The following is a 72,089-nucleotide window of genomic DNA, read 5'->3' as shown; positions in this document are numbered from 1 at the left end:
AATTAAACCTGGTTTCGATCCACATTTTAGAGGATAAGACGGTTAGATCTGGGTTAGGTCTGGGTTATGCCCGCATCTGGCTCATGATTTTGCCTTTTCCGCATTCTTGTTGGCCAGATCCTGGGTTTTCTCGGGTTTGAGTCACGCAGTAATGTGGCACCACACAGAAACAGTCAATTAAACCTGGTTTCGATCCACATTTTAGAGGATAACACGGTTAGGTCTGGGTTAAGACAGGGTTATGCCCGCATCTGGCTCATGATTTTGCCTTCTTCGGATACTTGTTGGCCAGATCCTGGGTTTTTTCGGTTTTGATTCACGTAGTAATGTGGTACGACACAGTAAGAGTCAATTAAACCTGGTTTCGGTCAGTATTTTAGTCGGTAACACCGGTTAGGTCTGGGTTAGGTCTTGCTTATGCCCGCATCTGGCTCATTATTTTGCCTTCATCAGATACTTGTTGGCCAGATCCCGGGTTTTTTCGGGTTTGAATGACGTAGTAATGTGGTACCACACAGAAGCAATCCATTAAACTTGGTTTCGATCAGTTTTTTAGAGGATAACACCGAATAGGGCTGGGTTAGGTCTGGGTTATGCCCGCATCTGGCTCATGATTTTGCCTTCTTCGGATACTTCTTGGCCAGATCCTGGGTTTTTTCGGGTTTGAATCACGTAGTAATGTGATACCACATGGAAACAGTCCATTAAACCTGGTTTCGATCCACATTTTAGAGGATAACACGGTTAGATCTGGGTTAGGTCTGGGTTATGCCCGCATCTGGCTCATGATTTTGCCTTCTTCGCATACTTGTTGGCCAGATCCTGGGTTTTTTCGGTCTTTATTCACGTAGTAATGTGGTACGACACAGTAACAGCCAATTAATCCTGGATTCGGTCAGTATTTTAGTCGGTAACACCGGTTAGGTCTGGGTTAGGTCTTGGTTATGCCCGCATCTGGCTTATGATTTTGCCTTCACCAGATACTTGTTGGCCAGATCCCGGGTTTTTTCGGGTTTGAATCACGTAGTAGTGTGATACCACATGGAAACTGTCAATTAAACCTGGTTTCGATCCACATTTTAGAGGATAACACGGTTAGATCTGGGTTAGGTCCGGGTTATGCCCGCATCTGGCTCATGATTTCGCCTTTTCCGCATTCTTGTTGGCCAGATCCTGGGTTTTCTCGGGTTTGAGTCACGCAGTAATGTGGCACCACACAGAAACAGTCAATTATACCTGGTTTCGATCCACATTTTAGAGGATAACACGGTTAGGTCTGGGTTAAGACAGGGTTATGCCCGCATCTGGCACATGATTTTGCCTTCTTCGGATACTTCTTGGCCAGATCCTGGGTTTTTTCGGGTTTGAATCACGTAGTAGTGTGATACCACATGGAAACAGTCAATTAAACCTTGTTTCGATCCACATTTTAGAGGATAACACGGTTAGATCTGGGTTAGGTCTGGGTTATGCCCGCATCTGGCTCATGTTTTTGCCTTCTTCGGATACTTGTTGGCCAGATCCTGGGTTTTTTCGGTTTTGATTCACGTAGTAATGTGGTACGACACAGTAAGAGTCAATTAAACCTGGTTTCGATCCACATTTTAGAGGAAAACACCAGTTAGGTCTGGGTTAGGTCTGGGTTATGCCCGCATCTGGCACATGATTTCGCATTTTCCGCATTCTTGTTGGCCAGATCCTGGGTTTTCTCGGGTTTGAGTCACGCAGTAATGTGGCACCACACAGAAGCAGTCCATTAAACCTGGTTTCGATCCACATTTTAGAGGATAACACGGTTAGGTCTGGGTTAAGACAGGGTTATGCCCGCATCTGGCTCATGATTTTGCCTTCTTCCCAAACTTGTTGGCCAGATCCTGTGTTTTTTCGGGTTTGAATGACGTAGTAATGTGGTACCACACAGAAGCAGTCCATTAAACTTGGTTTCGATCAATATTTTAGAGGATGAAACCGGTTGGGTCTGGGTAAGGTCTGGGTTATGCCCGCATCTGGCTCATGGTTTTGCCTTCTTCGGATACTTCTTGGCCAGATCCTGGGTTTGTTCGGGTTTGAATCACGTAATAATGTGATACCACATGGAAACAGTCAATTAAACCTGGTTTCGATCCACATTTTAGAGGATAACACGGTTAGATCTGGGTTAGGTCTGGGTTATGCCCGCATCTGGCTCATGATTTTGCATTTCCGCATTCTTGTTGGCCAGATCCTGGGTTTTTTCGGTTTTGAGTCACGTAGTAATGTGGTACCACACTGAAACAGACAATTAAACCTGGTTTCGATCCACATTTTAGGGGATAAATCCGGTTAGGTCTGGGTTACGTCTGGGTTATGCCCGCATCTGGCTCATGATTTTGCCTTCTTCGCATACTTGTTGGCCAGATCCTGGTTTTTTTCGGGTTTGAATCACGTACTAATGTGGTACAACACAGTAACAGTCAATTAAACCTGGATTCGATCCACATTTTAGAGGATAACACGGTTAGATCTGGGTTAGGTCTGGGTTATGACCGCATCTGGCTCATGATTTTGCCTTTTCCGCATACTTGTTGGCCAGATCCTGGGTTTTCTCGGGTTTGAATCACGCAGTAATGTGGTACCACACAGAAACAGTCAATTAATCCTGGATTCGGTCAGTATTTTAGTCGGTACCACCGGTTAGGTCTGGGTTAAGTCTGGGTTATGCTCGCATCTGGCTCACGATAATGCCTTCTTCCCAAACTTGTTGGCCAGATCCTGGGTTTTTTCGGTTTTGAGTCACGTAGTAATGTGGTACCACACAGAAGCAGTCCATTAAACTTGGTTTCGATCAATATTTTAGAGGATAACACCGAATAGGTCTGGGTTAGGTCTGGGTTATGCCCGCATCTGGCTCATGATTTTGCCTTCTTCGGATACTTCTTGGCCAGATCCTGGGTTTTTTCGGGTTTGAATCACGTAGTAGTGTGATACCACATGGAAGCAGTCAATTAAACCTGGTTTCGATCCACATTTTAGAGGATAACACGGTTAGATCTGGGTTAGGTCTGGGTTATGCCCGCATCTGGCTCATGATTTTGCCTTTTCCGCATTCTTGTTGGCCAGATCCTGGGTTTTCTCGGGTTTGAATCACGCAGTAATGTGGTACCACTCAGAAACAGTCAATTAAACCTGGTATCGATCCACATTTTAGAGGATAACACGGTTAGATCTGGGTTAGGTCTGGGTTATGCCCGCATCTGGCTCATGATTTTGCCTTTTCCGCATTCTTGTTGGCCAGATCCTGGGTTTTTTCGGGTTTGAATCACGTAGTAATGTGGTACGACACAGTAACAGCCAATTAATCCTGGATTCGGTCAGTATTTTAGTCGGTACCACCGGTTAGGTCTGGGTTAAGTCTGGGTTATGCCCGCATCTGGCTCACGATAATGCCTTCTTCCCAAACTTGTTGGCCAGATCCTGGGTTTTTTCGGTTTTGAGTCACGTAGTAATGTGGTACCACACAGAAGCAGTCCATTTAACTTGGTTTCGATCAATATTTTAGAGGATAACACCGAATAGGTCTGGGTTAGGTCTGGGTTATGCCCGCATCTGGCTCATGATTTTGCCTTTTCCGCATTCTTGTTGGCCAGATCCTGGGTTTTCTCGGGTTTGAATCACGCAGTAATGTGGTACCACTCAGAAACAGTCAATTAAACCTGGTATCGATCCACATTTTAGAGGATAACACGGTTAGATCTGGGTTAGGTCTGGGTTATGCCCGCATCTGGCTCATGATTATGCCTTTTCCGCATTCTTGTTGGCCAGATCCTGGGTTTTTTCGGGTTTGAATCACGTAGTAATGTGGTACGACACAGTAACAGCCAATTAATCCTGGATTCGGTCAGTATTTTGGTCGGTACCACCGGTTAGGTCTGGGTTAAGTCTGGGTTATGCCCGCATCTGGCTCACGATAATGCCTTCTTCCCAAACTTGTTGGCCAGATCCTGGGTTTTTTCGGTTTTGAGTCACGTAGCAATGTGGTACCACACAGAAGCAGTCCATTAAACTTGGTTTCGATCAATATTTTAGAGGATAACACCGAATAGGTCTGGGTTAGGTCTGGGTTATGCCCGCATCTGGCTCATGATTTTGGCTTCTTCGGATACTTCTTGGCCAGATCCTGGGTTTTTTCGGGTTTGAATCACGTAGTAGTGTGATACCACATGGAAACAGTCAATTAAACCTGGTTTCGATCCACATTTTAGAGGATAACACGGTTAGATCTGGGTTAGGTCTGGGTTATGCCCGCATCTGGCTCATGATTTTGCCTTTTCCGCATTCTTGTCGGCCAGATCCTGAGATTTTTCGGGTTTGAATCACGTAGTAATGTGGTACCACACAGTAACAGTCAATTAATCCTGGATTCGGTCAGTATTTTAGTCGGTACCACCGGTTAGGTCTGGGTTAAGTCTGGGTTATGCCCGCATCTGGCTCACGATAATGCCTTCTTCCCAAACTTGTTGGCCAGATCCTGGGTTTTTTCGGGTTTGAATAACGTAGTAATGTGGTACCTCACAGAAGCAGTCCATTAAACTTGGTTTCGATCAATATTTTAGAGGATGAAACCGGTTGGGTCTGGGTAAGGTCTGGGTTATGCCCGCATCTGGCTCATGGTTTTGCCTTCTTCGGATAGTTCTTGGCCAGATCCTGGGTTTGTTCGGGTTTGAATCACGTAGTAATGTGATACCACATGGAAACAGTCAATTAAACCTGGTTTCGATCCACATTTTAGAGGATAACACGGTTAGATCTGGGTTAGGTCTGGGTTATGCCCGCATCTGGCTCATGATTTTGCCTTTTCCGCATTCTTGTTGGCCAGATCCTGGGATTTTTCGGGTATGAATCACGTAGTAATGTGGTACCACAGAGTAACAGTCAATTAAACCTGGATTCGGTCAGTATTTTAGTCGGAAACACCGGTTAGGTCTGGGTTAAGTCTGGGTTATGCCCGCATCTGGCTCATGATAATGCCTTCTTCCAAACTTGTTGGCCAGATCCTGGGTTTTTTCGGGTTTGAATGACGTAGTAATGTGGTACCACACAGAAGCAGTCCATTAAACTTGGTTTCGATCAATATTTTAGAGGATGAAACCGGTTGGGTCTGGGTAAGGTCTGGGTTATGCCCGCATCTGGCTCATGGTTTTGCCTTCTTCGGATACTTCTTGGCCAGATCCTGGGTTTGTTCGGGATTGAATCACGTAGTAATGTGATACCACATGGAAACAGTCAATTAAACCTGGTTACGATCCACATTTTAGAGGATAACACGGTTAGATCTGGGTTAGGTCTGGGTTATGCCTGCATCTGGCTCATGATTTTGCCTTTTCCGCATTCTTGTTGGCCAGATCTTGGGATTTTTCAGGTTTGAATCACATAGTAATGTGGTACCACACAGTAACAGTCAATTAAACCTGGATTCGGTCAGTATTTTAGTCGGTAACACCGGTTAGGTCTGGGTTAAGTCTGGGTTATGCCCGCATCTGGCTCATGATAATGCCTTCTTCCCAAACTTGTTGGCCAGATCCTGGGTTTTTTCGGTTTTGAGTCACGTAGTAATGTGGAACCACACTGAAACAGACAATTAAACCTGGTTTAGATCCACATTTTAGGGGATAACACCGAATAGGTCTGGGTTAGGTCTGGGTTATGCCCGCATCTGGCTCATGATTTTGCCTTCTTCGGATACTTCTTGGCCAGATCCTGGGTTTTTTCGGGTTTGAATCGCGTAGTAGTGTGATACCACATGGAAACAGTCAATTAAACCTGGTTTCGATCCACATTTTAGAGGATAACACGGTTAGATCTGGGTTAGGTCTGGGTTATGCCCGCATCTGGCTCATGATAATGCCTTCTTCCCAAACTTGTTGGCCAGATCCTGGGTTTTTTCGGTTTTGAGTCACGTAGTAATGTGGTACCACACAGAAGCAGTCCATTAACCTTGGTTTCGATCAATATTTTAGAGGATAACACGGTTAGATCTGGGTTAGGTCTGGTTTATGCCCGCATCTGGCTCATGATTTGGCCTTCTCCGCATTCTTGTTGGCCAGATCCTGGGTTTTTTCGGGTTTGAATCACGTAGTAATGTGGTACGACACAGTAACAGCCAATTAATCCTGGATTCGGTCAGTATTTTAGTCGGTACCACCGGTTAGGTCTGGGTTAAGTCTGGGTTATGCCCGCATCTGGCACACGATAATGCCTTCTTCCCAAACTTGTTGGCCAGATCCTGGGTTTTTTCGGTCTTTATTCACGTAGTAATGTGGTACGACACAGTAACAGCCAACTAATCCTGGATTCGGTCAGTATTTTAGTCGGTAACACCGGTTAGGTCTGGGTTAGGTCTGGGTTATGCCCGCATCTGGCTCATGATTTTGCCTTCTTCGGATACTTCTTGGCCAGATCCTGGGTTTTTTCGGGTTTGAATCACGTAGTAGTGTGATACCACATGGAAACAGTCAATTAAACCTGGTTTCGATCCACAATTTAGAGGATAACGCGGTTAGATCTGGGTTAGGTCTGGGTTATGCCCGCATCTGGCTCATGATAATGCCTTCTTCCCAAACTTGTTGGCCAGATCCTGGGTTTTTTCGGTTTTGAGTCACGTAGTAATGTGGTACCACACAGAAGCAGTCCATTAATCTTGGTTTCGATCAATATTTTGGAGGATAACACCGAATAGGTCTGGGTTAGGTCTGGGTTATGCCCGCATCTGGCTCATGATTTTGCCTTCTTCGGATACTTCTTGGCCAGATCCTGGGTTTTTTCGGGTTTGAATCACGTAGTAGTGTGATACCACATGGAAACAGTCAATTAAACCTGGTTTCGATCCACATTTTAGAGGATAACGCGGTTAGATCTGGGTTAGGTCTGGGTTATGCCCGCATCTGGCTCATGATTTAGCCTTTTCCGCATTCTTGTTGGCCAGATCCTGGGGTTTTTCGGGTTTGAATCACGTCGTAATGTGATACCACATGGAAACAGTCAATTAAACCTGGTTTCGATCCACATTTTAGAGGATAACACGGCTAGATCTGGGTTAGGTCTGGGTTATGCCCGCATCTGGCTCATGATTTTGCCTTTTCCGCATTCTTGTTGGCCAGATCCTGGGTTTTCTCGGGTTTGAATCACGCAGTAATGTGGTACGACAGAGTAACAGCCAATTAATCCTGGATTCGGTCAGTATTTTAGTCGGTACCACCGGTTAGGTCTGGGTTAAGTCTGGGTTATGCCCGCATCTGGCTCACGATAATGCCTTCTTCCCAAACTTGTTGGCCAGATCCTGGGTTTTTTCGGTTTTGAGTCACGTAGTAATGTGGTACCACACAGAAGCTGTCCATTAAACTTGGTTTCGATCAATATTTTAGAGGATAACACCGAATAGGTCTGGGTTAGGTCTGGGTTATGCCCGCATCTGGCTCATGATTTTGCCTTTTCCGCATTCTTGTTGGCCAGATCCTGGGTTTTCTCGGGTTTGAATCACGCAGTAATGTGGTACCACTCAGAAACAGTCAATTAAACCTGGTATCGATCCACATTTTTGAGGATAACACGGTTAGATCTGGGTTAGGTCTGGGTTATGCCCGCATCTGGCTCATGATTTTGCCTTTTCCGCATTCTTGTTGGCCAGATCCTGGGTTTTTTCGGGTTTGAATCACGTAGTCATGTGGTTCGACAGAGTAACAGCCAATTAATCCTGGATTCGGTCAGTATTTTAGTCGCTACCACCGGTTAGGTCTGGGTTAAGTCTGGGTTATGCCCGCATCAGGCTCACGATAATGCCTTCTTCCCAAACTTGTTGGCCAGATCCTGGGTTTTTTCGGTTTTGAGTCACGTAGTAATGTGGTACCACACAGAAGCAGTCCATTAAACTTGGTTTCGATCAATATTTTAGAGGATAACACCGAATAGGTCTGGGTTAGGTCTGGGTTATGCCCGCATCTGGCTCATGATTTTGCCTTCTTCGGATACTTCTTGGCCAGATCCTGGGTTTTTTCGGGTTTGAATCACGTAGTAGTGTGATACCACATGGAAACAGTCAATTAAACCTGGTATCGATCCACATTTTAGAGGATAACACGGTTAGATCTGGGTTAGGTCTGGTTTATGCCCGCATCTGGCTCATGATTTTGCCTTCTCCGCATTCTTGTTGGCCAGATCCTGGGTTTTTTCGGGTTTGAATCACGTAGTCATGTGGTTCGACAGAGTAACAGCCAATTAATCCTGGATTCGGTCAGTATTTTAGTCGCTACCACCGGTTAGGTCTGGGTTAAGTCTGGGTTATGCCCGCATCAGGCTCACGATAATGCCTTCTTCCCAAACTTGTTGGCCAGATCCTGGGTTTTTTCGGTTTTGAGTCACGTAGTAATGTGGTACCACACAGAAGCAGTCCATTAAACTTGGTTTCGATCAATATTTTAGAGGATAACACCGAATAGGTCTGGGTTAGGTCTGGGTTATGCCCGCATCTGGCTCATGATTTTGCCTTCTTCGGATACTTCTTGGCCAGATCCTGGGTTTTTTCGGGTTTGAATCACGTAGTAGTGTGATACCACATGGAAACAGTCAATTAAACCTGGTATCGATCCACATTTTAGAGGATAACACGGTTAGATCTGGGTTAGGTCTGGTTTATGCCCGCATCTGGCTCATGATTTTGCCTTCTCCGCATTCTTGTTGGCCAGATCCTGGGTTTTTTCGGGTTTGAATCACGTAGTAATGTGGTACGACACAGTAACAGCCAATTAATCCTGGATTCGGTCAGTATTTTAGTCGGTACCACCGGTTAGGTCTGGGTTAAGTCTGGGTTATGCCCGCATCTGGCACACGATAATGCCTTCTTCCCAAACTTGTTGGCCAGATCCTGGGTTTTTTCGGTCTTTATTCACGTAATAATGTGGTACGACACAGTAACAGCCAACTAATCCTGGATTCGGTCAGTATTTTAGTCGGTAACACCGGTTAGGTCTGGGTTAGGTCTGGGTTATGCCCGCATCTGGCTCATGATTTTGCCTTCTTCGGATACTTCTTGGCCAGATCCTGGGTTTTTTCGGGTTTGAATCACGTAGTAGTGTGATACCACATGGAAACTGTCAATTAAACCTGGTTTCGATCCACATTTTAGAGGATAACACGGTTAGATCTGGGTTAGGTCTGGGTTATGCCCGCATCTGGCTCATGATAATGCCTTCTTCCCAAACTTGTTGGCCAGATCCTGGGTTTTTTCGGTTTTGAGTCACGTAGTAATGTGGTACGACACAGTAACAGCCAATTAATCCTGGATTCGGTCAGTATTTTAGTCGGTACCACCGGTTAGGTCTGGGTTAAGTCTGGGTTATGCCCGCATCTGGCACACGATAATGCCTTCTTCCCAAACTTGTTGGCCAGATCCTGGGTTTTTTCGGTCTTTATTCACGTAGTAATGTGGTACGACACAGTAACAGCCAACTAATCCTGGATTCGGTCAGTATTTTAGTCGGTAACACCGGTTAGGTCTGGGTTAGGTCTGGGTTATGCCCGCATCTGGCTCATGATTTTGCCTTCTTCGGATACTTCTTGGCCAGATCCTGGGTTTTTTCGGGTTTGAATCACGTAGTAGTGTGATACCACATGGAAACTGTCAATTAAACCTGGTATCGATCCACATTTTCGAGGATAACACGGTTAGATCTGGGTTAGGTCTGGGTTATGCCCGCATCTGGCTCATGATTTTGCCTTTTCCGCATTCTTGTTGGCCAGATCCTGGGTTTTTTCGGGTTTGAATCACGTAGTAATGTGGTACGACACAGTAACAGCCAATTAATCCTGGATTCGGTCAGTATTTTAGTCGGTACCACCGGTTAGGTCTGGGTTAAGTCTGGGTTATGCTCGCATCTGGCTCACGATAATGCCTTCTTCCCAAACTTGTTGGCCAGATCCTGGGTTTTTTCGGTTTTGAGTCACGTAGTAATGTGGTACCACACAGAAGCAGTCCATTAAACTTGGTTTCGATCAATATTTTAGAGGATAACAACGAATAGGTCTGGGTTAGGTCTGGGTTATGCCCGCATCTGGCTCATGATTTTGCCTTTTCCGCATTCTTGTTGGCCAGATCCTGGGTTTTCTCGGGTTTGAATCACGCAGTAATGTGATACCACTCAGAAACAGTCAATTAAACCTGGTATCGATCCACATTTTAGAGGATAACACGGTTAGATCTGGGTTAGGTCTGGGTTATGCCCGCATCTGGCTCATGATTTTGCCTTTTCCGCATTCTTGTTGGCCAGATCCTGGGTTTTCTCGGGTTTGAATCACGCAGTAATGTGGTACCACTCAGAAACAGTCAATTAAACCTGGTATCGATCCACATTTTAGAGGATAACACGGTTAGATCTGGGTTAGGTCTGGGTTATGCCCGCATCTGGCTCATGATTTTGCCTTTTCCGCATTCTTGTTGGCCAGATACTGGGTTTTTTCGGGTTTGAATCACGTAGTAATGTGGTACGACACAGTAACAGCCAATTAATCCTGGATTCGGTCAGTATTTTAGTCGGTACCACCGAATAGGTCTGGGTTAGGTCTGGGTTATGCCCGCATCTGGCTCATGATTTTGCCTTCTTCGGATACTTCTTGGCCAGATCCTGGGTTTTTTCGGGTTTGAATCACGTAGTAGTGTGATACCACATGGAAACAGTCAATTAAACCTGGTTTCGATCCACATTTTAGAGGATAACACAGTTAGATCTGGGTTAGGTCTGGGTTATGCCCGCATCTGGCTCATGATTTTGCCTTTTCCGCATTCTTGTTGGCCAGATCCTGGGTTTTTTCGGGTTTGAATCACGTAGTAATGTGATACCACATGGAAACAGTCAATTAAACCTGGTTTCGATCCACATTTTAGAGGATAACACGGTTAGATCTGGGTTAGGTTTGGGTTATGCCCGCATCTGGCTCATGATTTTGCCTTTTCCGCATTCTTGTTGGCCAGATCCTGGGTTTTTTCGGGTTTGAATCACGCAGTAATGTGGTACCACTCAGAAACAGTCAATTAAACCTGGTATCGATCAACATTTTAGAGGATAACACGGTTAGATCTGGGTTAGGTCTGGGTTATGCCCGCATCTGGCTCATGATTTTGCCTTTTCCGCATTCTTGTTGGCCAGATCCTGGGTTTTTTCGGGTTTGAATCACGTAGTAATGTGGTACGACACAGTAACAGCCAATTAATCCTGGATTCGGTCAGTATTTTAGTCGGTACCACCGGTTAGGTCTGGGTTAAGTCTGGGTTATGCTCGCATCTGGCTCACGATAATGCCTTCTTCCCAAACTTGTTGGCCAGATCCTGGGTTTTTTCGGTTTTGAGTCACGTAGTAATGTGGTACCACACAGAAGCAGTCCATTAAACTTGGTTTCGATCAATATTTTAGAGGATAACACGGTTAGATCTGGGTTAGGTCTGGGTTATGCCCGCATCTGGCTCATGATTTCGCCTTTCCGCATTCTTGTTGGCCAGATCCTGGGTTTTCTCGGGTTTGAATCACGCAGTAATGTGGTACCACTCAGAAACAGTCAATTAAACCTGGTATCGATCCACATTTTAGAGGATAACACGGTTAGATCTGGGTTAGGTCTGGGTTATGCCCGCATCTGGCTCATGATTTTGCCTTTTCCGCATTCTTGTTGGCCTGATCCTGGGTTTTTTCGGGTTTGAATCACGTAGTAATGTGGTACGACACAGTAACAGCCAATTAATCCTGGATTCGATCAGTATTTTAGTCGGTAACACCGGTTAGGTCTGGGTTAGGTCTTGCTTATGCCCGCATCTGGCTCATGATTTGGTCTTCATCAGATACTTGTTGGCCAGATCCTGGGTTTTTTTCGGGTTTGAATCACGTAGTAATGTGGTACGACACAGTGACAGCCAATTAATCCTGGATTCGGTCAGTATTTTAGTCGGTACCACCGGTTAGGTCTGGGTTAAGTCTGGGTTATGCCCGCATCTGGCTCACGATAATGCCTTCTTCCCAAACTTGTTGGCCAGATCCTGGGTTTTTTCGGTTTTGAGTCACGAAGTAATGTGGTACCACACAGAAGCAGTCCATTAAACTTGGTTTCGATCAATATTTTAGAGGATAACACCGAATAGGTCTGGGTTAGGTCTGGGTTATGCCCGCATCTGGCTCATGATTTTGCCTTTTCCGCATTCTTGTTGGCCAGATCCTGGGTTTTCTCGGGTTTGAATCACGCAGTAATGTGATACCACTCAGAAACAGTCAATTAAACCTGGTTTCGATCCACATTTTAGAGGATAACACGGTTAGATCTGGGTTAGGTCTGGGTTATGCCCGCATCTGGCTCATGATTTTGCCTTTTCCGCATTCTTGTTGGCCAGATCCTGGGTTTTTTCGGGTTTGAATCACGCAGTAATGTGGTACCACTCAGAAACAGTCAATTAAACCTGGTATCGATCCACATTTTAGAGGATAACACGGTTAGATCTGGGTTAGGTCTGGGTTATGCCCGCATCTGGCTCATGATTTTGCCTTTTCCGCATTCTTGTTGGCCAGATCCTGGGTTTTTTCGGGTTTGAATCACGTAGTAATGTGGTACGACACAGTAACAGCCAATTAATCCTGGATTCGGTCAGTATTTTAGTCGGTACCACCGGTTAGGTCTGGGTTAAGTCTGGGTTATGCTCGCATCTGGCTCACGATAATGCCTTCTTCCCAAACTTGTTGGCCAGATCCTGGGTTTTTTCGGGTTTGAATCACGTAGTAGTGTGATACCACATGGAAGCAGTCAATTAAACCTGGTTTCGATCCACATTTTAGAGGATAACACGGTTAGATCTGGGTTAGGTCTGGGTTATGCCCGCATCTGGCTCATGATTTTGCCTTTTCCGCATTCTTGTTGGCCAGATCCTGGGTTTTCTCGGGTTTGAATCACGCAGTAATGTGGTACCACTCAGAAACAGTCAATTAAACCTGGTATCGATCCACATTTTAGAGGATAACACGGTTAGATCTGGGTTAGGTCTGGGTTATGCCCGCATCTGGCTCATGATTTTGCCTTTTCCGCATTCTTGTTGGCCAGATCCTGGGTTTTTTCGGGTTTGAATCACGTAGTAATGTGGTACGACACAGTAACAGCCAATTAATCCTGGATTCGGTCAGTATTTTAGTCGGTACCACCGGTTAGGTCTGGGTTAAGTCTGGGTTATGCTCGCATCTGGCTCACGATAATGCCTTCTTCCCAAACTTGTTGGCCAGATCCTGGGTTTTTTCGGTTTTGAGTCACGTAGTAATGTGGTACCACACAGAAGCAGTCCATTAAACTTGGTTTCGATCAATATTTTAGAGGATAACACCGAATAGGTCTGGGTTAGGTCTGGGTTATGCCCGCATCTGGCTCATGATTTTGCCTTCTTCGGATACTTCTTGGCCAGATCCTGGGTTTTTTCGGGTTTGAATCACGTAGTAGTGTGATACCACATGGAAGCAGTCAATTAAACCTGGTTTCGATCCACATTTTAGAGGATAACACGGTTAGATCTGGGTTAGGTCTGGGTTATGCCCGCATCTGGCTCATGATTTTGCCTTTTCCGCAATCTTGTTGGCCAGATCCTGGGTTTTTTCGGGTTTGAATCACGTAGTAATGTGGTACGACACAGTAACAGCCAATTAATCCTGGATTCGGTCAGTATTTTAGTCGGTACCACCGGTTAGGTCTGGGTTAAGTCTGGGTTATGCTCGCATCTGGCTCACGATAATGCCTTCTTCCCAAACTTGTTGGCCAGATCCTGGGTTTTTTCGGTTTTGAGTCACGTAGTAATGTGGTACCACACAGAAGCAGTCCATTAAACTTGGTTTCGATCAATATTTTAGACGATAACACCGAATAGGTCTGGGTTAGGTCTGGGTTATGCCCGCATCTGGCTCATGATTTTGCCTTCTTCGGATACTTCTTGGCCAGATCCCGGGTTTTTTCGGGTTTGAATCACGTAGTAGTGTGATACCACATGGAAGCAGTCAATTAAACCTGGTTTCGATCCACATTTTAGAGGATAACACGGTTAGATCTGGGTTAGGTCTGGGTTATGCCCGCATCTGGCTCATGATTTTGCCTTTTCCGCATTCTTGTTGGCCAGATCCTGGGTTTTCTCGGGTTTGAATCACGCAGTAATGTGGTACCACTCAGAAACAGTCAATTAAACCTGGTATCGATCCACATTTTAGAGGATAACACGGTTAGATCTGGGTTAGGTCTGGGTTATGCCCGCATCTGGCTCATGATTTTGCCTTTTCCGCATTCTTGTTGGCCAGATCCTGGGTTTTTTCGGGTTTGAATCACGTAGTAATGTGGTACGACACAGTAACAGCCAATTAATCCTGGATTCGGTCAGTATTTTAGTCGGTACCACCGGTTAGGTCTGGGTTAAGTCTGGGTTATGCCCGCATCTGGCTCACGATAATGCCTTCTTCCCAAACTTGTTGGCCAGATCCTGGGTTTTTTCGGTTTTGAGTCACGTAGTAATGTGGTACCACACAGAAGCAGTCCATTTAACTTGGTTTCGATCAATATTTTAGAGGATAACACCGAATAGGTCTGGGTTAGGTCTGGGTTATGCCCGCATCTGGCTCATGATTTTGCCTTTTCCGCATTCTTGTTGGCCAGATCCTGGGTTTTCTCGGGTTTGAATCACGCAGTAATGTGGTACCACTCAGAAACAGTCAATTAAACCTGGTATCGATCCACATTTTAGAGGATAACACGGTTAGATCTGGGTTAGGTCTGGGTTATGCCCGCATCTGGCTCATGATTTTGCCTTTTCCGCATTCTTGTTGGCCAGATCCTGGGTTTTTTCGGGTTTGAATCACGTAGTAATGTGGTACGACACAGTAACAGCCAATTAATCCTGGATTCGGTCAGTATTTTGGTCGGTACCACCGGTTAGGTCTGGGTTAAGTCTGGGTTATGCCCGCATCTGGCTCACGATAATGCCTTCTTCCCAAACTTGTTGGCCAGATCCTGGGTTTTTTCGGTTTTGAGTCACGTAGCAATGTGGTACCACACAGAAGCAGTCCATTAAACTTGGTTTCGATCAATATTTTAGAGGATAACACCGAATAGGTCTGGGTTAGGTCTGGGTTATGCCCGCATCTGGCTCATGATTTTGGCTTCTTCGGATACTTCTTGGCCAGATCCTGGGTTTTTTCGGGTTTGAATCACGTAGTAGTGTGATACCACATGGAAACAGTCAATTAAACCTGGTTTCGATCCACATTTTAGAGGATAACACGGTTAGATCTGGGTTAGGTCTGGGTTATGCCCGCATCTGGCTCATGATTTTGCCTTTTCCGCATTCTTGTCGGCCAGATCCTGGGATTTTTCGGGTTTGAATCACGTAGTAATGTGGTACCACACAGTAACAGTCAATTAATCCTGGATTCGGTCAGTATTTTAGTCGGTACCACCGGTTAGGTCTGGGTTAAGTCTGGGTTATGCCCGCATCTGGCTCACGATAATGCCTTCTTCCCAAACTTGTTGGCCAGATCCTGGGTTTTTTCGGGTTTGAATGACGTAGTAATGTGGTACCTCACAGAAGCAGTCCATTAAACTTGGTTTCGATCAATATTTTAGAGGATGAAACCGGCTGGGTCTGGGTAAGGTCTGGGTTATGCCCGCATCTGGCTCATGGTTTTGCCTTCTTCGGATACTTCTTGGCCAGATCCTGGGTTTGTTCGGGATTGAATCACGTAGTAATGTGATACCACATGGAAACAGTCAATTAAACCTGGTTACGATCCACATTTTAGAGGATAACACGGTTAGATCTGGGTTAGGTCTGGGTTATGCCTGCATCTGGCTCATGATTTTGCCTTTTCCGCATTCTTGTTGGCCAGATCTTGGGATTTTTCAGGTTTGAATCACATAGTAATGTGGTACCACACAGTAACAGTCAATTAAACCTGGATTCGGTCAGTATTTTAGTCGGTAACACCGGTTAGGTCTGGGTTAAGTCTGGGTTATGCCCGCATCTGGCTCATGATAATGCCTTCTTCCCAAACTTGTTTGCCAGATCCTGGGTTTTTTCGGTTTTGAGTCACGTAGTAATGTGGAACCACACTGAAACAGACAATTAAACCTGGTTTAGATCCACATTTTAGGGGATAACACCGAATAGGTCTGGGTTAGGTCTGGGTTATGCCCGCATCTGGCTCATGATTTTGCCTTCTTCGGATACTTCTTGGCCAGATCCTGGGTTTTTTCGGGTTTGAATCGCGTAGTAGTGTGATACCACATGGAAACAGTCAATTAAACCTGGTTTCGATCCACATTTTAGAGGATAACACGGTTAGATCTGGGTTAGGTCTGGGTTATGCCCGCATCTGGCTCATGATAATGCCTTCTTCCCAAACTTGTTGGCCAGATCCTGGGTTTTTTCGGTTTTGAGTCACGTAGTAATGTGGTACCACAGAGAAGCAGTCCATTAATCTTGGTTTCGATCAATATTTTAGAGGATAACACGGTTAGATCTGGGTTAGGTCTGGTTTATGCCCGCATCTGGCTCATGATTTGGCCTTCTCCGCATTCTTGTTGGCCAGATCCTGGGTTTTTTCGGGTTTGAATCACGTAGTAATGTGGTACGACACAGTAACAGCCAATTAATCCTGGATTCGGTCAGTATTTTAGTCGGTACCACCGGTTAGGTCTGGGTTAAGTCTGGGTTAAAGCCCGCATCTGGCACACGATAATGCCTTCTTCCCAAACTTGTTGGCCAGATCCTGGGTTTTTTCGGTCTTTATTCACGTAGTAATGTGGTACGACACAGTAACAGCCAACTAATCCTGGATTCGGTCAGTATTTTAGTCGGTAACACCGGTTAGGTCTGGGTTAGGTCTGGGTTATGCCCGCATCTGGCTCATGATTTTGCCTTCTTCGGATACTTCTTGGCCAGATCCTGGGTTTTTTCGGGTTTGAATCACGTAGTAGTGTGATACCACATGGAAACAGTCAATTAAACCTGGTTTCGATCCACAATTTATAGGATAACACGGTTAGATCTGGGTTAGGTCTGGGTTATGCCCGCATCTGGCTCATGATAATGCCTTCTTCCCAAACTTGTTGGCCAGATCCTGGGTTTTTTCGGTTTTGAGTCACGTAGTAATGTGGTACCACACAGAAGCAGTCCATTAATCTTGGTTTCGATCAATATTTTGGAGGATAACACCGAATAGGTCTGGGTTAGGTCTGGGTTATGCCCGCATCTGGCTCATGATTTTGCCTTCTTCGGATACTTCTTGGCCAGATCCTGGGTTTTTTCGGGTTTGAATCACGTAGTAGTGTGATACCACATGGAAACAGTCAATTAAACCTGGTTTCGATCCACATTTTAGAGGATAACGCGGTTAGATCTGGGTTAGGTCTGGGTTATGCCCGCATCTGGCTCATGATTTAGCCTTTTCCGCATTCTTGTTGGCCAGATCCTGGGGTTTTTCGGGTTTGAATCACGTCGTAATGTGATACCACATGGAAACAGTCAATTAAACCTGGTTTCGATCCACATTTTAGAGGATAACACGGTTAGATCTGGGTTAGGTCTGGGTTATGCCCGCATCTGGCTCATGATTTTGCCTTTTCCGCATTCTTGTTGGCCAGATCCTGGGTTTTCTCGGGTTTGAATCACGCAGTAATGTGGTACGACACAGTAACAGCCAATTAATCCTGGATTCGGTCAGTATTTTAGTCGGTACCACCGGTTAGGTCTGGGTTAAGTCTGGGTTATGCCCGCATCTGGCTCACGATAATGCCTTCTTCCCAAACTTGTTGGCCAGATCCTGGGTTTTTTCGGTTTTGAGTCACGTAGTAATGTGGTACCACACAGAAGCTGTCCATTAAACTTGGTTTCGATCAATATTTTAGAGGATAACACCGAATAGGTCTGGGTTAGGTCTGGGTTATGCCCGCATCTGGCTCATGATTTTGCCTTTTCCGCATTCTTGTTGGCCAGATCCTGGGTTTTCTCGGGTTTGAATCACGCAGTAATGTGGTACCACTCAGAAACAGTCAATTAAACCTGGTATCGATCCACATTTTTGAGGATAACACGGTTAGATCTGGGTTAGGTCTGGGTTATGCCCGCATCTGGCTCATGATTTTGCCTTTTCCGCATTCTTGTTGGCCAGATCCTGGGTTTTTTCGGGTTTGAATCACGTAGTCATGTGGTACGACACAGTAACAGCCAATTAATCCTGGATTCGGTCAGTATTTTAGTCGGTACCACCGGTTAGGTCTGGGTTAAGTCTGGGTTATGCCCGCATCTGGCTCACGATAATGCCTTCTTCCCAAACTTGTTGGCCAGATCCTGGGTTTTTTCGGGTTTGAATGACGTAGTAATGTGGTACCTCACAGAAGCAGTCCATTAAACTTGGTTTCGATCAATATTTTAGAGGATGAAACCGGTTGGGTCTGGGTAAGGTCTGGGTTATGCCCGCATCTGGCTCATGGTTTTGCCTTCTTCGGATACTTCTTGGCCAGATCCTGGGTTTGTTCGGGATTGAATCACGTAGTAATGTGATACCACATGGAAACAGTCAATTAAACCTGGTTACGATCCACATTTTAGAGGATAACACGGTTAGATCTGGGTTAGGTCTGGGTTATGCCTGCATCTGGCTCATGATTTTGCCTTTTCCGCATTCTTGTTGGCCAGATCTTGGGATTTTTCAGGTTTGAATCACATAGTAATGTGGTACCACACAGTAACAGTCAATTAAACCTGGATTCGGTCAGTATTTTAGTCGGTAACACCGGTTAGGTCTGGGTTAAGTCTGGGTTATGCCCGCATCTGGCTCATGATAATGCCTTCTTCCCAAACTTGTTTGCCAGATCCTGGGTTTTTTCGGTTTTGTGTCACGTAGTAATGTGGAACCACACTGAAACAGACAATTAAACCTGGTTTAGATCCACATTTTAGTCGCTACCACCGGTTAGGTCTGGGTTAAGTCTGGGTTATGCCCGCATCAGGCTCACGATAATGCCTTCTTCCCAAACTTGTTGGCCAGATCCTGGGTTTTTTCGGTTTTGAGTCACGTAGTAATGTGGTACCACACAGAAGCAGTCCATTAAACTTGGTTTCGATCAATATTTTAGAGGATAACACCGAATAGGTCTGGGTTAGGTCTGGGTTATGCCCGCATCTGGCTCATGATTTTGCCTTCTTCGGATACTTCTTGGCCAGATCCTGGGTTTTTTCGGGTTTGAATCACGTAGTAGTGTGATACCACATGGAAACAGTCAATTAAACCTGGTATCGATCCACATTTTAGAGGATAACACGGTTAGATCTGGGTTAGGTCTGGTTTATGCCCGCATCTGGCTCATGATTTTGCCTTCTCCGCATTCTTGTTGGCCAGATCCTGGGTTTTTTCGGGTTTGAATCACGTAGTAATGTGGTACGACACAGTAACAGCCAATTAATCCTGGATTCGGTCAGTATTTTAGTCGGTACCACCGGTTAGGTCTGGGTTAAGTCTGGGTTATGCCCGCATCTGGCACACGATAATGCCTTCTTCCCAAACTTGTTGGCCAGATCCTGGGTTTTTTCGGTCTTTATTCACGTAGTAATGTGGTACGACACAGTAACAGCCAACTAATCCTGGATTCGGTCAGTATTTTAGTCGGTAACACCGGTTAGGTCTGGGTTAGGTCTGGGTTATGCCCGCATCTGGCTCATGATTTTGCCTTCTTCGGATACTTCTTGGCCAGATCCTGGGTTTTTTCGGGTTTGAATCACGTAGTAGTGTGATACCACATGGAAACTGTCAATTAAACCTGGTTTCGATCCACATTTTAGAGGATAACACGGTTAGATCTGGGTTAGGTCTGGGTTATGCCCGCATCTGGCTCATGATAATGCCTTCTTCCCAAACTTGTTGGCCAGATCCTGGGTTTTTTCGGTTTTGAGTCACGTAGTAATGTGGTACCACACAGAAGCAGTCCATTAATCTTGGTTTCGATCAATATTTTAGAGGATAACACCGAATAGGTCTGGGTCGGGTCTGGGTTATGCCCGCATCTGGCTCATGATTTTGCCTTTTCCGCATTCTTGTTGGCCAGATCCTGGGTTTTCTGGGGTTTGAATCACGCAGTAATGTGGTACGACACAGTAACAGCCAATTAATCCTGGATTCGGTCAGTATTTTAGTCGGTACCACCGGTTAGGTCTGGGTTAAGTCTGGGTTATGCCCGCATCTGGCTCACGATAATGCCTCCTTCCCAAACTTGTTGGCCAGATCCTGGGTTTTTTCGGTTTTGAGTCACGTAGTAATGTGGTACCACACAGAAGCAGTCCATTAAACTTGGTTTCGATCAATATTTTAGGGGATAACACCGAATAGGTCTGGGTTAGGTCTGGGTTATGCCCGCATCTGGCTCATGATTTTGCCTTTTCCGCATTCTTGTTGGCCAGATCCTGGGTTTTCTCGGGTTTGAATCACGCAGTGATCTGGTACCACATGGAAACAGTCAATTAAACCTGGTTTCGATCCACATTTTAGAGGATAACACGGTTAGATCTGGGTTAGGTCTGGGTTATGCCCGCATCTGGCTCATGATTTTGCCTTTTCCGCATTCTTGTTGGCCAGATCCTGGGATTTTTCGGGTTTGAATCACGTAGTAATGTGGTACCACACAGTAACAGTCAATTAAACCTGGATTCGGTCAGTATTTTAGTCGGTAACACCGGTTAGGTGTGGGTTAAGTCTGGGTTATGCCCGCATCTGGCTCATGATAATGCCTTCTTCCCAAACTTGTTGGCCAGATCCTGGGTTTTTACGGTTTTGAGTCACGTAGTAATGTGGTACCACACTGAAACAGACAATTAAACCTGGTTTCGATCCACATTTTAGGGGATAAAACCGAATAGGTCTGGGTTAGGTCTGGGTTATGCCCGCATCTGGCTCATGATTTTGCCTTCTTCGGATACTTCTTGGCCAGATCCTGGGTTTTTTCGGGTTTGAATCACGTAGTAGTGTGATACCACATGGAAACAGTCAATTAAACCTGGTTTCGATCAATATTTTAGAGGATAACACCGAATAGGTCTGGGTTAGGTCTGGGTTATGCCCGCATCTGGCTCATGATTTTGCCTTCTCCGCATTCTTGTTGGCCAGATCCTGGGTTTTCTCGGGTTTGAAACACGCAGTAATGTGGTACCACTCAGAAACAGTCAATTAAACCTGGTATCGATCCACATTTTAGAGGATAACACGGTTAGATCTGGGTTAGGTCTGGGTTATGCCCGCATCTGGCTCATGATTTTGCCTTTTCCGCATTCTTGTTGGCCAGATCCTGGGTTTTTTCGGGTTTGAATCACGTAGTAATGTGGTACGACACAGTAACAGCCAATTAATCCTGGATTCGGTCAGTATTTTAGTCGGTACCACCGGTTAGGTCTGGGGTTAAGTCTGGGTTATGCCCGCATCTGGCTCACAATAATGCCTTCTTCCCAAACTTGTTGGCCAGATCCTGGGTTTCTTCGGTTTTGAGTCACGTAGTAATGTGGTACCACTCAGAAGCAGTCCATTAAACTTGGTTTCGATCAATATTTTAGAGGATAACACCGAATAGGTCTGGGTTAGGCCTGGGTTATGCCCGCATCTGGCTCATGATTTTGCCTTCTTCGGATACTTCTTGGCTAGATCCTGGGTTTTTTCGGGTTTGAATCACGTAGTAGTGTGATACCACATGGAAACAGTCAATTAAACCTGGTTTCGATCCACATTTTAAAGGATAACACGGTTAGATCTGGGTTAGGTCTGGGTTATGCCCGCATCTGGCTCATGATTTTGCCTTTTCCGCATTCTTGTTGGCCAGATCCTGGGTTTTTTCGGTTTTGAGTCACGTAGTAATGTGGTACCACACAGAAGCAGTCCATTAAACTTGGTTTCGATCAATATTTTAGAGGATAACACCGAATAGGTCTGGGTTAGGTCTGGGTTATGCCCGCATCTGGCTCATGATTTTGCCTTCTTCGGATACTTCTTGGCCAGATCCTGGGTTTTTTCGGGTTTGAATCACGTAGTAGTGTGATACCACATGGAAACAGTCAATTAAACCTGGTTTCGATTCCTTTTTTGAGGATAACACGGTTAGATCTGGGTTAGGTCTGGGTTATGCCCGCATCTGGCTCATGATTTTGCCTTTTCCGCATTCTTGTTGGCCAGATCCTGGGTGTTTTCGGGTTTGAATCACGTAGTAATGTGATACCACATGGAAACAGTCAATTAAACCTGGTTTCGATCCACATTTTAGAGGATAACACGGTTAGATCTGGGTTAGGTCTGGGTTATGCCCGCATCTGGCTCATGATTTCGCCTTGTCCGCATTCTTGTTGGCCAGATCCTGGGTTTTCTCGGGTTTGAATCACGCAGTAATGTGGTACCACTCAGAAACAGTCAATTAAACCTGGTATCGATCCACATTTTAGAGGATAACACGGTTAGATCTGGGTTAGGTCTGGGTTATGCCCGCATCTGGCTCATGATTTTGCCTTTTCCGCATTCTTGTTGGCCAGATGCTGGGTTTTTTCGGGTTTGAATCACGTAGTAATGTGGTACGACACAGTAACAGCCAATTAATCCTGGATTCGGTCAGTATTTTAGTCGGTAACACCGGTTAGGTCTGGGGTAGGTCTTGCTTATGCCCGCATCTGGCTCATGATTTTGCCTTCATCAGATACTTGTTGGCCAGATCCCGGGTTTTTCGGGTTTGAATGACGTAGTAATGTGGTACCACACAGAAGCAGTCCATTAAACTTGGTTTCGATCAATATTTTAGAGGATAACACCGAATAGGTCTGGGTTAGGTCTGGGTTATGCCCGCATCTGGCTCATGATTTTGCCTTCTTCGGATACTTCTTGGCCAGATCCTGGGTTTTTTCGGGTTTCAATCACGTAGTAGTGTGATACCACATGGAAACAGTCAATTAAACCTGGTTTCGATCCACATTTTAGAGGATAACACGGTTAGATCTGGGTTAGGTCTGGTTTATGCCCGCATCTGGCTCATGATTTTGCCTTTTCCGCTTTCTTGTTGGCCAGATCCTGGGTTTTTTCGGGTTTGAATCATGTAGTAATGTGGTACCACACAGAAACAGTCAATTAAACCTGGTTTCGATCCACATTTTACAGGATAACACGGTTAGATCTGGGTTAGGTCTGGGTTATGCCCGCATCTGGCTCATGATTTTGCCAGTTCCGCATTCTTGTTGGCCAGATCCTGGGTTATCTCGGGTTTGAATCACGCAGTAATGTGGTACCACACTGAAACAGACAATTAAACCTGGTTTCGATCCACATTTTAGGGGATAAATCCGGTTACGTCTGGGTTAAGTCTTGGTTATGCCCGCATCTGGCTCATGATAATGCCTTCTTCCCAAGCTTGTTGGCCAGATCCTGGGTTTTTTCGGTTTTGAGTCACGTAGTAATGTGGTACCACACTGAAACAGACAATTAAACCTGGTTTCGATCCACATTTTAGGGGATAAATCCGGTTAGATCTGGGTTAGGTCTGGGTTATGCCCGCATCTGGCTCATGATTTTGCCTTTTCCGCATTCTTGTTGGCCAGATCCTGGGTTTTTGCGGGTTTGAATCACGTAGTAATGTGGTACCACACAGAAACAGTCAATTAAACCTGGTTTCGATCCACATTTTAGAGGATAACACGGTTCGATCTGGGTTAGGTCTGGGTTATGCCCGCATCTGGCTCATGATTTTGCCTTTTCCGCATTCTTGTTGGCCAGATCCTGGGTTTTCTCGGGTTTGAATCACGCAGTAACGTGGTACCACTCAGAAACAGTCAATTAAACCTGGTATCGATCCACATTTTAGAGGATAACACGGTTAGATCTGGGTTAGGTCTGGGTTATGCCCGCATCTGGCTCATGATTTTGCCTTTTCCGCATTCTTGTTGGCCAGATCCTGGGTTTTTTCGGGTTTGAATCACGTAGTAATGTGGTACGGCACAGTAACAGCCAATTAATCCTGGATTCGGTCAGTATTTTAGTCGGTACCACCGGTTAGGTCTGGGTTAAGTCTGGGTTATGCCCGCATCTGGCTCATGATAATGCCTTCTTCCCAAACTTGTTGGCCAGATCCCGGGTTTTTCGGGTTTGAATGACGTAGTAATGTGGTACCACACAGAAGCAGTCCATTAAACTTGGTTTCGATCAATATTTTAGAGGATAACACCGAATAGGTCTGGGTTAGGTCTGGGTTATGCCCGCATCTGGCTCATGATTTTGCCTTCTTCGGATACTTCTTGGCCAGATCCTGGGTTTTTTCGGGTTTGAATCACGTAGTAGTGTGATACCACATGGAAACAGCCAATTAAACCTGGTTTCGATCCACATTTTAGAGGATAACACGGTTAGATCTGGGTTAGGTCTGGTTTATGCCCGCATCTGGCTCATGATTTTGCCTTTTCCGCATTCTTGTTGGCCAGATCCTGGGTTTTTTCGGGTTTGAATCATGTAGTAATGTGGTACCACACAGAAACAGTCAATTAAACCTGGTTTCGATCCACATTTTAGGGGATAACACGGTTAGATCTGGGTTAGGTCTGGGTTATGCCCGCATCTGGCTCATGATTTTGCCAGTTCCGCATTCTTGTTGGCCAGATCCTGGGTTATCTCGGGTTTGAATCACGCAGTAATGTGGTACCACACTGAAACAGACAATTAAACCTGGATTCGATCCACATTTTAGGGGATAAATCCGGTTACGTCTGGGTTAAGTCTGGGTTATGCGCGCATCTGGCTCATGATAATGCCTTCTTCCCAAGCTTGTTGGCCAGATCCTGGGTTTTTTCGGTTTTGAGTCACGTAGTAATGTGGCACCACACTGAAACAGACAATTAAACCTGGTTTCGATCCACATTTTAGAGGATAACACGGTTAGATCTGGGTTAGGTCTGGGTTATGCCCGCATCTGGCTCATGATTTTGCCAGTTCCGCATTCTTGTTGGCCAGATCCTGGGTTATCTCGGGTTTGAATCACGCAGTAATGTGGTACCACTCAGAAACAGTCAATTAAACCTGGTATCGATCCACATTTTAGAGGATATCACGTTTAGATCTGGGTTAGGTCTGGGTTATGCCCGCATCTGGCTCACGATTTTGCCTTTTCCGCATTCTTGTTGGCCAGATCCTGGGTTTTTTCGGGTTTGAATCACGTAGTAATGTGGTACCACACAGAAACAGTCAATTAAACCTGGTTTCGATCCACATTTTAGAGGATAACACGGTTAGATCTGGGTTAGGTCTGGGTTATGCCCGCATCTGGCTCATGATTTTGCCAGTTCCGCATTCTTGTTGGCCAGATCCTGGGTTATCTCGGGTTTGAATCACGTAGTAATGTGGTACCACACTGAAACAGACAATTAAACCTGGTTTCGATCCACATTTTAGAGGATAACACGGTTAGATCTGGGTTAGGTCTGGGTTATGCCCGCATCTGGCTCATGATTTTGCCAGTTCCGCATTCTTGTTGGCCAGATCCTGGGTTATCTCGGGTTTGAATCACGCAGTAATGTGGTACCACACTGAAACAGACAATTAAACCTGGTTTCGATTCCCTTTTTTGGGGATAAATCCGGTTAGGTCAGGGTTTGGTCTGGGTTATGCCCGCATCTGGCTCATGATAATGCCTTCTTCCCAAGCTTGTTGGCCAGATCCTGGGTTTTTTCGGTTTTGAGTCACGTATTAATGTGGTACCACACTGAAACAGACAATTAAACCTGGTTTCGATCCACATTTTAGGGGATAAATCCGGTTAGGTCTGGGTTACGTCTGGGTTACGCCCGCTTTTGGCTTATGATTTTGCCTTCTTCGCATACTTGTTGGCCAGATCCTGGGATTTTTCGGGTTTGAATCACGTAGTAATGTGGTACCACACAGTAACGGTCAATTAAACGTGGATTCGGTCAGTATTTTAGTCGGTAACACCAGTTAGGTCTGGGTTAAGTCTGGGTTATGCCCGCATCTGGCTCATGATAATGCCTTCTTCCCAAACTTGTTGGCCAGATCCTGGGTTTTTTCGGTTTTGAGTCACGTAGTAATGTGGTACAACACAGTAACAGTCAATTAAACCTGGATTCGGTCAGTATTTTAGTCGGTAACACTGGTTAGGTCTGGGTTAAGACAGGGTTATGCCCGCATCTGGCACATGATTTTGCCTTCTTCGGATACTTCTTGGCCAGATCCTGGGTTTCTTCGGGTTTGAATCACGTAGTAATGTGGTACGACACAGTAACAGCCAATTAATCCTGGATTCGGTCAGTATTTTAGTCGGCAACACCGGTTAGGTCTGGGTTAGGTCTTGGTTATGTTCGCATCTGGCTCATGATTTTGCCTTTACGCATTCTTGTTGGCCAGATCCTGGGTTTTTTCGGGTTTGAATCACGTAGTAATGTGGTACAACACAGTAACAGTCAATTAAAACTGGATTCGGTCAGTATTTTAGTCGGTAACACCGGTTAGGTCTGGGTTAAGACAGGGTTATGCCCGCATCTGGCACATGATTTTGCCTTCTTCGGATACTTCTTGGCCAGATCCTGGGTTTTTTCGGTTTTGATTCACGTAGTAATGTGGTACGACACAGTAACAGCCAATTAATCCTGGATTCGGTCAGTATTTTAGTCGGCAACACCGGTTAGGTCTGGGTTAGGTCTTGGTTATGCCCTCATCTGGCTCATGATTTTGCCTTCTTCGCATACCTGTTGGACAGAACCTGGGTTTTTTCTGGTTTGGATCACGTAGTAATGTGGTACCACACAGAAATAGTACATTAAACTTGGTTTCGATCAATATTTTAGAGGATGAAACCGGTTGGGTCTGGGTAAGGTCTGGGTTATGCCCGCATCTGGCTCATGGTTTTGCATTCTTCGGATACTTCTTGACCAGATCCTGGGTTTCTTCGGGTTTGAATCACGTAGTAATGTGATACCACATGGAAACAGTCAATTAAACCTGGTTTCGATCAACATTTTAGAGGATAACACGGTCTGATCTTGGTTAGGTCTGGGTTATGCCCGCATCTGGCTCATGATTTTACCTTTACGCATTCTTGTTGGCCAGATCCTGGGTTTTTTCGGGTTTGAATCACGTAGTAATGTGGTACCACACAGAAACAGTCAATTAAACCTGGTTTCGATCCACATTTTAGAGGATAACACGGTTAGATCTGGGTTAGGTCTGGGTTACGTGGTACCACACAGTAACGGTCAATTAAACGTGGATTCGGTCAGTATTTTAGTCGGTAACACCAGTTAGGTCTGGGTTAAGTCTGGGTTATGCCCGCATCTGGCTCATGATAATGCCTTCTTCCCAAACTTGTTGGCCAGATCCTGGGTTTTTTCGGTTTGAGGTCACGTAGTAATGTGGTACAACACAGTAACAGTCAATTAAACCTGGATTCGGTCAGTATTTTAGTCGGTAACACCGGTTAGGTCTGGGTTAAGACAGGGTTATGCCCGCATCTGGCACATGATTTTGCCTTCTTCGGAGACTTGTTGGCAAGATCCTGGGTTTTTTCGGGATTGAATCACGTACTAATGTGGTACAACACAGTAACAGTCAATTAAACCTGGTTTCGGTCAGTATTTTAGTCGGTAACACCGGTTTGGTCTGGGTTAAGACAGGGTTATGCCCGCATCTGGCTCATGATTTTGCCTTCTTCGCATACTTGTTGGCCAGGTCCTGGGTTTTTTCGGTTATGAGTCACGTAGTAATGTGGTACCACACTGACACAGACAATTAAACTTGGTTTCGAACCACATTTTAGAGGATAACACGGTTAGGTCTGGGTTAGGTCTGGGTTATGTTCGCATCTGGCTCATGATTTTGCCTTTACGCATTCTTGTTGGCCAGATCCTGGGTTTTTTCGGGTTTGAATCACGTAGTAACGTGGTACAACACAGTAACAGTCAATTAAAACTGGATTCGGTCAGTATTTTAGTCGGTAACACCGGTTAGGTCTGGGTTAAGACAGGGTTATGCCCGCCTCTGGCACATGATTTTGCCCTCTTCGGATACTTCTTGGCCAGATCCTGGGTTTTTTCGGTTTTGATTCACGTAGTAATGTGGTACGACACAGTAACAGCCAATTAATCCTGGATTCGGTCAGTATTTTAGTCGGCAACACCGGTTAGGTCTGGGTTAGGTCTTGGTTATGCCCTCATCTGGCTCATGATTTTGCCTTCTTCGCATACCTGTTGGACAGAACCTGGGTTTTTTCTGGTTTGAATCACGTAGTAATGTGGTACCACACAGAAATAGTACATTAAACTTGGTTTCGATCAATATTTTAGAGGATGAAACCGGTTGGGTCTGGGTAAGGTCTGGGTTATGACCGCATCTGGCTCATGGTTTTGCATTCTTCGGATACTTCTTGGCCAGATCCTGGGTTTCTTCGGGTTTGAATCACGTAGTAATGTGATACCACATGGAAACAGTCAATTAAACCTGGTTTCGATCAACATTTTAGAGGATAACACGGTCTGATCTTGGTTAGGTCTGGGTTATGCCCGCATCTGGCTCATGATTTTGCCTTTACGCATTCTTGTTGGCCAGATCCTGGGTTTCTTCGGGTTTGAATCACGCAGTAATGTGGTACCACTCAGAAACAGTCAATTAAACCTGGTATCGATCCACATTTTAGAGGATAACACGTTTAGATCTGGGTTAGGTCTGGGTTATACCCGCATCTGGCTCATGATTTTGCCTTTTCCGCATTCTTGTTGGCCAGATCCTGGGTTTTTCGGGTTTGAATCACGTAGTAATGTGGTACCACACAGAAACAGTCAATTAAACCTGGTTTCGATCCACATTTTAGAGGATAACACGGTTAGATCTGGGTTAGGTGTGGGTTATGCCCGCATCTGGCTCATGATTTTGCCAGTTCCGCATTCTTGTTGGCCAGATCCTGGGTTATCTCGGGTTTGAATCACGCAGTAATGTGGTACCACACTGAAACAGACAATTAAACCTGGTTTCGATCCACATTTTAGGGGATAAATCCGGTTAGGTCAGGGTTTGGTCTGGGTTATGCCCGCATCTGGCTCATGATAATGCCTTCTTCCCAAGCTTGTTGGCCAGATCCTGGGTTTTTTCGGTTTTGAGTCACGTAGTAATGTGGTACCACACTGAAACAGACAATTAAACCTGGTTTCGATCCACATTTTAGGGGATAAATCCGGTTAGGTCTGGGTTACGTCTGGGTTATGCCCGCATTTGGCTTATGATTTTGCCTTCTTCGCATACTTGTTGGCCAGATCCTGGGATTTTTCGGGTTTGAATCACGTAGTAATGTGGTACCACACAGTAACGGTCAATTAAACGTGGATTCGGTCAGTATTTTAGTCGGTAACACCAGTTAGGTCTGGGTTAGGTCTGGGTTATGCCCGCATCTGGCTCATGATAATGCCTTCTTCCCAAACTTGTTGGCCAGATCCTGGGTTTTTTCGGGTTTGAATCACGTAGTAATGTGATACCACACAGAAACAGTCCATTAAACTGGGTTTCGATGAATATTTTAGATGATAAAACCGGTTAGCTCTGGGTTAGGTATGGGTTATGCCCGCATCTGGCTCATGATTTTGCCTTCTTCGGATACTTGTGGCCAGATCCTGGGTTCTTTTTGGTTTTGAGTCACGTAGTAATGTGGTACCACACAGTAACAGTCAATTAAACCTGGATTCGGTCAGTATTTTAGTCGGTAACACCGGTTAGGTCTGGGTTAGGTCTTGGTTATGCCCGCATCTGGCTCATGATTTTGCCTTCATCAGATACTCGTTGCCCAGATCCTGAGTTTTTTCGGGTTTGAATCACGTAGTAATGTGGTACCACACAGAAACAGTCCATTAAACTGGGTTTCGATGAATATTTTAGAGGATAAAACCGGTTAGGTTTGGGTAAGGTCTGGGTTATGCCCGCATCTGGCTCATGATTTTGCCTTCTTCGCATACTTGTTGGCCAGATCCTGGGTTTTTTCGGGTTTGAATCACGTAGTAATGTGGTACCACACAGAAACAGTCCATTAAACTGGGTTTCGATGAATATTTTAGAGGATAAAACCGGTTAGGTCTGGGTAAGGTCTGGGTTATGCCCGCATCTGGCTCATGATTTTGCCTTCTTCGCATACTTGTTGGCCAGATCCTGGGTTTTTTCGGTTTTGAATCACGTAGTAATGTGGTACCACACTGAAACAGACAATTAAACCTGGTTTCGATCCACATTTTAGAGGATAAATCCGGTTAGGTCTGGATAACGTCTGGGTTATGCCAGGAACTGGCTCATGATTTTGCCTTCTTCGCATACTTCTTGGCCAGATCCTGTGTTTTTTCGGGTTTGAATCACGTAGTAATGTGGTACCACACAGAAACAGTCCATTAAACTCGGTTTCGATCAATATTTTAGAGGATAACACCGGTTAGGTCTGGGTAAGGTCTGGGTTATGCCCGCATCTGGCTCAAGATTTTGCCTTCTTCGCATACTTGTTGGCCAGATCCTGGGTTTTTTCGGGTTTGAATCACGTAGTAATGTGGTACAACACAGTAACAGTCAATTAAACCTGGTTTCGATCCACATTTTAGAGGAAAACACCGGTTAGGTCTGGGTTAGGTCTGGGTTATGCCCACATCTGGCTCATGATTTCGCCTTCATCAGATACTTGTTGGCCAGATCCTGGGTTTTTTCGGGTTTGAGTCACGTAGTAATGTGGTACACACAGAAACAGTCCATTAAACTGGGTTTCGATGACTATTTTAGAGGATAAAACCGGTTAGGTCTGGGTAAGGTCTGGGTTATGCCCGCATCTGGCTCATGATTTTGCCTTCTTCGCAAACTTGTTGGCCAGATCCTGGGTTTTTTCGGTTTTGAGTCACGTAGTAATGTGGTACCACACTGAAACAGACAATTAAACCTGGTTTCGATCCACATTTTAGAGGATAAATCCGGTTAGGTCTGGATAACGTCTGGGTTATGCCCGCATCTGGCTCATGATTTTGCCTTCTTCGCATACTTGTTGGCCAGATCCTGGGTTTTTTCGGGTTTGAATCACGTTCTAATGACGTACCACACAGAAACAGTCCATTAAACTTGGTATCGATCAATATTTTAGAGGATAACACCGGTTAGCTCTGGGTTAGGTATGGGTTATGCCCGCATCTGGCTCATGATTTTGCCTTCTTCGCATACTTGTTGGCCAGATCCTGGGTTTTTTCAGTTTTTAGTCACGCAGTAATGTGGTACCACACTGAAACAGATAATTAAACCTGGTTTCGATCCACATTTTAGAGGATAAATCCGGTTAGGTCTGGTTCACGTCTAGGTTATGCCCGCATCTGGCTCATGATTTTGCCTTCTTCGCATACTTGTTGGCCAGATCCTGGGTTTGTTCGGGTTTGAATCACGTACTAATGACTTACCACACAGAAACAGTCCATTAAACTTGGTATCGATCAATATTTTAGAGGATAACACCGGTTAGCTCTGGGTTAGGTATGGGTTATGCCACCATCTGGCTCATGATTTTGCCTTCTTCGCATACTTGTTGGCCAGATCCTGGGTTTTTTTTGGTTTTGAGTCACGTAGTAATGTGGTACCACACAGTAACAGTCAATTAAACCTGGATTCGGTCAGTATTTTAGTCGGTAACACCGGTTAGGTCAGGGTTAGGTCTTGGTTATGCCCGCATCTGGCTCATGATTTTGCCTACTTCGCATACTTGTTGCCCAGATCCTGGGTTTTTTCGGGTTTGAATCACGTACTAATGACGTAGCACAGTGAAACAGTCAATTAAACCAGGTTTCGATCAATATTTTAGAGGATAAAACCGGTTAGGTCTGGGTAAGGTCTGGGTTATGCCACCATCTGGCTCATGATTTTGCCTTCTTCGCATACTTGTTGGCCTGATCCTGGGTTTTTTTTGGTTTTGAGTCACGTAGTAATGTGGTACCACACAGTAACAGTCAATTAAACCTGGATTCGGTCAGTATTTTAGTCGGTAACACCGGTTAGGTCAGGGTTAGGTCTTGGTTATGCCCGCATCTGGCTCATGATTTTGCCTTCATCAGATACTTGTTGCCCAGATCCTGGGTTTTTTCGGGTTTGAATCACGTAGTAATGTGGTACCACACAGAAACAGTCCATTGAACTGCGTTTCGATGAATATTTTAGAGGATAAAACCGGTTAGGTTTGGGTAAGGTCTGGGTTATGCCCGCATCTGGCTCATGATTTTGCCTTCTTCGCATACTTGTTGGCCAGATCCTGGGTTTTTTCGGGTTTGAATCTCGTAGTAATGTGGTACCACACAGAAACAGTCCATTAAACTGGGTTTCGATGAATATTTTAGAGGATAAAACCGGTTAGGTCTGGGTAAGGTCTGGGTTATGCCCGCATCTGGCTCATGATTTTGCCTTCTTCGCATACTTGTTGGCCAGATCCTGGGTTTTTTCAGTTTTTAGTCACGCAGTAATGTGGTACCACACTGAAACAGATAATTAAACCTGGTTTCGATCCACATTTTAGAGGATAAATCCGGTTAGGTCTGGTTCACGTCTAGGTTATGCCCGCATCTGGCTCATGATTTTGCCTTCTTCGCATACTTGTTGGCCAGATCCTGGGTTTGTTCGGGTTTGAATCACGTACTAATGACTTACCACACAGAAACAGTCCATTAAACTTGGTATCGATCAATATTTTAGAGGATAACACCGGTTAGCTCTGGGTTAGGTATGGGTTATGCCACCATCTGGCTCATGATTTTGCCTTCTTCGCATACTTGTTGGCCAGATCCTGGGTTTTTTTTGGTTTTGAGTCACGTAGCAATGTGGTACCACACAGTAACAGTCAATTAAACCTGGATTCGGTCAGTATTTTAGTCGGTAACACCGGTTAGGTCAGGGTTAGGTCTTGGTTATGCCCGCATCTGGCTCATGATTTTGCCTACTTCGCATACTTGTTGCCCAGATCCTGGGTTTTTTCGGGTTTGAATCACCTAGTAATGTGGTACGACACAGTAACAGTCAATTAAACCTGGTTTCGATCCACATTTTAGAGGAAAACACCGGTTAGGTCTGGGTTAGGTCTGGGTTATGCCCGCATCTGGCTCATGATTTTGCCTACTTCGCATACTTGTTGCCCAGATCCTGGGTTTTTTCGGGTTTGAATCACGTACTAATGACGTAGCACAGTGAAACAGTCAATTAAACCAGGTTTCGATCAATATTTTAGAGGATAAAACCGGTTAGGTCTGGGTTAGGTCTGGGTTATGCCACCATCTGGCTCATGATTTTGCCTTCTTCGCATACTTGTTGGCCAGATCCTGGGTTTTTTTTGGTTTTGAGTCACGTAGTAATGTGGTACCACACAGTAACAGTCAATTAAACCTGGATTCGGTCAGTATTTTAGTCGGTAACACCGGTTAGGTCAGGGTTAGGTCTTGGTTATGCCCGCATCTGGCTCATGATTTTGCCTTCATCAGATACTTGTTGCCCAGATCCTGGGTTTTTTCGGGTTTGAATCACGTAGTAATGTGGTACCACACAGAAACAGTCCATTAAACTGGGTTTCGATGAATATTTTAGAGGATAAAACCGGTTAGGTTTGGGTAAGGTCTGGGTTATGCCCGCATCTGGCTCATGATTTTGCCTTCTTCGCATACTTGTTGGCCAGATCCTGGGTTTTTTCGGGTTTGAATCACGTAGTAATGTGGTACCACACAGAAACAGTCCATTAAACTGGGTTTCGATGAATATTTTAGAGGATAAAACCGGTTAGGTCTGGGTAAGGTCTGGGTTATGCCCGCATCTGGCTCATGATTTTGCCTTCTTCGCATACTTGTTGGCCAGATCCTGGGTTTTTTCGGTTTTGAGTCACGTAGTAATGTGGTACCACACTGAAACAGACAATTAAACCTGGTTTCGATCCACATTTTAGAGGATAAATCCGGTTAGGTCTGGATAACGTCTGGGTTATGCCCGCATCTGGCTCATGATTTTGCCTTCTTCGCATACTTGTTGGCCAGATCCTGGGTTTTTTCGGGTTTGAATCACGTACTAATGACGTACCACACAGAAACAATACATTAAACTTGGTATCGATCAATATTTTAGAGGATAAGACCGGTTAGCTCTGGGTTAGGTATGGGTTATGCCAGCATCTGGCTCATGATTTTGCCTTCTTTGGATACTTGTTGGCCAGATCCAGGGTTTTTTTCGGTTTTGAGTCACGTAGTAATGTGGTACCACACAGTAACAGTCAATTAAACCTGGATTCGGTCAGTATTTTAGTCGATAACACCGGTTATGTCTGGGTTAGGTCTTGGTTATTCCCGCATCAGGCTCATGATTTTGCCTTCATCAGATACTTGTTGGCCAGATCCTGGGTTTTTTCGGGTCTGAATCACGTAGTAATGTGGTACCACACAGAAACAGTCCATTAAACTGGGTTTCGATGAATATTTTAGAGGATAAAACCGGTTAGGTCTGGGTAAGGTCTGGGTTATGCCCGCATCTGGCTCATGATTTTGCCTTCTTCGCATACTTGTTGGCCAGATCATGAGTTTTTTTCGGTTTTGAGTCACGTAGTAATGCGGTACCACACAGTAACAGTCAATTAAACCTGGATCCGGTCAGTATTTTAGTCGGTAACACCGGTTAGGTCTTGCTTAGGTCTTGGTTATGCCCGCATCTGGCTGATGATCTTGCCTTCTTCGCATATTTGTTGGCCAGATCCTGGGTTTGTTCGGGTTTGAATCACGTACTAATGACGTACCACACAGAAACAGTCCATTAAACTTGGTATCGATCAATATTTTAGAGGATAACACCGGTTAGCTCTGGGTTAGGTATGGGTTATGCCCGCATCTGGCTCATGATTTTGCCTTTTCCGCATTCTTGTTGGCCAGAACCTGGGTTTTTTCGGGTCTGAATCACGTAGTAATGTGGTACCACACAGAAACAGTCCATTAAACTGGGTTTCGATGAATATTTTAGAGGATAAAACCGGTTAGGTCTGGGTAAGGTCTGGGTTATGCCCGCATCTGGCTCATGATTTTGCCTTCTTCGCATACTTGTTGGCCAGATCATGAGTTTTTTTCGGTTTTGAGTCACGTGGTAATGCGGTACCACACAGTAACAGTCAATTAAACCTGGATCCGGTCAGTATTTTAGTCGGTAACACCGGTTAGGTCTTGCTTAGGTCTTGGTTATGCCCGCATCTGGCTGATGATCTTGCCTTCTTCGCATATTTGTTGGCCAGATCCTGGGTTTGTTCGGGTTTGAATCACGTACTAATGACGTACCACACAGAAACAGTCCATTAAACTTGGTATCGATCAATATTTTAGAGGATAACACCGGTTAGCTCTGGGTTAGGTATGGGTTATGCCCGCATCTGGCTCATGATTTTGCCTTTTCCGCATTCTTGTTGGCCAGAACCTGGGTTTTTTCGGGTTTGAATCACGTACTAATGACGTACCACACAGAAACATTCCACTAAACCTGGTTTCGATCCACATTTTAGAGGAAAACACCGGTTAGGTCTGGGTTAGGTCTGGGTTATGCCCGCATCTGGCTCATGATTTTGCCTTTTCCGCATTCTTGCTGGCCATAACCTGGGTTTTTTCGGGTTTGAATCACGTAGTAATGTGGTACCACACAGAAACAGTCCATTAAACTTGGTTTCGATCAATATTTTAGAGGATAACACCGGTTAGGTCTGGGTTAGGTCTGGGTTATGCCCGCATCTGGCTCATGATATTGCCTTCTTCGGATACTTCTTGGCCAGATCCTGGGTTTTTTCGGGTTTGAATCACGTAGTAATGTGATACCACATGGAAACAGTCAATTAAACCTGGTTTCGATCCACATTTTAGAGGATAACATGGTTAGATCTGGCTTAGGTCTGGGTTATGCCCGCATCTGGCTCATGATTTTGCCTTTACGCATTCTTGTTGGCCAGATCCTGGGTTTTTTCGGGTTTGAATCACGTAGTAATGTGGTACAACACAGTAACAGTCAATTAAACCTGGATTCGGTCAGAATTTCAGACGGTAACTCCGGTTAGGTCACGGGTTAGGTCTTGGATATGCCCGCATCTGGCTCATGATTTTGCCTTCATCAGATACTTGTTGGCCAGATCTTGGGTTTTTTTCGGGTTTTGAGTCACGTAGTAATGTGGTACCACACAGTAACAGTCAATTAAACCTGGGTTCGGTCAGTATTTTAGTCGGTAACACAGGTTAGGTCTTGGGTAGGTCTTGGTTATGCCCGTATCTGGCTCATTATTTTGCCTTCATCAGATACTTATTGGCCAGATCCTGGGTTTTTTCGGGCTTGAATCACGTAGTAATGTGATACCACACAGAAACAGTCCATTAAACTGGGTTTCGATGAATATTTTAGATGATAAAACCGGTTAGCTCTGGGTTAGGTATGGGTTATGCCCGCATCTGGCTCATGATTTTGCCTTCTTCGGATACTTGTGGCCAGATCCTGGGTTTTTTTTGGTTTTGAGTCACGTAGTAATGTGGTACAACACTGTAACAGTCAATTAAACCTGGATTCGGTCAGTATTTTAGTCGGTAACACCGGTTAGGTCAGGGTTAGGTCTTGGTTATGCCCGCATCTGGCTCATGATTTTGCCTACTTCGCATACTTGTTGCCCAGATCCTGGGTTTTTTCGGGTTTGAATCACCTAGTAATGTGGTACGACACAGTAACAGTCAATTAAACCTGGTTTCGATCCACATTTTAGAGGAAAACACCGGTTAGGTCTGGGTTAGGTCTGGGTTATGCCCGCATCTGGCTCATGATTTTGCCTACTTCGCATACTTGTTGCCCAGATCCTGGGTTTTTTCGGGTTTGAATCACGTACTAATGACGTAGCACAGTGAAACAGTCAATTAAACCAGGTTTCGATCAATATTTTAGAGGATAAAACCGGTTAGGTCTGGGTTAGGTCTGGGTTATGCCACCATCTGGCTCATGATTTTGCCTTCTTCGCATACTTGTTGGCCAGATCCTGGGTTTTTTTTGGTTTTGAGTCACGTAGTAATGTGGTACCACACAGTAACAGTCAATTAAACCTGGATTCGGTCAGTATTTTAGTCGGTAACACCGGTTAGGTCAGGGTTAGGTCTTGGTTATGCCCGCATCTGGCTCATGATTTTGCCTTCATCAGATACTTGTTGCCCAGATCCTGGGTTTTTTCGGGTTTGAATCACGTAGTAATGTGGTACCACACAGAAACAGTCCATTAAACTGGGTTTCGATGAATATTTTAGAGGATAAAACCGGTTAGGTTTGGGTAAGGTCTGGGTTATGCCCGCATCTGGCTCATGATTTTGCCTTCTTCGCATACTTGTTGGCCAGATCCTGGGTTTTTTCGGGTTTGAATCACGTAGTAATGTGGTACCACACAGAAACAGTCCATTAAACTGGGTTTCGATGAATATTTTAGAGGATAAAACCGGTTAGGTCTGGGTAAGGTCTGGGTTATGCCCGCATCTGGCTCATGATTTTGCCTTCTTCGCATACTTGTTGGCCAGATCCTGGGTTTTTTCGGTTTTGAGTCACGTAGTAATGTGGTACCACACTGAAACAGACAATTAAACCTGGTTTCGATCCACATTTTAGAGGATAAATCCGGTTAGGTCTGGATAACGTCTGGGTTATGCCCGCATCTGGCTCATGATTTTGCCTTCTTCGCATACTTGTTGGCCAGATCCTGGGTTTTTTCGGGTTTGAATCACGTACTAATGACGTACCACACAGAAACAATACATTAAACTTGGTATCGATCAATATTTTAGAGGATAAGACCGGTTAGCTCTGGGTTAGGTATGGGTTATGCCAGCATCTGGCTCATGATTTTGCCTTCTTTGGATACTTGTTGGCCAGATCCAGGGTTTTTTTCGGTTTTGAGTCACGTAGTAATGTGGTACCACACAGTAACAGTCAATTAAACCTGGATTCGGTCAGTATTTTAGTCGATAACACCGGTTATGTCTGGGTTAGGTCTTGGTTATTCCCGCATCAGGCTCATGATTTTGCCTTCATCAGATACTTGTTGGCCAGATCCTGGGTTTTTTCGGGTCTGAATCACGTAGTAATGTGGTACCACACAGAAACAGTCCATTAAACTGGGTTTCGATGAATATTTTAGAGGATAAAACCGGTTAGGTCTGGGTAAGGTCTGGGTTATGCCCGCATCTGGCTCATGATTTTGCCTTCTTCGCATACTTGTTGGCCAGATCATGAGTTTTTTTCGGTTTTGAGTCACGTAGTAATGCGGTACCACACAGTAACAGTCAATTAAACCTGGATCCGGTCAGTATTTTAGTCGGTAACACCGGTTAGGTCTTGCTTAGGTCTTGGTTATGCCCGCATCTGGCTGATGATCTTGCCTTCTTCGCATATTTGTTGGCCAGATCCTGGGTTTGTTCGGGTTTGAATCACGTACTAATGACGTACCACACAGAAACAGTCCATTAAACTTGGTATCGATCAATATTTTAGAGGATAACACCGGTTAGCTCTGGGTTAGGTATGGGTTATGCCCGCATCTGGCTCATGATTTTGCCTTTTCCGCATTCTTGTTGGCCAGAACCTGGGTTTTTTCGGGTCTGAATCACGTAGTAATGTGGTACCACACAGAAACAGTCCATTAAACTGGGTTTCGATGAATATTTTAGAGGATAAAACCGGTTAGGTCTGGGTAAGGTCTGGGTTATGCCCGCATCTGGCTCATGATTTTGCCTTCTTCGCATACTTGTTGGCCAGATCATGAGTTTTTTTCGGTTTTGAGTCACGTGGTAATGCGGTACCACACAGTAACAGTCAATTAAACCTGGATCCGGTCAGTATTTTAGTCGGTAACACCGGTTAGGTCTTGCTTAGGTCTTGGTTATGCCCGCATCTGGCTGATGATCTTGCCTTCTTCGCATATTTGTTGGCCAGATCCTGGGTTTGTTCGGGTTTGAATCACGTACTAATGACGTACCACACAGAAACAGTCCATTAAACTTGGTATCGATCAATATTTTAGAGGATAACACCGGTTAGCTCTGGGTTAGGTATGGGTTATGCCCGCATCTGGCTCATGATTTTGCCTTTTCCGCATTCTCGTTGGCCAGAACCTGGGTTTTTTCGGGTTTGAATCACGTACTAATGACGTACCACACAGAAACATTCCACTAAACCTGGTTTCGATCCACATTTTAGAGGAAAACACCGGTTAGGTCTGGGTTAGGTCTGGGTTATGCCCGCATCTGGCTCATGATTTTGCCTTTTCCGCATTCTTGCTGGCCATAACCTGGGTTTTTTCGGGTTTGAATCACGTAGTAATGTGGTACCACACAGAAACAGTCCATTAAACTTGGTTTCGATCAATATTTTAGAGGATAACACCGGTTAGGTCTGGGTTAGGTCTGGGTTATGCCCGCATCTGGCTCATGATATTGCCTTCTTCGGATACTTCTTGGCCAGATCCTGGGTTTTTTCGGGTTTGAATCACGTAGTAATGTGATACCACATGGAAACAGTCAATTAAACCTGGTTTCGATCCACATTTTAGAGGATAACATGGTTAGATCTGGCTTAGGTCTGGGTTATGCCCGCATCTGGCTCATGATTTTGCCTTTACGCATTCTTGTTGGCCAGATCCTGGGTTTTTTCGGGTTTGAATCACGTAGTAATGTGGTACAACACAGTAACAGTCAATTAAACCTGGATTCGGTCAGAATTTCAGACGGTAACTCCGGTTAGGTCACGGGTTAGGTCTTGGATATGCCCGCATCTGGCTCATGATTTTGCCTTCATCAGATACTTGTTGGCCAGATCTTGGGTTTTTTTCGGGTTTTGAGTCACGTAGTAATGTGGTACCACACAGTAACAGTCAATTAAACCTGGGTTCGGTCAGTATTTTAGTCGGTAACACAGGTTAGGTCTTGGGTAGGTCTTGGTTATGCCCGTATCTGGCTCATTATTTTGCCTTCATCAGATACTTATTGGCCAGATCCTGGGTTTTTTCGGGCTTGAATCACGTAGTAATGTGATACCACACAGAAACAGTCCATTAAACTGGGTTTCGATGAATATTTTAGATGATAAAACCGGTTAGCTCTGGGTTAGGTATGGGTTATGCCCGCATCTGGCTCATGATTTTGCCTTCTTCGGATACTTGTGGCCAGATCCTGGGTTTTTTTTGGTTTTGAGTCACGTAGTAATGTGGTACAACACTGTAACAGTCAATTAAACCTGGATTCGGTCAGTATTTTAGTCGGTAACACCGGTTAGGTCAGGGTTAGGTCTTGGTTATGCCCGCATCTGGCTCATGATTTTGCCTACTTCGCATACTTGTTGCCCAGATCCTGGGTTTTTTCGGGTTTGAATCACCTAGTAATGTGGTACGACACAGTAACAGTCAATTAAACCTGGTTTCGATCCACATTTTAGAGGAAAACACCGGTTAGGTCTGGGTTAGGTCTGGGTTATGCCCGCATCTGGCTCATGATTTTGCCTACTTCGCATACTTGTTGCCCAGATCCTGGGTTTTTTCGGGTTTGAATCACGTACTAATGACGTAGCACAGTGAAACAGTCAATTAAACCAGGTTTCGATCAATATTTTAGAGGATAAAACCGGTTAGGTCTGGGTAAGGTCTGGGTTATGCCACCATCTGGCTCATGATTTTGCCTTCTTCGCATACTTGTTGGCCAGATCCTGGGTTTTTTTTGGTTTTGAGTCACGTAGTAATGTGGTACCACACAGTAACAGTCAATTAAACCTGGATTCGGTCAGTATTTTAGTCGGTAACACCGCTTAGGTCAGGGTTAGGTCTTGGTTATGCCCGCATCTGGCTCATGATTTTGCCTTCATCAGATACTTGTTGCCCAGATCCTGGGTTTTTTCGGGTTTGAATCACGTAGTAATGTGGTACCACACAGAAACAGTCCATTAAACTGGGTTTCGATGAATATTTTAGAGGATAAAACCGGTTAGGTTTGGGTAAGGTCTGGGTTATGCCCGCATCTGGCTCATGATTTTGCCTTCTTCGCATACTTGTTGGCCAGATCCTGGGTTTTTTCGGGTTTGAATCACGTAGTAATGTGGTACCACACAGAAACAGTCCATTAAACTGGGTTTCGATGAATATTTTAGAGGATAAAACCGGTTAGGTCTGGGTAAGGTCTGGGTTATGCCCGCATCTGGCTCATGATTTTGCCTTCTTCGCATACTTGTTGGCCAGATCCTGGGTTTTTTCGGTTTTGAGTCACGTAGTAATGTGGTACCACACTGAAACAGACAATTAAACCTGGTTTCGATCCACATTTTAGAGGATAAATCCGGTTAGGTCTGGATAACTTCTGGGTTATGCCCGCATCTGGCTCATGATTTTGCCTTCTTCGCATACTTGTTGGCCAGATCCTGGGTTTTTTCGGGTTTGAATCACGTACTAATGACGTACCACACAGAAACAATACATTAAACTTGGTATCGATCAATATTTTAGAGGATAAGACCGGTTAGCTCTGGGTTAGGTATGGGTTATGCCAGCATCTGGCTCATGATTTTGCCTTCTTTGGATACTTGTTGGCCAGATCCAGGGTTTTTTTCGGTTTTGAGTCACGTAGTAATGTGGTACCACACAGTAACAGTCAATTAAACCTGGATTCGGTCAGTATTTTAGTCGGTAACACCGGTTATGTCTGGGTTAGGTCTTGGTTATTCCCGCATCTGGCTCATGATTTTGCCTTCATCAGATACTTGTTGGCCAGATCCTGGGTTTTTTCGGGTCTGAATCACGCAGTAATGTGGTACCACACAGAAACAGTCCATTAAACTGGGTTTCGATGAATATTTTAGAGGATAAAACCGGTTAGGTCTGGGTAAGGTCTGGGTTATGCCCGCATCTGGCTCATGATTTTGCCTTCTTCGCATACTTGTTGGCCAGATCATGAGTTTTTTTCGGTTTTGAGTCACGTGGTAATGCGGTACCACACAGTAACAGTCAATTAAACCTGGATCCGGTCAGTATTTTAGTCGGTAACACCGGTTAGGTCTTGCTTAGGTCTTGGTTATGCCCGCATCTGGCTGATGATCTTGCCTTCTTCGCATATTTGTTGGCCAGATCCTGGGTTTGTTCGGGTTTGAATCACGTACTAATGACGTACCACACAGAAACAGTCCATTAAACTTGGTATCGATCAATATTTTAGAGGATAACACCGGTTAGCTCTGGGTTAGGTATGGGTTATGCCCGCATCTGGCTCATGATTTTGCCTTTTCCGCATTCTTGTTGGCCAGAACCTGGGTTTTTTCGGGTTTGAATCACGTACTAATGACGTACCACACAGAAACATTCCACTAAACCTGGTTTCGATCCACATTTTAGAGGAAAACACCGGTTAGGTCTGGGTTAGGTCTGGGTTATGCCCGCATCTGGCTCATGATTTTGCCTTTTCCGCATTCTTGCTGGCCATAACCTGGGTTTTTTCGGGTTTGAATCACGTAGTAATGTGGTACCACACAGAAACAGTCCATTAAACTTGGTTTCGATCAATATTTTAGAGGATAACACCGGTTAGGTCTGGGTTAGGTCTGGGTTATGCCCGCATCTGGCTCATGATATTGCCTTCTTCGGATACTTCTTGGCCAGATCCTGGGTTTTTTCGGGTTTGAATTACGTAGTAATGTGATACCACATGGAAACAGTCAATTAAACCTGGTTTCGATCCACATTTTAGAGGATAACATGGTTAGATCTGGCTTAGGTCTGGGTTATGCCCGCATCTGGCTCATGATTTTGCCTTTACGCATTCTTGTTGGCCAGATCCTGGGTTTTTTCGGGTTTGAATCACGTAGTAATGTGGTACAACACAGTAACAGTCAATTAAACCTGGATTCGGTCAGAATTTCAGACGGTAACTCCGGTTAGGTCACGGGTTAGGTCTTGGATATGCCCGCATCTGGCTCATGATTTTGCCTTCATCAGATACTTGTTGGCCAGATCTTGGGTTTTTTTCGGGTTTTGAGTCACGTAGTAATGTGGTACCACACAGTAACAGTCAATTAAACCTGGGTTCGGTCAGTATTTTAGTCGGTAACACAGGTTAGGTCTTGGGTAGGTCTTGGTTATGCCCGCATCTGGCTCATTATTTTGCCTTCATCAGATACTTATTGGCCAGATCCTGGGTTTTTTCGGGATTGAATCACGTAGTAATGTGATACCACACAGAAACAGTCCATTAAACTGGGTTTCGATGAATATTTTAGATGATAAAACCGGTTAGCTCTGGGTTAGGTATGGGTTATGCCCGCATCTGGCTCATGATTTTGCCTTCTTCGGATACTTGTGGCCAGATCCTGGGTTTTTTTTGGTTTTGAGTCACGTAGTAATGTGGTACCACACAGTAACAGTCAATTAAACCTGGATTCGGTCAGTATTTTAGTCGGTAACACCGGTTAGGTCAGGGTTAGGTTTTGGTTATGCCCGCATCTGGCTCATGATTTTGCCTTCATCAGATACTTGTTGCCCAGATCCTGGGTTTTTTCGGGTTTGAATCACGTAGTAATGTGGTACCACACAGAAACAGTCCATTAAACTGGGTTTCGATGAATATTTTAGAGGATAAAACCGGTTAGGTTTGGGTAAGGTCTGGGTTATGCCCGCATCTGGCTCATGATTTTGCCTTCTTCGCATACTTGTTGGCCAGATCCTGGGTTTTTTCGGGTTTGAATCACGTAGTAATGTGGTACCACACAGAAACAGTCCATTAAACTGGGTTTCGATGAATATTTTAGAGGATAAAACCGGTTAGGTCTGGGTAAGGTCTGGGTTATGCCCGCATCTGGCTCATGATTTTGCCTTCTTCGCATACTTGTTGGCCAGATCCTGGGTTTTTTCGGTTTTGAGTCACGTAGTAATGTGGTACCACACTGAAACAGACAATTAAACCTGGTTTCGATCCACATTTTAGAGGATAAATCCGGTTAGGTCTGGATAACGTCTGGGTTATGCCCGCATCTGGCTCATGATTTTGCCTTCTTCGCATACTTGTTGGCCATATCCTGGGTTTTTTCGGGTTTGAATCACGTACTAATGACGTACCACACAGAAACAATCCATTAAACTTGGTATCGATCAATATTTTAGAGGATAACAGACCGGTTAGCTCTGGGTTAGGTATGGGTTATGCCAGCATCTGGCTCATGATTTTGCCTTCTTTGGATACTTGTTGGCCAGATCCAGGGTTTTTTTCGGTTTTGAGTCACGTAGTAATGTGGTACCACACAGTAACAGTCAATTAAACCTGGATTCGGTCAGTATTTTAGTCGGTAACACCGGTTAGGTCTGGGTTAGGTCTTGGTTATTCCCGCATCTGGCTCATGATTTTGCCTTCATCAGATACTTGTTGGCCAGATCCTGGGTTTTTTCGGGTCTGAATCACGTAGTAATGTGGTACCACACAGAAACAGTCCATTAAACTGGGATTCGATGAATATTTTAGAGGATAAAACCGGTTAGGTCTGGGTAAGGTCTGGGTTATGCCCGCATCTGGCTCATGATTTTGCCTTCTTCTCATACTTGTTGGCCAGATCATGAGTTTTTTTCGGTTTTGAGTCACGTAGTAATGCGGTACCACACAGTAACAGTCAATTAAACCTGGATCCGGTCAGTATTTTAGTCGGTAACACCGGTTAGGTCTTGGTTAGGTCTTGGTTATGCCCGCATCTGGCTGATAATCTTGCCTTCTTCGCATATTTGTTGGCCAGATCCTGGGTTTGTTCGGGTTTGAATCACGTACTAATGACGTACCACAGAGAAACAGTCCATTAAACTTGGTATCGATCAATATTTTAGAGGATAACAGACCGGTTAGCTCTGGGTTAGGTATGGGTTATGCCAGCATCTGGCTCATGATTTTGCCTTCTTTGGATACTTGTTGGCCAGATCCAGGGTTTTTTTCGGTTTTGAGTCACGTAGTAATGTGGTACCACACAGTAACAGTCAATTAAACCTGGATTCGGTCAGTATTTTAGTCGGTAACACCGGTTAGGTCTGGGTTAGGTCTTGGTTATTCCCGCATCTGGCTCATGATTTTGCCTTCATCAGATACTTGTTGGCCAGATCCTGGGTTTTTTCGGGTCTGAATCACGTAGTAATGTGGTACCACACAGAAACAGTCCATTAAACTGGGATTCGATGAATATTTTAGAGGATAAAACCGGTTAGGTCTGGGTAAGGTCTGGGTTATGCCCGCATCTGGCTCATGTTTTTGCCTTCTTCGCATACTTGTTGGCCAGATCATGAGTTTTTTTCGGTTTTGAGTCACGTAGTAATGCGGTACCACACAGTAACAGTCAATTAAACCTGGATCCGGTCAGTATTTTAGTCGGTAACACCGGTTAGGTCTTGGTTAGGTCTTGGTTATGCCCGCATCTGGCTGATAATCTTGCCTTCTTCGCATATTTGTTGGCCAGATCCTGGGTTTGTTCGGGTTTGAATCACGTACTAATGACGTACCACAGAGAAACAGTCCATTAAACTTGGTATCGATCAATATTTTAGAGGATAACACCGGTTAGCTCTGGGTTAGGTATGGGTTATGCCCGCATCTGGCTCATGATTTTGCCTTTTCCGCATTCTTGTTGGCCAGAACCTGGGTTTTTTCGGGTTTGAATCACGTAGTAATGTGGTACCACACAGAAACAGTCCATTAAACTGGGTTTCGATGAATATTTTAGAGGATAAAACCGGTTAGGTCTGGGTAAGGTCTGGGTTATGCCCGCATCTGACTCATAATTTTGCCTTCTTCGCATACTTCTTGGCCAGATCCGGGGTTTTTTCGGGTTTGAATCACGTAGTAATGTGATACCACATGGAAACAGTCAATTAAACCTGGTTTCGACCAATATTTTAGAGGATAACACCGGTTAAGTGTGGGTTAAGTCTCGGTTATACCCGCATCTGGCTCATGATTTTGCCTTCTTCGGATACTTGTTGGCCAGATCTTGGGTTTTTTCGGGTTTGAATCACGTAGTAATGTGGTACCACACTGATACACTCAATTAAACCTGGTTTCGATCCACATTTTAGAGGATAAATCCGGTTAGGTCTGGGTTAGGTCTGGGTTATGCCCGGATCTGGCTCATGATTTTGCCTTCTTCGCATACTTGTTGGCCAGATCCTGTGTTTTTTCGGGTTTGAATCACGTAGTAATGTGGTACCACACAGAAACATTCCATTAAACCTGGTTTCGATCCACATTTTAGAGGAAAACACCGGTTAGGTCTGGGTTAGGTCTGGGTTATGCCCGCATCTGGCTCATGATTTTGCCTGCTTCGCATACTTGTTGCCCAGATCCCGGGTTTTTTCGGGTTTGAATCACGTACTAATGACGTACCACACAGAAACATTCCACTAAACCTGGTTTCGATCCACATTTTAGAGCAAAACACCGGTTAGGTCTGGGTTAGGTCTGGGTTATGCCCGCATCTGGCTCATGATTTTGCCTTTTCCGCATTCTTGCTGGCCATAACCTGGGTTTTTCGGGTTTGAATCACGTAGTAATGTGGTACAACACAGTAACAGTCAATTAAACCTGGATTCGGTCAGAATTTTAGTCGGTAACACCGGTTAAGTCTGGGTTAGGTCTTGGATATGCCCGCATCTGGCTCATGATTTTGCCTTCATCTCATACTTGTTTGCCAGATCCTGGGTTTTTTCGGTTTTGAGTCACGTAGTAATGTGGTACCACACTGAAACAGGCAATTAAACCCGGTTTCGATCCACATTTTAGAGGATAAATCTGGTTAGGTCTGGTTTACGTCTGGGTAATGCCCGCATCTGGCTCATGATTTTGCCTTCTTCGCATACTTGTTGGCCAGATCCTGGGTTTTTTCGGGTTTGAATCACGTACTAATGACGTACCACACAGAAACAGTCCATTAAACTTGGTATCGATCAATATTTTAGAGGATAACACCGGCTAGCTCTGGGTTAGGTATGGGTTATGCCCGCATCTGGCTCATGATTTAGCCTTCTTTGGACACTTGTTGGCCAGATCCTGGGTTTTTTCGGATTTTAATCACCTAGTAATGTGGTACGACACAGTAACAGTCAACTAAACCTGGTTTCGATCCACATTTTAGAGGAAAACACCTGTTAGGTCTGGGTTAGGTCTGGGTTATACCCGCATCTGGCTCATGATTTTGCCTTTTCCGCATTCTTGTTGGCCAGAACCTGGCTTTTTTCGGGTTTGAGTCACGTAGTAATGTGGTACCACACTGAAACAGATAATTAAACCTGGTTTCGATCCACATTTTAGAGGATAAATCCGGTTAGGTCAGCTTTGCGTCTGGGTTATGCCCGCATCTGCCTCATGATTTTGCCTTCTTCGCATACTTGTTGGCCATATCCTGGGTTTGTTCGGGTTTGAATCACGTACTAATGACGTACCACACAGAAACAGTCCATTAAACTTGGTATCGATCAATATTTTAGAGGATAACACCGGTTAGCTCTGGGTTTGGTATGGGTTATGCCCGCATCTGGCTCATGACTTTGCCTTTTCCGCGTTCTAGTTGGCCAGAACCTGGGGTTTTTCGGGTTTGAACCACGTAGTAATGTGGTACCACACAGAAACAGTCCATTAAACTTGGTTTCGATCAATATTTTAGAAGACAACACCGGTTAGGTCTGGGTTAGGTCTGGGTTATGCCCGCATCTGGCTCATGATTTTGCCTTCTTCGCATACTTGTTGGCCAGATCCTGAGTTTTTACGGGTTTGAATCACGTAGTAATGTGGTACCACACAGAAACAGGCCATTAAACTGGGTTTCAATGAATATTTTAGAGGATATAACCGGTTAGGTCTGGGTAAGGTCTGGGTTATACCCGCATCTGGCTCATGTTTTTGCCTTTTCCGCATTCTTGTTGACCGTATCCTGGGTTTTTTTCGGTTTTGAATCACGTAGTAATATGGTACCACACAGAAACAGTCCATTAAACTTGGTTTCGATCAATATTTTAGAGGATAACACCGGTTAGGTCTGGGTTAGGTCTGGGTTATGCCCGCATCTGGCTCATGATATTGCTTTCTTCGGATACTTCTTGGCCAGATCCTGGGTTTTTTCGGGTTTGAATCACGTAGTAGTGTGGTACCACACAGAAACAGTCCATTAAACTTGGTTTCGATCAATATTTTAGAGGATAACACCGGCTAGGTCTGGGTTAGGTCTGGGTTATGCCCGCATCTGGCTCATGATATTGCGTTCTTCGGATACTTCTTGGCCAGATCCTGGGTTTTTTCGGGTTTGAATCACGTAATAATGTGATACCACATGGAAACAGTCAATTAAGCCTGGTGTCGAACCACATTTTAGAGGATAACACGGTTAGATCTGGGTTAGGTCTGGGTTATACCCGCATCTGGCTTATGATTTTGCCTTTTCCGCATTCTTGTTGGCCGTATCCTGGTTTTTTTGGGTCTGAATCACGTAGTAATGTGGTACGACACAGTAACAGTCAATTAAACCTGGTTTCGATCCACATTTTAGAGGAAAACACCGGTTAGGTCTGGGTTAGGTCTGGGTTATACCCGCATCTGGCTCATGATTTTGTCTTTTCCGCATTCTTGTTGGCCGTATCCTGGGTTTTTTCGGTTTTGAATCACGTAGTAATATGGTACCACACAGAAACAGTCCATTAAACTGGGTCTCGATGAATATTTTAGAGGATTAAACCAGTTAGGTCTGGGTTATGCCCGCATCTGGCTCATGATTTTGCCTTCTTCGCATACTTGTTGGCCAGATCCTGGGTTTTTTCGGGTTTGAATCACGTAGTAATGTGGTACCACACAGAAACAGTCCATTAAACTGGGTATCGATGAATATTTTAGAGGATAAAAGCGGTTAGGTCTGGGTAAGGTCTGGGTTATGCCCGCATCTGGCTCATGATTTTGCCTTCTTCGCGTACTTGTTGGCCAGATCCTGGGTTTTTTCGGTTTTGAGTCACGCAGTAATGTGCTACCACAATGAAACAGACAATTAAACCTGGTTTCGATCCACATTTTAGAGGATAAATCCGGTTAGGTCTGGATTACGTCTGGGTTATGCCCGCATCTGGCTCATGATTTTGCCTTTACGCATTCTTGTTGGCCCGATCCTGGGTTTTTTCGGTTTTGAATCACGTAGTAATATGGTACCACACAGAAACAGTCCATTAAACTGGGTATCGATGAATATTTTAGAGGATAAAAGCGGTTAGCTCTGGGTTAGGTATGGGTTATGCCCGCATCTGGCTCATGATTTTGCCTTCTTCGGATACTTGTTGGCCAGATCCTGGGGTTTTTCGGGTTTCAATCACGTAGTAATGTGATACCACAGTGAAACAGTCAATTAAACAAGGTTTCGATCAATATTTTAGAGGATAACACGGTTAGATCTGGGTTAGGTCTGGGTTATGCCCGCATCTGGCTCATGATTTTGCCTTTACGCATTCTTGTTGGCCCGATCCTGGGTTTTTTCGAGTTTGAATCACGTAGTAATGTGATACCACAGTGAAACAGTCAATTAAACCAGGTTTCGATCAATATTTTAGAGGATAAAACCGGTTAGGTCTGGGTAAGGTCTGGGTTATGCCCGCATCTGGCTCATGATTTTACCTTCTTCGCATACTTGTTGGCCAGATCCTGGGTTTTTTTCGGTTTTGAGTCACGTAGTAATGTGGTACGACACAGTAACAGTCAATTAAACCCGGATTCGGTCAGTATTTTAGTCGGTAACTCCAGTTAGATCTGGGTTAGGTCTTGGTTATGCCCGCATCTGGCTCATGATTTTGCCTTCATCAGATACTTGTTGGCCAGATCCTGGGTTTTTTCGGGTTTGAATCACGTAGTAATGTGGTACCACACAGAAACAGTCCATTAAACTGGGTTTCGATCAATATTTTAGAGGATAACACGGTTAGATCTGGGTTAGGTCTGGGTTATGCCCGCATCTGGCTCATGATTTTGCCTTCATCAGATACTTGTTGGCCAGATCCTGGGTTTTTTCGGGTTTGAATCACGTAGTAATGTGGTACCACACAGAAACAGTCCATTAAACTTGGTTACGATGAATATTTTAGAGGATAAAACCGTTTAGATCTGGGTAAGGTCTGGGTTATGCCCGCATCTGGCTCATGATTTTGCCTTCTTCGCATACTTGTTTGTCAGATCCTGGGTTTTTTCGGTTTTGAGTCACGTAGTAATGTGGTACCACACTGAAACTGGCAATTAAACCTGGTTTGGATTCACATTTTAGAGGATAAATCCGGTTAGGTCTGGTTAACGTCTGGGTTATGTCCGCATATGGCTCATGATTTTGCCTTCTTCGCATACTTGTTGGCCAGATCCTGAGTTCTTACGGGTTTGAATCACGTAGTAATGTGGTACCACACAGAAACAGGCCATTAAACTGGGTTTCAATGAATATTTTAGAGGATATAACCGGTTAGGTCTGGGTAAGGTCTGGGTTATGCCTTCATCTGGCTCATGATTTTACCTTCTTCGCATACTTGTTGGCCAGATCCTGGGTTTTTTTCGGTTTTGAGTCACGTAGTAATGTGGTACCACACAGTAACAGTCAATTAAACCTGGATTCGGTCAGTATTTTAGTCGGTAACTCCGGTTAGGTCTGGGTTAGGTCTTGGTTATGCCCGCATCTGGCTCATGATTTTGCCTTCATCAGATACTTGTTGGCCAGATCCTGGGTTTTTTCGGGTTTGAATCACGTAGTAATGTGGCACCACACAGAAACAGTCCATTAAACTGGGTTTCGATGAATATTTTAGAGGAAAACACCGGTTAGGTCTGGGTTAGGTCCGCGTTATGCCCGCATCTGGCACATGATTTTGCCTTCATCAGATACTTGTTGGCCAGATCCTGAGTTTTTACGGGTTTGAATCACGTAGTAATGTGGTACCACACAGAAACAGGCCATTAAACTGGGTTTCAATGAATATTTTAGAGGATAAAACCGGTTAGGTCTGGGTAAGGTCTGGGTTATGCCCTCATCTGGCTCATGATTTTGCCTTCTTCGCATACTTGTTGGCCAGATCCTGGGTTTTTTCGGGTTTGAATCACGCAGTAATGTGGCACCACACAGAAACAGTCCATTAAACTGGGTTTCGATGAATATTTTAGAGGAAAACATCGGTTAGGTCTGGGTAAGGTCTGGGTTATGCCCGCATCTGGCTCATGATTTTGCCTTCTTCGCATACTTGTTGGCCAGATCCTGGGTTTTTTCGGTTTTGAGTCACGCAGTAATGTGGTACCACAATAAAACAGACAATTAAACCTGGTCTCGATCAATATTTTAGAGGATAAAACCGGTTAGGTCTGGGTAAGGTCAGGGTAATGCCCGCATCCGGCACATGATTTTGCCTTTACGCATTCTTGTTGGCCAGATCCTGGGTTTTTCCGGGTTTGAATCACGTAGTAATGTGGTACCACACAGAAACAGTCCATCAAACTTGGTTTCGATCCACATTATAGAGGATAAATCCGGTTAGGTCTGGATTACGTCTGGGTTATGCCCGCATCTGGCTCATGATTTTGCCTTGTTCGCATACTTGTTGGCCAGATCCTGGGTTTTTCGGGTTGGAATCACGTACTAATGTGGTACCACACAGAAACAGTCCATTAAACTGGGTTTCGATCCACATTTTAGAGGATAAATCCGGTTAGGTCTGGATTACGTCTGGGTTATGCCCGCATCTGGCTCATGATTTTGCCTTGTTCGAAACTTGTTGGCCAGATCCTGGGTTTTTTCGGGTTTGAATCACGTAGTAATGTGGTACCACACAGAAACAGTCCACTAAACTGGGTTTCGAGGAATATTTTAGAGGATAACACCGGTTAGCTCTGGGTTAGGTATGGGTTATGCCCGCATCTGGCTCATGATTTTGCCTTCTTCGCATACTTGTTGGCCAGATCCTGGGTTTTTTTCGGTTTTGAGTCACGTAGTAATGTGGTACCACACAGTAACAGTCAATTAAACCTGGATTCGGTCAGTATTTTAGTCGGTAACTCCGGTTAGGTCTGGGTAAGGTCAGGGTTATGCCCGCATCTTGCTCATGATTTTGCCTTTACGCATTCTTGTTGGCCAGATCCTGGGTTTTTTCGGGTTTGAATCACGTAGTAATGCGGTACAACACAGTAACAGTCAATTAAACCTGGATTCGGTCAGAATTTTAGTCGGTAACACCGGTTAGGTCTGGGTTAGGTCTTGGATATGCCCGCATCTGGCTCATGATTTTGCCTTTTCCGCATTCTTGTTGGCCGTATCCAGGGTTTTTTCGGGTCTGAATCACGTAGTAATGTGGTACCACACGGAAACAGTCCATTAAACTTGGTTTCGATCAACATTTTAGAGGATAACACCGGTTAGGTCTGGGTTAGGTCTGGGTTATGCCCGCATCTGGCTCATGATTTTGCCTTCATCGCATACTTGTTGGCTAGATCCTGGGTATTTTCGGGTTTGAACCACGTAGTAATGTGATACCACAGTGAAACAGTCAATTAAACCAGGTTTCGATCAATATTTTAGAGGATAAAACCGGTTAGGTCTGGGTAAGGTCTGGGTTATGCCCGCATCTGGCTCATGATTTTGCCTTCTTCACATACTTGTTGGCCAGATCCTGGGTTTTTTTCGGTTTTGAGTCACGTAGTAATGTGGTACCACACAGTAACAGTCAATTAAACCAGGATTCGGTCAGTATTTTAGTCGGTAACTCCGGTTAGGTCTGGGTTAGGTCTTGGTTATGCCCGCATCTGGCTCATGATTTTGCCTTCATCAGATACTTGTTGGCAAGATCCTGGGTTTTTTCGGGTTTGAATCACGTAGTAATGTGGTACCACACAGAAACAGTCCATTAAACTGGGTTTCGATGAATATTTTAGAGGATAAAACCGGTTAGGTCTGAGTAAGGTCTGGGTTATGCCCGCATCTGGCTCATGATTTTGCCTTCTTCGCATACTTGTTGGCCAGATCCTGGGTTTTTTCGGTTTTGAGTCACGCAGTAATGTGGTACCACAATGAAACAGACAATTAAACCTGGTTTCGATCAATATTTTAGAGGATAAAAGCGGTGAGGTCTGGGTAAGGTCAGGGTTATGCCCGCATCTGGCTCATGATTTTGTTTTTACGCAATCTTGTTGGCCAGATCCTGGGTTTTTCCGGGTTTGAATCACGTAGTAATGTGGTACCACACAGAAACAGTCCATCAAACTCGGTTTCGATCCACATTTTAGAGGATAAATCCGGTTAGGTCTGGATTACGTCTGGGTTATGCCCGCATCTGGCTCATGATTTTGCCTTGTTCGCATACTTGTTGGCCAGATCCTGGGTTTTTTCGGGTTTGAATCACGTAGTAATGCGGTACAACACAGTAACAGTCAATTAAACCTGGATTCGGTCAGAATTTTAGTCGGTAACACCGGTTAGGTCTGGGTTAGGTCTTGGATATGCCCGCATCTGGCTCATGATTTTGCCTTTTCCGCATTCTTGTTGGCCGTATCCTGGTTTTTTTGGGTCTGAATCACGTAGTAATGTGGTACGACACAGTAACAGTCAATTAAACCTGGTTTCGATCCACATTTTAGAGGAAAACACCGGTTAGGTCTGGGTTAGGTCTGGGTTATACCCGCATCTGGCTCATGATTTTGTCTTTTCCGCATTCTTGTTGGCCGTATCCTGGGTTTTTTCGGTTTTGAATCACGTAGTAATATGGTACCACACAGAAACAGTCCATTAAACTGGGTCTCGATGAATATTTTAGAGGATTAAACCAGTTAGGTCTGGGTAAGGTCTGGGTTATGCCCGCATCTGGCTCATGATTTTGCCTTCTTCGCATACTTGTTGGCCAGATCCTGGGTTTTTTCGGGTTTGAATCACGTAGTAATGTGGTACCACACAGAAACAGTCCATTAAACTGGGTATCGATGAATATTTTAGAGGATAAAAGCGGTTAGGTCTGGGTAAGGTCTGGGTTATGCCCGCATCTGGCTCATGATTTTGCCTTCTTCGCGTACTTGTTGGCCAGATCCTGGGTTTTTTCGGTTTTGAGTCGCGCAGTAATGTGCTACCACAATGAAACAGACAATTAAACCTGGTTTCGATCCACATTTTAGAGGATAAATCCGGTTAGGTCTGGATTACGTCTGGGTTATGCCCGCATCTGGCTCATGATTTTGCCTTTACGCATTCTTGTTGGCCCGATCCTGGGTTTTTTCGGTTTTGAATCACGTAGTAATATGGTACCACACAGAAACAGTCCATTAAACTGGGTATCGATGAATATTTTAGAGGATAAAAGCGGTTAGCTCTGGGTTAGGTATGGGTTATGCCCGCATCTGGCTCATGATTTTGCCTTCTTCGGATACTTGTTGGCCAGATCCTGGGGTTTTTCGGGTTTCAATCACGTAGTAATGTGATACCACAGTGAAACAGTCAATTAAACAAGGTTTCGATCAATATTTTAGAGGATAACACGGTTAGATCTGGGTTAGGTCTGGGTTATGCCCGCATCTGGCTCATGATTTTGCCTTTACGCATTCTTGTTGGCCCGATCCTGGGTTTTTTCGAGTTTGAATCACGTAGTAATGTGATACCACAGTGAAACAGTCAATTAAACCAGGTTTCGATCAATATTTTAGAGGATAAAACCGGTTAGGTCTGGGTAAGGTCTGGGTTATGCCCGCATCTGGCTCATGATTTTACCTTCTTCGCATACTTGTTGGCCAGATCCTGGGTTTTTTTCGGTTTTGAGTCACGTAGTAATGTGGTACGACACAGTAACAGTCAATTAAACCAGGATTCGGTCAGTATTTTAGTCGGTAACTCCAGTTAGATCTGGGTTAGGTCTTGGTTATGCCCGCATCTGGCTCATGATTTTGCCTTCATCAGATACTTGTTGGCCAGATCCTGGGTTTTTTCGGGTTTGAATCACGTAGTAATGTGGTACCACACAGAAACAGTCCATTAAACTGGGTTTCGATCAATATTTTAGAGGATAACACGGTTAGATCTGGGTTTGGTCTGGGTTATGCCCGCATCTGGCTCATGATTTTGCCTTCATCAGATACTTGTTGGCCAGATCCTGGGTTTTTTCGGGTTTGAATCACGTAGTAATGTGGCACCACACAGAAACAGTCCATTAAACTGGGTTTCGATGAATATTTTAGAGGAAAACACCGGTTAGGTCTGGGTTAGGTCCGCGTTATGCCCGCATCTGGCACATGATTTTGCCTTCATCAGATACTTGTTGGCCAGATCCTGAGTTTTTACGGGTTTGAATCACGTAGTAATGTGGTACCACACAGAAACAGGCCATTAAACTGGGTTTCGATGAATATTTTAGAGGAAAACATCGGTTAGGTCTGGGTAAGGTCTGGGTTATGCCCGCATCTGGCTCATGATTTTGCCTTCTTCGCATACTTGTTTGTCAGATCCTGGGTTTTTTCGGTTTTGAGTCACGTAGTAATGTGGTACCACACTGAAACTGGCAATTAAACCTGGTTTGGATTCACATTTTAGAGGATAAATCCGGTTAGGTCTGGTTAACGTCTGGGTTATGTCCGCATATGGCTCATGATTTTGCCTTCTTCGCATACTTGTTGGCCAGATCCTGGGTTTTTTCGGGTTTGAATCACGCAGTAATGTGGCACCACACAGAAACAGTCCATTAAACTGGGTTTCGATGAATATTTTAGAGGAAAACATCGGTTAGGTCTGGGTAAGGTCTGGGTTATGCCCGCATCTGGCTCATGATTTTGCCTTCTTCGCATACTTGTTGGCCAGATCCTGGGTTTTTTCGGTTTTGAGTCACGCAGTAATGTGGTACCACAATAAAACAGACAATTAAACCTGGTCTCGATCAATATTTTAGAGGATAAAACCGGTTAGGTCTGGGTAAGGTCAGGGTAATGCCCGCATCCGGCACATGATTTTGCCTTTACGCATTCTTGTTGGCCAGATCCTGGGTTTTTCCGGGTTTGAATCACGTAGTAATGTGGTACCACACAGAAACAGTCCATCAAACTTGGTTTCGATCCACATTATAGAGGATAAATCCGGTTAGGTCTGGATTACGTCTGGGTTATGCCCGCATCTGGCTCATGATTTTGCCTTGTTCGCATACTTGTTGGCCAGATCCTGTGTTTTTCGGGTTGGAATCCCGTACTAATGTGGTACCACACAGAAACAGTCCATTAAACTGGGTTTCGATCCACATTTTAGAGGATAAATCCGGTTAGGTCTGGATTACGTCTGGGTTATGCCCGCATCTGGCTCATGATTTTGCCTTGTTCGAAACTTGTTGGCCAGATCCTGGGTTTTTTCGGGTTTGAATCACGTAGTAATGTGGTACCACACAGAAACAGTCCACTAAACTGGGTTTCGAGGAATATTTTAGAGGATAACACCGGTTAGCTCTGTGTTAGGTATGGGTTATGCCCGCATCTGGCTCATGATTTTGCCTTCTTCGCATACTTGTTGGCCAGATCCTGGGTTTTTTTCGGTTTTGAGTCACGTAGTAATGTGGTACCACACAGTAACAGTCAATTAAACCTGGATTCGGTCAGTATTTTAGTCGGTAACTCCGGTTAGGTCTGGGTAAGGTCAGGGTTATGCCCGCATCTTGCTCATGATTTTGCCTTTACGCATTCTTGTTGGCCAGATCCTGGGTTTTTTCGGGTTTGAATCACGTAGTAATGCGGTACAACACAGTAACAGTCAATTAAACCTGGATTCGGTCAGAATTTTAGTCGGTAACACCGGTTAGGTCTGGGTTAGGTCTTGGATATGCCCGCATCTGGCTCATGATTTTGCCTTTTCCGCATTCTTGTTGGCCGTATCCTGGGTTTTTTCGGGTCTGAATCACGTAGTAATGTGGTACCACACGGAAACAGTCCATTAAACTTGGTTTCGATCAACATTTTAGAGGATAACACCGGTTAGGTCTGGGTTAGGTCTGGGTTATGCCCGCATCTGGCTCATGATTTTGCCTTCATCGCATACTTGTTGGCTAGATCCTGGGTATTTTCGGGTTTGAACCACGTAGTAATGTGATACCACAGTGAAACAGTCAATTAAACCAGGTTTCGATCAATATTTTAGAGGATAAAACCGGTTAGGTCTGGGTAAGGTCTGGGTTATGCCCGCATCTGGCTCATGATTTTGCCTTCTTCACATACTTGTTGGCCAGATCCTGGGTTTTTTTCGGTTTTGAGTCACGTAGTAATGTGGTACCACACAGTAACAGTCAATTAAACCAGGATTCGGTCAGTATTTTAGTCGGTAACTCCGGTTAGGTCTGGGTTAGGTCTTGGTTATGCCCGCATCTGGCTCATGATTTTGCCTTCATCAGATACTTGTTGGCAAGATCCTGGGTTTTTTCGGGTTTGAATCACGTAGTAATGTGGTACCACACAGAAACAGTCCATTAAACTGGGTTTCGATGAATATTTTAGAGGATAAAACCGGTTAGGTCTGAGTAAGGTCTGGGTTATGCCCGCATCTGGCTCATGATTTTGCCTTCTTCGCATACTTGTTGGCCAGATCCTGGGTTTTTTCGGTTTTGAGTCACGCAGTAATGTGGTACCACAATGAAACAGACAATTAAACCTGGTTTCGATCAATATTTTAGAGGATAAAAGCGGTGAGGTCTGGGTAAGGTCAGGGTTATGCCCGCATCTGGCTCATGATTTTGTTTTTACGCAATCTTGTTGGCCAGATCCTGGGTTTTTCCGGGTTTGAATCACGTAGTAATGTGGTACCACACAGAAACAGTCCATCAAACTCGGTTTCGATCCACATTTTAGAGGATAAATCCGGTTAGGTCTGGATTACGTCTGGGTTATGCCCGCATCTGGCTCATGATTTTGCCTTGTTCGCATACTTGTTGGCCAGATCCTGGGTTTTTTCGGGTTTGAATCAGGTAGTAATGCGGTAGAACACAGTAACAGTCAATTAAACCTGGATTCGGTCAGAATTTTAGTCGGTAACACCGGTTAGGTCTGGGTTAGGTCTTGGATATGCCCGCATCTGGCTCATGATTTTGCCTTTTCCGCATTCTTGTTGGCCGTATCCTGGGTTTTTTCGGGTCTGAATCACGTAGTAAAGTGGTACCACACGGAAACAGTCCATTCAACTTGGTTTCCATCAACATTTTAGAGGATAACACCGGTTAGGTCTGGGATAGGTCTGGGTTATGCCCGCATCTGGCTCATGATTTTGCCTTCATCGCAAACTTGTTGGCCAGATCCTGGGTATTTTCGGGTTTGAATCACGTAGTAATGTGATACCACAGTGAAACAGTCCATTAAACTGGGTTTCGATGAATATTTTAGAGGATAAATCCGGATAGGTATGGGTTAGGTCTGGGTTATGCCCGGATCTGGCTCATGATTTTGCCTTCTTCGCATACTTGTTGGCCAGATCCTGTGTTTTTTCGGGTTTGAATCACGTAGTAATGTGGTACCACACAGAAACATTCCATTAAACCTGGTTCCGATCCACATTTTAGAGGAAAACACCGGTTAGGTCTGGGTTAGGTCTGGATTATGCCCGCATCTGGCTCATGATTTTGCCTGCTTCGCATACTTGTTGCCCAGATCCTGGGTTTTTTCGGGTTTGAATCACGTACTAATGACGTACCACACAGAAACATTCCACTAAACCTGGTTTCGATCCACATTTTAGAGGAAAACACCGGTTAGGTCTGGGTTAGGTCTGGGTTATGCCCGCATCTGGCTCATGATTTTGCCTTTTCCGCATTCTTGCTGGCCATAACCTGGGTTTTTCGGGTTTGAGTCACGTAGTAATGTGGTACCACACTGATACACTCAATTAAACCTGGTTTCGATCCACATTTTAGAGGAAAACACCGGTTAGGTCTGGGTTAGGTCTGGGTTATGCCCGCAGCTGGCTCATGATTTTGCCTTCTTTGCATACTTGTTGGTCACATCCTGGGTTTTTTCGGTTTTGAGTCACGTAGTAATGTGGTACCACACTGAAACAGACAATTAAACCTGGTTTCGATCCACATTTTAGAGGATAAATCCGGTTAGGTCTGGTTTACATCTGGGTTATGCCCGCATCTGGCTGATGATTTTGCCTTCTTCGCATACTTGTTGGCCAGATCCTGGGTTCTTTCGGGTTTGAATCACGTACTAATGACGTACCACACAGAAACAGTCCATTAAACTTGGTTTTGATCAAGATCTTAGAGGATGAAACCGTTTAGGTCTGGGTTAGGTCTGGGTTATGCCCGCATCTGGCTCATGATTTTGCCTTTTCCGCATTCTTGTTGGCCATAACCTGGGTTTTTTCGGGTTTGAATCACGTAGTAATGTGGTACCACACAGAAACAGTCCATTAAACTTGGTTTCGATCAATATTTTAGAGGATAACACCGGTTAGGTCTGGGTTAGGTCTGGGTTATGCCCGCATCTGGCTCATGATATTGCCTTCTTCGGATACTTCTTGGCCAGATCCTGGGTTTTTTCGGGTTTGAATCACGTAGTAATGTGATACCACATGGAAACAGTCAATTAAACCTGGTTTCGACCAATATTTTAGAGGATAACACCGGTTAAGTGTGGGTTAAGTCTCTGTTATGCCCGCATCTGGCTCATGATTTTGCCTTCTTCGGATACTTGTTGGCCAGATCTTGGGTTTTTTCGGGTTTGAATCACGTAGTAATGTGGTACCACACTGATACACTCAATTAAACCTGGTTTCGATCCACATTTTAGAGGATAAATCCGGTTAGGTCTGGGTTAGGTCTGGGTTATGCCCGGATCTGGCTCATGATTTTGCCTTCTTCGCATACTTGTTGGCCAGATCCTGTGTTTTTTCGGGTTTGAATCACGTAGTAATGTGGTACCACACAGAAACATTCCATTAAACCTGGTTTCGATCCACATTTTAGAGGAAAACACCGGTTAGGTCTGGGTTAGGTCTGGGTTATGCCCGCATCTGGCTCATGATTTTGCCTGCTTCGCATACTTGTTGCCCAGATCCCGGGTTTTTTCGGGTTTGAATCACGTACTAATGACGTACCACACAGAAACATTCCACTAAACCTGGTTTCGATCCACATTTTAGAGCAAAACACCGGTTAGGTCTGGGTTAGGTCTGGGTTATGCCCGCATCTGGCTCATGATTTTGCCTTTTCCGCATTCTTGCTGGCCATAACCTGGGTTTTTCGGGTTTGAATCACGTAGTAATGTGGTACCACACAGAAACAGTCCATTAAACTTGGTTTCGATCAATATTTTAGAGGATAACACCGGTTAGGTCTGGGTTAGGTCTGGGTTATGCCCGCATCTGGCTCATGATATTGCCTTCTTCGGATACTTCTTGGCCAGATCCTGGGTTTTTTCGGGTTTGAATCACGTAGTAATGACGTACCACACAGAAACAGTCCATTAAACTTGGTATCGATCAATATTTTAGAGGATAACACCGGCTAGCTCTGGGTTAGGTATGGGTTATGCCCGCATCTGGCTCATGATTTAGCCTTCTTTGGACACTTGTTGGCCAGATCCTGGGTTTTTTCGGATTTTAATCACCTAGTAATGTGGTACGACACAGTAACAGTCAACTAAACCTGGTTTCGATCCACATTTTAGAGGAAAACACCTGTTAGGTCTGGGTTAGGTCTGGGTTATACCCGCATCTGGCTCATGATTTTGCCTTTTCCGCATTCTTGTTGGCCAGAACCTGGCTTTTTTCGGGTTTGAGTCACGTAGTAATGTGGTACCACACTGAAACAGATAATTAAACCTGGTTTCGATCCACACTTTAGAGGATAAATCCGGTTAGGTCAGCTTTGCGTCTGGGTTATGCCCGCATCTGCCTCATGATTTTGCCTTCTTCGCATACTTGTTGGCCATATCCTGGGTTTGTTCGGGTTTGAATCACGTACTAATGACGTAACACACAGAAACAGTCCATTAAACTTGGTATCGATCAATATTTTAGAGGATAACACCGGTTAGCTCTGGGTTTGGTATGGGTTATGCCCGCATCTGGCTCATGACTTTGCCTTTTCCGCGTTCTAGTTGGCCAGAACCTGGGGTTTTTCGGGTTTGAACCACGTAGTAATGTGGTACCACACAGAAACAGTCCATTAAACTTGGTTTCGATCAATATTTTAGAAGACAACACCGGTTAGGTCTGGGTTAGGTCTGGGTTATGCCCGCATCTGGCTCATGATTTTGCCTTCTTCGCATACTTGTTGGCCAGATCCTGAGTTTTTACGGGTTTGAATCACGTAGTAATGTGGTACCACACAGAAACAGGCCATTAAACTGGGTTTCAATGAATATTTTAGAGGATATAACTGGTTAGGTCTGGGTAAGGTCTGGGTTATACCCGCATCTGGCTCATGTTTTTGCCTTTTCCGCATTCTTGTTGACCGTATCCTGGGTTTTTTTCGGTTTTGAATCACGTAGTAATATGGTACCACACAGAAACAGTCCATTAAACTTGGTTTCGATCAATATTTTAGAGGATAACACCGGTTAGGTCTGGGTTAGGTCTGGGTTATGCCCGCATCTGGCTCATGATATTGCTTTCTTCGGATACTTCTTGGCCAGATCCTGGGTTTTTTCGGGTTTGAATCACGTAGTAGTGTGGTACCACACAGAAACAGTCCATTAAACTTGGTTTCGATCAATATTTTAGAGGATAACACCGGTTAGGTCTGGGTTAGGTCTGGGTTATGCCCGCATCTGGCTCATGATTTTGCCTTCATCAGATACTTGTTGGCCAGAACCTGGGTTTTTTCGGGTTTGAATCACGTAGTAGTGTGGTACCACACAGAAACAGTCCATTAAACTTGGTTTCGATCAATATTTTAGAGGATAACACCGGCTAGGTCTGGGTTAGGTCTGGGTTATGCCCGCATCTGGCTCATGATATTGCGTTCTTCGGATACTTCTTGGCCAGATCCTGGGTTTTTTCGGGTTTGAATCACGTAATAATGTGATACCACATGGAAACAGTCAATTAAGCCTGGTGTCGAACCACATTTTAGAGGATAACACGGTTAGATCTGGGTTAGGTCTGGGTTATACCCGCATCTGGCTTATGATTTTGCCTTTTCCGCATTCTTGTTGGCCGTATCCTGGTTTTTTCGGGTCTGAATCACGTAGTAATGTGGTACGACACAGTAACAGTCAATTAAACCTGGTTTCGATCCACATTTTAGAGGAAAACACCGGTTAGGTCTGGGTTAGGTCTGGGTTATACCCGCATCTGGCTCATGATTTTGTCTTTTCCGCATTCTTGTTGGCCGTATCCTGGGTTTTTTCGGTTTTGAATCACGTAGTAATATGGTACCACACAGAAACAGTCCATTAAACTGGATCTCGATGAATATTTTAGAGGATTAAACCAGTTAGGTCTGGGTAAGGTCTGGGTTATGCCCGCATCTGGCTCATGATTTTGCCTTCTTCGCATACTTGTTGGCCAGATCCTGGGTTTTTTCGGGTTTGAATCACGTAGTAATGTGGTACCACACAGAAACAGTCCATTAAACTGGGTTTCGAGGAATATTTTAGAGGATAAAAGCGGTTAGGTCTGGGTAAGGTCTGGGTTATGCCCGCATCTGGCTCATGATTTTGCCTTCTTCGCGTACTTGTTGGCCAGATCCTGGGTTTTTTCGGTTTTGAGTCACGCAGTAATGTGCTACCACAATGAAACAGACAATTAAACCTGGTTTCGATCCACATTTTAGAGGATAAATCCGGTTAGGTCTGGATTACGTCTGGGTTATGCCCGCATCTGGCTCATGATTTTGCCTTTACGCATTCTTGTTGGCCCGATCCTGGGTTTTTTCGGTTTTGAATCACGTAGTAATATGGTACCACACAGAAACAGTCCATTAAACTGGGTATCGATGAATATTTTAGAGGATAAAAGCGGTTAGCTCTGGGTTAGGTATGGGTTATGCCCGCATCTGGCGCATGATTTTGCCTTCTTCGGATACTTGTTGGCCAGATCCTGGGGTTTTTCGGGTTTCAATCACGTAGTAATGTGATACCACAGTGAAACAGTCAATTAAACAAGGTTTCGATCAATATTTTAGAGGATAACACGGTTAGATCTGGGTTAGGTCTGGGTTATGCCCGCATCTGGCTCATGATTTTGCCTTTACGCATTCTTGTTGGCCCGATCCTGGGTTTTTTCGAGTTTGAATCACGTAGTAATGTGATACCACAGTGAAACAGTCAATTAAACCAGGTTTCGATCAATATTTTAGAGGATAAAACCGGTTAGGTCTGGGTAAGGTCTGGGTTATGCCCGCATCTGGCTCATGATTTTACCTTCTTCGCATACTTGTTGGCCAGATCCTGGGTTTTTTTCGGTTTTGAGTCACGTAGTAATGTGGTACGACACAGTAACAGTCAATTAAACCAGGATTCGGTCAGTATTTTAGTCGGTAACTCCAGTTAGATCTGGGTTAGGTCTTGGTTATGCCCGCATCTGGCTCATGATTTTGCCTTCATCAGATACTTGTTGGCCAGATCCTGGGTTTTTTCGGGTTTGAATCACGTAGTAATGTGGTACCACACAGAAACAGTCCATTAAACTGGGTTTCGATCAATATTTTAGAGGATAACACGGTTAGATCTGGGTTAGGTCTGGGTTATGCCCGCATCTGGCTCATGATTTTGCCTTCATCAGATACTTGTTGGCCAGATCCTGGGTTTTTTCGGGTTTGAATCACGTAGTAATGTGGTACCACACAGAAACAGTCCATTAAACTTGGTTACGATGAATATTTTAGAGGATAAAACTGTTTAGATCTGGGTAAGGTCTGGGTTATGCCCGCATCTGGCTCATGATTTTGCCTTCTTCGCATACTTGTTTGTCAGATCCTGGGTTTTTTCGGTTTTGAGTCACGTAGTAATGTGGTACCACACTGAAACTGGCAATTAAACCTGGTTTGGATTCACATTTTAGAGGATAAATCCGGTTAGGTCTGGTTAACGTCTGGGTTATGTCCGCATATGGCTCATGATTTTGCCTTCTTCGCATACTTGTTGGCCAGATCCTGAGTTCTTACGGGTTTGAATCACGTAGTAATGTGGTACCACACAGAAACAGGCCATTAAACTGGGTTTCAATGAATATTTTAGAGGATATAACCGGTTAGGTCTGGGTAAGGTCTGGGTTATGCCTTCATCTGGCTCATGATTTTACCTTCTTCGCATACTTGTTGGCCAGATCCTGGGTTTTTTTCGGTTTTGAGTCACGTAGTAATGTGGTACCACACAGTAACAGTCAATTAAACCTGGATTCGGTCAGTATTTTAGTCGGTAACTCCGGTTAGGTCTGGGTTAGGTCTTGGTTATGCCCGCATCTGGCTCATGATTTTGCCTTCATCAGATACTTGTTGGCCAGATCCTGGGTTTTTTCGGGTTTGAATCACGTAGTAATGTGGCACCACACAGAAACAGTCCATTAAACTGGGTTTCGATGAATATTTTAGAGGAAAACACCGGTTAGGTCTGGGTTAGGTCCGCGTTATGCCCGCATCTGGCACATGATTTTGCCTTCATCAGATACTTGTTGGCCAGATCCTGAGTTTTTACGGGTTTGAATCACGTAGTAATGTGGTACCACACAGAAACAGGCCATTAAACTGGGTTTCAATGAATATTTTAGAGGATAAAACCGGTTAGGTCTGGGTAAGGTCTGGGTTATGCCCTCATCTGGCTCATGATTTTGCCTTCTTCGCATACTTGTTGGCCAGATCCTGGGTTTTTTCGGGTTTGAATCACGCAGTAATGTGGCACCACACAGAAACAGTCCATTAAACTGGGTTTCGATAAATATTTTAGAGGAAAACATCGGTTAGGTCTGGGTAAGGTCTGGGTTATGCCCGCATCTGGCTCATGATTTTGCCTTCTTCGCATACTTGTTGGCCAGATCCTGGGTTTTTTCGGTTTTGAGTCACGCAGTAATGTGGTACCACAATGAAACAGACAATTAAACCTGGTCTCGATCAATATTTTAGAGGATAAAACCGGTTAGGTCTGGGTAAGGTCAGGATAATGCCCGCATCCGGCACATGATTTTGCCTTTACGCATTCTTGTTGGCCAGATCCTGGGTTTTTCCGGGTTTGAATCACGTAGTAATGTGGTACCACACAGAAACAGTCCATCAAACTTGGTTTCGATCCACATTATAGAGGATAAATCCGGTTAGGTCTGGATTACGTCTGGGTTATGCCCGCATCTGGCTCATGATTTTGCCTTGTTCGCATACTTGTTGGCCAGATCCTGGGTTTTTCGGGTTGGAATCACGTACTAATGTGGTACCACACAGAAACAGTCCATTAAACTGGGTTTCGATCCACATTTTAGAGGATAAATCCGGTTAGGTCTGGATTACGTCTGGGTTATGCCCGCATCTTGCTCATGATTTTGCCTTGTTCGAAACTTGTTGGCCAGATCCTGGGTTTTTTCGGGTTTGAATCACGTAGTAATGTGGTACCACACAGAAACAGTCCATTAAACTGGGTTTCGAGGAATATTTTAGAGGATAACACCGGTTAGCTCTGGGTTAGGTATGGGTTATGCCCGCATCTGGCTCATGATTTTGCCTTCTTCGCATACTTGTTGGCCAGATCCTGGGTTTTTTTCGGTTTTGAGTCACGTAGTAATGTGGTACCACACAGTAACAGTCAATTAAACCTGGATTCGGTCAGTATTTTAGTCGGTAACTCCGGTTAGGTCTGGGTAAGGTCAGGGTTATGCCCGCATCTTGCTCATGATTTTGCCTTTACGCATTCTTGTTGGCCAGATCCTGGGTTTTTTCGGGTTTGAATCACGTAGTAATGCGGTACAACACAGTAACAGTCAATTAAACCTGGATTCGGTCAGAATTTTAGTCGGTAACACCGGTTAGGTCTGGGTTAGGTCTTGGATATGCCCGCATCTGGCTCATGATTTTGCCTTTTCCGCATTCATGTTGGCCGTATCCTGGGTTTTTTCGGGTCTGAATCACGTAGTAATGTGGTACCACACGGAAACAGTCCATTAAACTTGGTTTCGATCAACATTTTAGAGGATAACACCGGTTAGGTCTGGGTTAGGTCTGGGTTATGCCCGCATCTGGCTCATGATTTTGCCTTCATCGCAATCTTGTTGGCCAGATCCTGGGTTTTTCCGGGTTTGAATCACGTAGTAATGTGGTACCACACAGAAACAGTCCATCAAACTCGGTTTCGATCCACATTTTAGAGGATAAATCCGGTTAGGTCTGGATTACGTCTGGGTTATGCCCGCATCTGGCTCATGATTTTGCCTTGTTCGCATACTTGTTGGCCAGATCCTGGGTTTTTTCGGGTTTGAATCACGTAGTAATGCGGTACAACACAGTAACAGTCAATTAAACCTGGATTCGGTCAGAATTTTAGTCGGTAACACCGGTTAGGTCTGGGTTAGGTCTTGGATATGCCCGCATCTGGCTCATGATTTTGCCTTTTCCGCATTCTTGTTGGCCGTATCCTGGGTTTTTTCGGGTCTGAATCACGTAGTAAAGTGGTACCACACGGAAACAGTTCATTCAACTTGGTTTCCATCAACATTTTAGAGGATAACACCGGTTAGGTCTGGGATAGGTCTGGGTTATGCCCGCATCTGGCTCATGATTTTGCCTTCATCGCAAACTTGTTGGCCAGATCCTGGGTATTTTCGGATTTGAATCACGTAGTAATGTGATACCACAGTGAAACAGTCCATTAAACTGGGTTTCGATGAATATTTTAGAGGATAACACCGGTTAGGTCTGGGATAGGTCTGGGTTATGCCCGCATCTGGCTCATGATTTTGCCTTCTTCGCATACTTGTTGGCCAGATCCTGGGTTTTTTTCGGTTTTGAGTCACGTAGTAATGTGGTACCACACAGTAACAGTCAATTAAACCTGGATTCGGTCAGTATTTTAGTCGGTAACTCCGGTTAGGTCTGGGTTAGGTCTTGGTTATGCCCGCATCTGGCTCATGATTTTGCCTTCATCAGATACTTGTTGGCCAGATCCTGGGTTTTTCCGGGTTTGAATCACGTAGTAATGTGGTACCACACTGATACACTCAATTAAACCTGGTTTCGATCCACATTTTAGAGGATAAATCCGGTTAGGTATGGGTTAGGTCTGGGTTATGCCCGGATCTGGCTCATGATTTTGCCTTCTTCGCATACTTGTTGGCCAGATCCTGTGTTTTTTCGGGTTTGAATCACGTAGTAATGTGGTACCACACTGATACACTCAATTAAACCTGGTTTCGATCCACATTTTAGAGGATAAATCCGGTTAGGTCTGGGTTAGGTCTGGGTTATGCCCGCATCTGGCTCATGATTTTGCCTGCTTCGCATACTTGTTGCCCAGATCCTGGGTTTTTTCGGGTTTGAATCACGTACTAATGACGTACCACACAGAAACATTCCACTAAACCTGGTTTCGATCCACATTTTAGAGGAAAACACCGGTTAAGTCTGGGTTAGGTCTGGGTTATGCTCGCATCTGGCTCATGATTTTGCCTTTTCCGCATTCTTGCTGGCCATAACCTGGGTTTTTTCGGGTTTGAATCACGTAGTAATGTGGTACAACACAGTAACAGTCAATTAAACCTGGATTCGGTCAGAATTTTAGACGGTAACTCCGGTTAGGTCACGGGTTAGGTCTTGGATATGCCCGCATCTGGCTCATGATTTTGCCTTCATCAGATACTTGTTGGCCAGATCCTGGGTTTTTTCGGGTTTTGTGTCACGTAGTAATGTGGTACCACACAGTAACAGTCAATTAAACCTGGATTCGGTCAGTATTTTAGTCGGTAACACCGGTTAGGTCTGGGTTAGGTCTTGGTTATGCCCGCATCTGGCTCATGATTTTGCCTTCATCAGATACTTGTTGGCCAGATCCTGGTTTTTTTCGGGTTTGAATCACGTAGTAATGTGGTACCACACAGAAACAGCCCATTAAACTGGGTTTCGATGAACATTTTAGATGATAAAACCGGTTAGGTCTGGGTAAGGTCTGGGTTATGCCCGCAGCTGGCTCATGATTTTGCCTTCTTCGCATACTTGTTGGCCACATCCTGGGTTTTTTCGGTTTTGAGTCACGCAGTAATGTGGTACCACAATGAAACAGACAATTAAACCTGGTCTCGATCAATATTTTAGAGGATAAAACCGGTTAGGTCTGGGTAAGGTCAGGGTTATGCCCGCATCCGGCACATGATTTTGCCTTTACGCATTCTTGTTGGCCAGATCCTGGGTTTTTTCGGGTTTGAATCACGTAGGAATGTGGTACCACATAGAAACAGTCCATTAAACTGGGTTTCGATGAATATTTTAGAGGATAAAACCGGTTAGGTCTGGGTAAGGTCTGGGTTATGCCCGCATCTGGCTCATGATTTTGCCTTCTTCGCACACTTGTTGGCCAGATCATGAGTTTTTTTCGGTTTTGAGTCACGTAGTAATGTGGTACCACACAGTAACAGTCAATTAAACCTGGGTTCGGTCAGTATTTTAGTCGGTAACACCGGTTAGGTCTTGGTTAGGTCTTGGTTATGCCCGCATCTGGCTCATTATTTTGCCTTCATCAGATACTTATTGGCCAGATCCTGGTTTTTTTCGGGTTTGAATCACGTAGTAATGTGGTACCACACAGAAACAGCCCATTAAACTGGGTTTCGATGAACATTTTAGATGATAAAACCGGTTAGGTCTGGGTAAGGTCAGGGTTATGCCCGCATCCGGCACATGATTTTGCCTTTACGCATTCTTGTTGGCCAGATCCTGGGTTTTTCCGGGTTTGAATCACGTAGTAATGTGGTACCACACAGAAACAGTCCATCAAACTTGGTTTCGATCCACATTTTAGAGGATAAATCCGGTTAGGTCTGGATTACGTCTGGGTTATGCCCGCATCTGGCTCATGATTTTGCCTTGTTCGCATACTTGTTGGCCAGATCCTGGGTTTTTCGGGTTGGAATCACGTACTAATGTGGTACCACACAGAAACAGTCCATTAAACTGGGTTTCGATCCACATTTTAGAGGATAAATCCGGTTAGGTCTGGATTACGTCTGGGTTATGCCCGCATCTGGCTCATGATTTTGCCTTGTTCGAAACTTGTTGGCCAGATCCTGGGTTTTTTCGGGTTTGAATCACGTAGTAATGTGGTACCACACAGAAACAGTCCATTAAACTGGGTTTCGAGGAATATTTTAGAGGATAACACCGGTTAGCTCTGGGTTAGGTATGGGTTATGCCCGCATCTGGCTCATGATTTTGCCTTTTTCGCATTCTTGTTGGCCAGATCCTGGGTATTTTCGGGTTTGAATCGCGTAGTAATGTGATACCACAGTGAAACAGTCAATTAAACAAGGTTTCGATCAATATTTTAGAGGATAAAACCGGTTAGGTCTGGGTAAGGTCAGGGTTATGCCCGCATCTTGCTCATGATTTTGCCTTTACGCATTCTTGTTGGCCAGATCCTGGGTTTTTTCGGGTTTGAATCACGTAGTAATGCGGTACAACACAGTAACAGTCAATTAAACCTGGATTCGGTCAGAATTTTAGTCGGTAACACCGGTTAGGTCTGGGTTAGGTCTTGGATATGCCCGCATCTGGCTCATGATTTTGCCTTTTCCGCATTCTTGTTGGCCGTATCCTGGGTTTTTTCGGGTCTGAATCACGTAGTAATGTGGTACCACACGGAAACAGTCCATTAAACTTGGTTTCGACCAACATTTTAGAGGATAACACCGGTTAGGTCTGGGTTAGGTCTGGGTTATGCCCGCATCTGGCTCATGATTTTGCCTTCATCGCATACTTGATGGCTAGATCCTGGGTATTTTCGGGTTTGAACCACGTAGTAATGTGATACCACAGTGAAACAGTCAATTAAACCAGGTTTCGATCAATATTTTAGAGGATAAAACCGGTTAGGTCTGGGTAAGGTCTGGGTTATGCCCGCATCTGGCTCATGATTTTGCCTTCTTCACATACTTGTTGGCCAGATCCTGGGTTTTTTTCGGTTTTGAGTCACGTAGTAATGTGGTACCACACAGTAACAGTCAATTAAACCTGGATTCGGTCAGTATTTTAGTCGGTAACACCGGTTAGGTCTGGGTTAGGTCTTGGTTATGCCCGCATCTGGCTCATGATTTTGCCTTCATCAGATACTTGTTGGCCAGATCCTGGGTTTTTTCGGGTTTGAATCACGTAGTAATGTGGTATCACACAGAAACAGGCTATTAAACTGGGTTTCAATGAATATTTTAGAGAATAAAACCGGTAAGGTCTGGGTAAGGTCTGGGTTATGCCCTCATCTGGCTCATGATTTTGCCTTCTTCGCATACTTGTTGGCCAGATCCTGGGTTTTTTTCGGTTTTGAGTCACGTAGTAATGTGGTACCACACAGTAACAGTCAATTAAACCAGGATTCGGTCAGTATTTTAGTCGGTAACTCCGGTTAGGTCTGGGTTAGGTCTTGGTTATGCCCGCATCTGGCTCATGATTTTGCCTTCATCAGATACTTGTTGGCCAGATCCTGGGTTTTCTCGGGTTTGAATCACGTAGTAATGTGGTACCACACAGAAACAGTCCATTAAACTGGGTTTCGATGAATATTTTAGAGGATAAAACCGGTTAGGTCTGAGTAAGGTCTGGGTTATGCCCGCATCTGGCTCATGATTTTGCCTTCTTCGCATACTTGTTGGCCAGATCCTGGGTTTTTTCGGTTTTGAGTCACGCAGTAATGTGGTACCACAATGAAACAGACAATTAAACCTGGTTTCGATCAATATTTTAGAGGATAAAAGCGGTGAGGTCTGGGTAAGGTCAGGGTTATGCCCGCATCTGGCTCATGATTTTGTTTTTACGCAATCTTGTTGGCCAGATCCTGGGTTTTTCCGGGTTTGAATCACGTAGTAATGTGGTACCACACAGAAACAGTCCATCAAACTCGGTTTCGATCCACATTTTAGAGGATAAATCCGGTTAGGTCTGGATTACGTCTGGGTTATGCCCGCATCTGGCTCATGATTTTGCCTTGTTCGCATACTTGTTGGCCAGATCCTGGGTTTTTTCGGGTTTGAATCAGGTAGTAATGCGGTAGAACACAGTAACAGTCAATTAAACCTGGATTCGGTCAGAATTTTAGTCGGTAACACCGGTTAGGTCTGGGTTAGGTCTTGGATATGCCCGCATCTGGCTCATGATTTTGCCTTTTCCGCATTCTTGTTGGCCGTATCCTGGGTTTTTTCGGGTCTGAATCACGTAGTAAAGTGGTACCACACGGAAAGAGTCCATTCAACTTGGTTTCGATCAACATTTTAGAGGATAACACCGGTTAGGTCTGGGATAGGTCTGGGTTATGCCCGCATCTGGCTCATGATTTTGCCTTCATCGCAAACTTGTTGGCCAGATCCTGGGTATTTTCGGGTTTGAATCACGTAGTAATGTGATACCACAGTGAAACAGTCCATTAAACTGGGTTTCGATGAATATTTTAGAGGATAACACCGGTTAGGTCTGGGATAGGTCTGGGTTATGCCCGCATCTGGCTCATGATTTTGCCTTCTTCGCATACTTGTTGGCCAGATCCTGGGTTTTTTTCGGTTTTGAGTCACGTAGTAATGTGGTACCACACAGTAACAGTCAATTAAACCTGGATTCGGTCAGTATTTTAGTCGGTAACTCCGGTTAGGTCTGGGTTAGGTCTTGGTTATGCCCGCATCTGGCTCATGATTTTGCCTTCATCAGATACTTGTTGGCCAGATCCTGGGTTTTTCCGGGTTTGAATCACGTAGTAATGTGGTACCACACTGATACACTCAATTAAACCTGGTTTCGATCCACATTTTAGAGGATAAATCCGGTTAGGTATGGGTTAGGTCTGGGTTATGCCCGGATCTGGCTCATGATTTTGCCTTCTTCGC

The sequence above is a fragment of the Colletes latitarsis genome, chromosome 5 (assembly GCF_051014445.1).
Source record: "Colletes latitarsis isolate SP2378_abdomen chromosome 5, iyColLati1, whole genome shotgun sequence".
In the NCBI taxonomy this organism is placed as follows: Eukaryota; Metazoa; Arthropoda; class Insecta; order Hymenoptera; family Colletidae; genus Colletes; species Colletes latitarsis.
The sequence above is the reverse complement of the archived record's forward strand: the minus strand, read 5'-3'. Positions refer to the sequence as shown.